At 39.7% G+C, this 72,089-nt stretch overlaps 1 protein-coding gene across 2 annotated transcripts; it reads left to right on the top strand.

Annotated features, from left to right (window-relative positions):
- Positions 1 to 12,330: 12,330 nt before the first annotated feature.
- On the top strand, positions 12,331 to 23,986 carry PPIF (peptidylprolyl isomerase F). 2 transcript variants are annotated; one of them, XR_011850837.1, is made up of 7 exons: positions 12,331 to 12,539; positions 15,537 to 15,567; positions 19,372 to 19,460; positions 19,724 to 19,820; positions 21,561 to 21,636; positions 22,493 to 23,370; positions 23,464 to 23,986. XR_011850837.1 is itself a non-coding variant. In XM_072131250.1 (6 exons), the coding sequence occupies exons 1-6, from the start codon at positions 12,375 to 12,377 to the stop codon at positions 22,626 to 22,628; spliced, it is 594 nt and encodes a 197-aa protein (XP_071987351.1). In that variant the 5' UTR covers positions 12,331 to 12,374; the 3' UTR covers positions 22,629 to 23,986. The 2 variants fall into 2 exon arrangements, 1 of the variants encoding a protein (XP_071987351.1); XM_072131250.1 differs by having other exon boundaries at positions 22,493 to 23,986.
- Positions 23,987 to 72,089: the final 48,103 nt, after the last annotated feature.

Raw genomic sequence — 72,089 nt, 5'->3', positions numbered from 1 at the left:
TTGCTGGGGAGCTGTATGTAGTGATTGCTGGGGGAGCTGTATATAGTGATTACTGGGGGCTGTATACAGTGATTGCTGGGGGAACTGTATATAGTGATTGCTGGGGGAGCTGTATATAGTAATTGCTCGGGGAACTGTATATAGTAATTGCTGGGGGGTGGTGTATATAGTGATTGCTGGGGGAGCTGTATATAGTGATTGCTGGAGGAGCTGTATATAGTGATTGCTGGGGGAGCTGTATATAGTGATTGCTGGGGGAGCTGTATATAGTGATTGCTGGGGGAGCTGTATACAGTAATTGCTGAGGTAGCTGTTTATAGTGATGGCTGGGGAGCTGTATATAGTGATTGCTGGGGGAGCTGTATACAGTGATTGCTGGGGAAATGTATACAGTAATTGCTGAGGGAGCTGTATATAGTGATTGCTGGGGAAGCTGTATACAGTGATTGCTGGGGGAGATGTATATAGTGATTGCTGGGGGAACTGTATACAGTGATTGCTGGGGGAGCTGTATATAGTGATTGCTGGGGGAGCTGTATATAGTGATTGCTGGGGAAGCTGTATACAGTGATTGCTGGGGGAGCTGTATATAGTGATTGCTGGGGGAGCTGTATATAGGGATTGCTGAGGGAGCTGTATACAGTGATTGCTGGGGGAGCTGTATACAGTGATTGCTGGGGGCTGTATATAGTGATTGCTGGGGGAGCTGTATATAGTGATTGCTGGGGGAGCTGTATACAGTGATTGCTGAGGGAGCTGTATATAGTGATTGCTGGGGGAGCTGTATACAGTGATTGCTGGGGGAGATGTATATAGTGATTGCTGGTGGAGCTGTATTTAGTGATTGCTGGGGGAGCTGTATATAGTGATTGCCGGGGGAGCTGTATATTGTGGTTGCTGGGGGAGCTGTATATAGTGATTGCCGGGGGAGCTGTATATAGTGGTTGCTGGGGGAGCTGTATATAGTGATTGCCGGGGGAGCTGTATATAGTGATTGCTGGGGGGCTGTATACAGTTATTGCTGGTGGAGCTGTATATAGTGATTGCTGGGGGAGCTGTATACAGCGATTGCTGGGGGAGCTGTATATAGTGATTGCTGGGGGAGCTGTATATAGTGATTGCTGGGGAGCTGTATATAGTGATTGCTGGGGAGCTGTATGTAGTGATTGCTGGGGGAGCTGTATATAGTGATTACTGGGGGCTGTATACAGTGATTGCTGGGGGAACTGTATATAGTGATTGCTGGGGGAGCTGTATATAGTAATTGCTCGGGGAACTGTATATAGTGATTGCTGGGGAGCTGTATATAGTGATTGCTGGGAGCTGTATATAGTGATTGCTGGGGGCTTTATATAGTGATTGCTGCGGGAGCTGTATACAGTGATTGCTGTGGGAGCTGTATATAGTAATTGCTGGGGGAGCTGTATATAGTGATTGCTGGGGGAGCTGTATATAGTGATTGCTGGGGGAGCTGTATATAGTGATTGCTGGGGGAGCTGTATACAGTGATTTCTGGGGGAACTGTATACAGTGATTGCCGGCGGAGCTGTATATAGTGATTGCCGGCGGAGCTGTATGTAGTGATTGCTGGGGGAGCTGTATACAGTGATTGCTGGGGGAGCTGTATATAGTGATTGCTGGGGAGCTGTATACAGTGATTACTGAGGGAGCTGTATATAGTGATTGTTCGGGAGCTGTATATAGTGATTGCTGGGGGAACTGTATATAGTGATTGCTGGGGGAACTGTATATAGTGATTGCTGGGGGAGCTGTATACAGTGATTGCTGTGGGAGCTGTATACAGTGATTTCTGGGGGAGCTGTATCTAGTGATTGCTGGGGGAACTGTATACAGTAATTGCTGAGGGAGCTGTATATAGTGATTGCTGGGGGAGCTGTATACAGTGATTGCTGGGGGAGATGTATATAGTGATTGCTGGGGGAACTGTATACAGTGATTGCTGGGAGAGCTGTATATAGTGATTGCTGAGGGGGCTGTATACAGTGATTGCTGGGGGAGATGTATATAGTGATTGCCAGGGAGCTGTATATAGTGATTGCTGGGGGAGCTGTATACAGTGATCGCTGGGGGAGCTGTATATAGCGATTGCTGGGGGAGCTGTATACAGCGATTGCTGGGGGAGCTGTATATAGTGATTGCTGGGGGCTGTATACAGTGATTGCTGGGGGAACTGTATATAGTGATTGCTGGGGGAGCTGTATATAGTGATTGCTGGGGGAGCTGTATAAAGTAATTGCTGGGGGAGCTGTATACAGTGATTGCTGGGGGAGCTGTATATAGTTATTGCTGGGGGAGCTGTATACAGTGATTGCTGGGGGAACTGTATACAGTGATTGCCGACGGAGCTGTATATAGTGATTGCCGGGGGAGCTGTATATAGTGGTTGCTGGGGGAGCTGTATATAGTGATTTCTGGGGGCTGTATACAGTGATTACTGAGGAGGCTGTATATAGTTATTGCTGGGCAGGCTGTATATAGTTATTGCTGGGGGAGCTATATGCAGTGATTGTTGGGGGCTGTATATAGTGAAAACTGGGAGCTGTATATAGTGATTACTTGGGGCTGTATATAGTGAAAACTGGGAGCTGTATATAGTGATTACTTGGGGCTGTATATAGTGATTACTTGGAGCTGTATACAGTGATTGCTGGGGGAGCTGTATACAGTGGTTGCTGGGGAGCTGTATATAGTGATTTCTGGGGGGCTGTATATAGTGATTTCTGGGGGCTGTATACAGTGATTACTGGGGAGCTGTATATTGTAATTGCTGGGCGCTGTATATAGTGATTACTGAGGAGGCTGTATATAGTTATTGCTGGGCAGGCTGTATATAGTTATTGCTGGGCAGGCTGTATATAGTTATTGCTGGGGGAGCTATATGCAGTGATTGTTAGGGGCTGTATATAGTGAAAACTGGGAGCTGTATATAGTGATTACTTGGGGCTGTATATAGTGATTGCTGGGGGAGCTGTATATAGTTATTGCTGGGCAGGCTGTATATAGTGATTACTTGGGGCTGTATATAGTTATTTCTGGGACTACATTCAATGGGGGCCCCCAGCAATCTTAATCCGGCCCTGGCACTACCAATGGGGTAGCAATACCTGAGCCTTTCCCATCATCCTGGTTTCATAAATGTGGAGTTTTTGGGAAAGCCCTTTCCTCCCTGCAGTGTGCACAGGGGCCGTATACCATCCACAGCTGTGAGCACTTGTGATGTAAGACGAGAGGTCGGATCTTTACGTCAGGGAATGTGAGGACACATCATACAATAGGAGGGAGGATGCGCTGAAGTTCCCGGTGAGACTGAAAAATGATGAACAAGTTGAGTTTTTCCGGCTCTTCCTGTTTGTGGCGAGTTATTGAGATCATTTAGGCAACACGATGCAGGATTAGAGCATAAGTCATGTCCTAAATATAACGATTCCGCTGCCGGACTAGAGATTCCTGTTCTGCGGGTTCCACTTGTTGTGTTGTCCGCGGCTTCCATGACGCTGCAGTTTACTATGATTTCACTTCTGTTCTTCCACACTCGGTGCTGGTCCTTAGTTCAGTAACACAATGGGGCAGATTTACTTACCCGGTCCAGTCGCGATCCACTGGCGCGTTCTCCAACGCTGATTCGGGTTCTGCTGGGATTCACTAAGGTCGTGCGCCCGATGTCCACCCGGTGTCGCTGCTGCGCTGAAGTCCGCCGGAGCTCACCTTCTCCATCCCGGTGTATGTGAGTGCTATTCCTGCGACACAATTTTTTATAAATTCCACGGTTTTTCCGAATCCGTCGGCCACCCCCCCCCCCATTTCTGTCATGTGAAAGATGGCGCCGATTCACCACAATGTGATCGCGTGCGCCAAAATCCTGGGGCAATTCGGCGCAAATCGTAAAAATTCGAGAAGCCCAACGAAAATGTCCGTTTCTGACCCTTAGTAAATGAGCCCCATAGTAATCTACATCATGTGCATAGTGGGAGGAACACTTCACTCGTACCGTCTGTGTTTATAGTTCCCATTGTGGTGGCGCAAGGTCTAATCCTCGTGTGTGTAAGGCTATATTCACACTGCCATGAGCCCGCCGCACCGTACCACGGCGGGCACACGGCAGCGCGGGGAGAGGAGGAGGAGGTGAGCGCAGCTTAGCCCCGCCCCTCTCCATAGCGATACATGGCTGCGGCGCCGTACTACGGGAAAAGATAGGACATGTCCTATCTTTTCCCGGGCTACGGAGCGGTACGGTGCCACACGTGTGCTGCACCGTACCGCTCCCGTAGGGCGCCGTGAGCCCATAGAAGTGTATGGGGGACGTATATCGGCCGCATATACGTCCCCCATACTGTAGTGTGAATGTAGCCTAAGACCGAGCCACAAACAGTAATGTCCTCTCCGTAGCTTCATATCACTGGCACCGGCCATAATGTATGAGCGCTGCTATGGTAGTGCGGGTTGTCTTAGTAGTGCCTCGTACTTACCTCTATGGGGCAGATTTACTTACCCGGTCCATTTGCGATCCAGCGGCAGGTTCTCCGACGCTGATTCGTGTCTTCCGGCGATTCAGTAGTGCGCCTGATGTCCACCAGGTGTCGCTGCTGCGCTGAATTCCGCCGAAGTTCGCTGGAGTTCACCAAGCTGTCCTGGGTGCAGGTAAGTGCTTGTCAAGCGACACATTTTTTTTTTTTAAATGTGGCGGCTTTTCCGAATCTGCTGGGTTTTCCGATGGCCACGCCCCCGATTTCTGTTGCGTGCATGCCAGCGCCGATGCGCCAGAATCCCAGGCCATTTCAGGGGAAAACAGTAATATTCGGGAAACCAGACAAAAAAACGCAATTCGGGCCCTTAGTAAATGACCCCCAATGTGTGCTCCCTCTGGGGTTTCATTCTAAATTCTATCTGATATATGAAGAAAAAGGGATGTAGTAAATATGTGAGCGCCATCTTCTTCCCTACTCGGAGTAACATTATTTTGGCATAAGATCATAAGATTGACAACTGCTGGCGAGGCGAGATGAACTTTTACACAGCACAGTTCCCAGTGATCGAATGTGGAAAAACAAACTTACCCAGAATTCAGTTCAGTGGCACAAGGGGTGTATTTGTTGACAAAGAGATGACTGGTTCCAGTACAAGTACAGACGGCTGGATTTAGCTCTGGACTATAATACATGATGTAACTCATGAGGCAGCGCTCAGCTCTGTGTCAGCACAAAGCCACATCATACATAGAATGCACAGACACAACAAATCCTCAACTACCAGTGACACCAATAGTCAGCGTCCAGCCTGAAATATCACAATATCCTCACTTAAAGGGGAATTCTTCCCACGAAGACAAGTTTCTTATATGTACTCAGGATAACAAAATATCACATTCTCTAATTCACTGTTATGAACAAAAATACAGCATTTCACAGATATAAGTCCAACCTGTCTCTATCCGTCCTGCTGGGCACAACTTTGGTTGCCCCTAGACACGACCCTATAACTTCTGACTTAGGGTTGGGCCGCCATCTTGCCTGAGGCTTCATGAGCTTCTCTCTCGCTCTGCTCCCTACAGGGGCCCCTTCCCCTTGCAATTCCAGGACGAGCTCACACTGACACAATGGGGGTCATTTACTATGGGCCCAAATCTAGTTTTTCTGGCGGGTTACACAAATTTTTCCATTTTGTGGAGATTTTCTCTGAATTGCCTCTGGATTTTGGCGCACGCGATTGGATTGTGGCGCATCGGCGCCGGCATGCACGCAACGGAAATTGTGGCGTGGCCATACGAAAACCCAACGGATTTGGAAAAACCGCCGCATTTTTTAAAAAAAATGTGTCGCTGGACACGCACTTACCTGCAACCGGCCTGGCTTGGTGAACTTCAGTGCACTCCGACGGAATTCATGCAGCCGCGGCACCTGGTGGACATCGGGCGAACTACCTTAGTGAATCGCCGGAAGACCCAAATCCTCCACACAGAACGCGCCGCGGGATTGCGAATGGACCGGGTAAGTAAATCTGCCCAATTGATGCCCTGGTGGCATGTACACAGCATGAGGTGAGCTTGAGCAGGGGTATCAAGCATAGCAGCTGCTATAGGGACCACAGTGTCAGGGGGCCCCGGCATCTAGTGTATTGGGTGTGAATATGCTATATGTATGTATTTTTGATGTGTATATACTCTATGTCTGTGTATATGATGCATGGGTGTATATGGTAGTGTATGTATATATGTATGTGTGTTTATATGGTGTGTATATCTTTTTAAGTGGTAAGTGGCGCCCCATTCAGTTGTCCGCTATGGGGTCCTGCCTCTCCTAGTTCCACCACAGGGAGGGAGGTACATACTAGTGCTGACAGTGTGTGATAGCAGAGGGGAGAAAATGTGTAATATGCATCTCATGGATCTCATCATCACTTATCCGTCTCCTCTCTCTTTCTATGTGTCACATACTAGTGAATGTTCAGAAGGTAAATGAAAGTGTAGATAAACCTTGTACCCCGATAATCTAAGCACATTTTCAGCACAGGGGATCTCACAGCACTATAGGGATCATAATGGGGCTCATTTACTAAGGGTCTGCACGGCGCATTTTCGTCGGGTTACCGAGGATTTCCGTTTGCGCCACAATAAACGGGATTTTGGCGCACGCGAGCAGATTTTGGCGCATCGCCGCCGGCTTGCACCAGACACAAATCAGGGGGCGGGCCGTCAGACAAGCCGACGAATTCAGACTGAGCAGAGTTTTACCACTATATCGTTGTTTCCAGAAAGTATGGGAATGGGTTAAACAAGCACAAAATTTGCACCATTATGGCGGAACCAGAGGTTAAAAGAATTAGAGCAATTTCATGGTAGATTGTTTTGGGAAAATAAAGGAATACAATTAATCTCACAAATTTTTATAGATGGAAGATTCATTCCTTTCGATACACTGAAGGAATTATAAAGTATTAGTAATACAAATGATTTTCACTACTTCCAGTCAGCTCACAGAATAATAAGCCTAGGGGAGAAGAAGATCTTAAAAGTAAGTAATTACAACATTAAAGAATTTCTTTGGAAAATAATGGGGAAGAATAAATTATTATCCAAAATATATAAATTTATTATTAAGAACATAAAGGACACCTGTCATCAGGTCTGTGCCACTAGTCCTGTCACCTCTTCCTGTTGGAGCAGCTCACAAGGATCCCATCCCAGCCTTTATCTAGTTATTTCATACATTATTCATTGTAAAATCATCTATTCTTTATCATGTAAATGAGGCTGGTCACATGGTCAGAGGCAGTGATGTCACTCCTGTTCCCCCTCCCCTCTCCTCCCCCTGCTCATGTCTGTGTGTAATGTATGGTAAAGCATTGCTAGTGTGTGTGCTGCATCTGCTGACATGCTGCATCCTCCTAATACACAGAGACACAGACATCAGCTACACATGAATCTGACATGTTCTGCTGTAACATGGCTGCCTGGAGCTGCTGTATCTCTCCTATACACACACACACATTCACACACAGGCTGCAGGGGCCACCAGCACCAGAAAGCACATCATTATACAGCCTCACATCATTATACAGCCTCACATCATTATACAGCCTCACATCATTATACAGCCTCACATCATTATACAGCCTCACATCATTATACAGGCTGTCAGTCAAGCACTGGGGGTGTGGCTGTGCCTCCCACTCATGAATAAGATGGACAGCTTGAATATGCTAATGCTTCATTGGACATTTCACAGGTCATTTGCATACAGCTTTAGGACCTCATTGCTTAGGTTTACAGGCATGTAGAGGGACAATGAAGGGATAGAGGCAATGCTCTCTAATGGCAGTTTATGAAAATATATTTAGTTTAGGGGGGTTATTCTGCATGACGGGTTCTCTTTTAGTGATTCAAGGCAGCAAGTCAGTAAAAGAAAATGGGAAAGAGATATTGGGGTACTGTCTAAAAACAATGGATGAGCATTTTATCAAGCATCAACGTGGTGCGCTCAGAAGCTGTTAGACTGATCCAACTTAAAATTGTATATAGAATTTATTATACTCCGAAAATCTTAAATCACAGACAGAAAAATGCCTGAAATGCAAAGAACAAGACGTTGACTTCCTCCGTATGGTGTGGAATTGTAGGTGGGTATTGAAGTTCATACAGAGGTGTTGCCGGGTGTCTTGTCTTTAGGTTCCTAAGACACCAGACGTCTTAGTACTAGGAAATACTTGTGATATCACCGGTCCCCCATATTCGATTAGCTGGATTGGGATAGCTTGTGTGCTTGTGTATGCCTGGAAGGCTCCCAAAAAGCCATCAAGTGAAGAATGGGAAAATAGATTAAATAGAAGATGGTTAAAGCGCATAACTACCAGACTGAAGGAATATTATGCATGAATATCTTGTATTTGATTTCCTTTTTCTCGAAAAAAGATGGGTTTTCTCTTTTTATCTTCTGGGAATGTGTAAATTTTAGGGCTAAATGAACAAATAATTTGACCATTCTAAATCTCACCTCCATTTTGATGTAATTACTATGAAGATCTCAAGGGGTTAACAATCTTCCTAAAAGCTGTTTCTGGTAGTTTGAGGGGGGGGGGGGGGGCAGATTTGTAGTTGAGTTGATATATTGGGGGTTTTGATGTTGAATATGTAAAATTTCATTCAAAACTCTATTTATCCCCAAAATGGTCAATTCTGAAAATACGGAAAAACCATATTCGATTTGTAGCCGCGTGACGTCAAAATAAATTATCCAGACATTTCAAAAATGCTGAAAATGTAAAGTAGCCGATGGGAAATGTTATTCATTAACTTATTTAGGTGATAAATCTATCGGCCTGAAAATGTGAGGATTTCGAATTTCAAAAATAGAAAAATTTTCAGAAAAATTCATAATTTTTTCCCTTTTTTTTTTGTAAATAAACGCAAAACTTATCAGCCAAAACTTACCACTAAAATGAAGAACAACAAATGGGGAAAAACAATCTCAGAATCGCTTTGAAAAGTAACAGAGTTCAAAAGTTCTAACCATATAAAGAGACGCAGGTCAGAATCCAAAAAATGGGGCGGAGCCTTAAGCTGTAAAATGGCTGCGTCCTTAAGGGGTTAAAGATCTCTGAAATCTTTGGCAAAATCCTTCTTCAGATTGAAACCAATGGAAGGCAGCCAGGATGATTTTTCCCGGGGTGTCATTGTCACTCACTGCCATGTGCATGTACACTTACTGTGCGTCGTTCCCTGCTGTACAGGAATATACAGGACGTACCTGGTCTGGTTTATGAGACATGAATACTTTATGACAGGCAGAGGAGACATGTAACACTGTGTCAGGACGCCACGAGGACGTGTCATATGTCTGTTATGTGACTACGTGGGATGACACCGTGTTATGTACATTATGTGCTGTGTATAATGATCCTTATGTATTATTGTACATACAGTACACGCTGCTGCACACTTCCTAAACTGATCCCTATTACCTCTGGATATGTGACAGTGGAGGAAATATATCTGTATCAGCATTCTTGGCCCACACACTGAGAAAGGTGGACAATGAGGGGACTGCAGGCAGTGATGGACTGGCCCACCGGAGGATCAGAGGATCCTCCGGTGGGCCCAGGCACTAACCCAGTACTGGACAAAAGAGATACAGCAGAAGACAACCCAATTTGGAGGAGGATTCTAGAGTGTGTTTTCTAGAAGTCGATGGAGGGTGGAACCCCAAGGAACCCCAGTCCAACACCGCAGGCTGCAGGGTATCTCTGTTTTATTCACAGCTAATGTGATCTATCATTGCGCTTATCTGAGGGTCATAATAAAACTGTGTTCTTTCACAAGTTAAAGACGACTATAAACTGCACTAGCACTACAACAGACGTCGCAGAGTTACACTGAAACCTCTGATAACGCTAACATACACTGCCGCGCTGTACACTAGAAAACGCCGGCATATTCATGAGGGGGCGGGATTAGAGGCGGTGACTGCCAGGTGAAGCTCGGCAGTCACCGCTGGCCTATGGAATAGGAGGGCGGTCCCAGGTCGAAGCAGCGGCAATAAAAATAAATCAGTAAATCAAAAGCTTGTGTTGTCCCTCTTTACATAGGGAATCTGTCACCAGGAATGTCATTATTAGCTGGTGACAGGTTCCAATGCTGATTATAAAACTGCCTTCGTCAGCAATCAGAATTATTTCATTACTTTATAATAATTTATTTCACATTACCTGGCTCCCTGCCAGCAGCATGTGGTGAGTCCCGGGGAGGGGACAGCTGCAGACCGTGTCTCAGTCTCCTCCACAATCATCCAGCTCCCTCCCCACTACCTTTCATGTGCATTGAGCAGGCAGGAGAGGGAGGGGGATGGTGTGGGCAGCTCACTCCTGGGGGGCTGCTGGCGGGGAGCCAGGTAATGTGAAACTTGACTGAAAGAATAAAGGAGATGTGTCACTTGGATGGACAGAGCCTGTAAGAAAATTGTGCAAATGCACTTATAGAATAGACTTAACTACTTCTGGAATTTCTTTCCAGCTCCCCAGCACAGAACATTTAAAGGGGTTGTCCACGTTCAGCAAATAATTGATGTTGTTTGTGTAATTCACTATACTTTCTGTATGAATTCCTCACGGTTTTCTAGATCTCAGCTTCTGTCATTCTATAGAAAGCTTCTATTTTTACTTCCTGCAGATAAACACTGGTCTTCTGATGTCACACAGGAGCTCAACTTGTTATATCCCTGGTCTCTGATGTCACACAGGTGCATGGCCCTTTATATCCCTGGTCATGTGATGTCACACAGGTGCACGACTTCTTAGTATCACAAATAGTAATCAGAGCTGTGCGTTATAATGGCTCTTGCACCTGTGTGACATCCAGAGCCGGATCATCATTGGCGCTCTTGGAGCTCCAGCGCCGGGCCCCCGATCCAGATTTTTTGGTTGGGGGCCCCCAGCCTAGTGCTCTAATAGCGCTGATGATCAGGCTCTTGCTGGGGCCCCCGGCGGGCCCTGACCATTGGCAGTTGGGCAGGAACCTCCGTCCGGACAGGAAGCTCCTGCCCGTCACTGTATAGAAGTGGCCGCACAAGCACTAAAACTGGAGCGATGTGCCCGGAAAAGCACCCGGTGCACATCGCTCTTTGAAATACAATGCACAGCCGTGTGATGACGTCATCAAGCTGCTGCGCACCCCTTCCCCTCCCGGCCACGGAAATAAGATAGAAGACGCGTTGCCGCTGCCAGACAGGAGTGTAGGAGTTTTCTTTTTAAATCAATCAGCAGTAAAAGAGGCTTATTGTGTAAAAATCATTAATTTGGTCAAGTATGAAATAATTCATTGTGGGGGTGCAGAATCTGTAATAATTCATTGTGGGGGTGCAGAATCTGTAATAATTCATTGTAGGGCGGAGCAGAATATGTAATAGATCAGTGTAGGGGGCAGAATATGTAATAATTCATTGTGGGGGTGCAGAATCTGTAATAATTCATTGTAGGGCGGGGCAGAATATGTAATAGATCAGTGTAGGGGGCAGAATATGTAATAATTCATTGTGGGGGTGCAGAATCTGTAATAATTCATTGTAGGGCGGGGCAGAATCTGTAATAATTCATTGTAGGGCGGGGCAGAATATATAACAGATCAGTGTAGGGGGCAGAATATGTAATAATTCATTGTAGGGCGGGGCAGAATATGTAACAGATCAGTGTAGGGGGCAGAATATGTAATAATTCATTGTAGGGCGGGGCAGAATATGTAATAGATCAGTGTAGGGGGCAGAATATGTAATAATTCATTGTGGGGCCATCACATGACCATGGTCAGATTTCTGTCCACTGGAAGTAAACATGGAAGCTTTCAATAGGATGACAGCAAGCAGAGATCTAGAAAACCATGAGGAACAATGCAGGACCCCGGGTGCTGGTGACTATATGTGATAGGGGCGCGGCGCAGGCTTGTGCCATTCATTGCGCTTGTACATACAATGGAGGCGCCGCCCGTCACCGCACACAAAGCTATTGGAAATGTGTAGAAATTTTCATTACACAAGCTCAATTATTTGCTGAAAGTGGACGATCCCTTTAATGATGACACCAGGAAGTAGAAGTGGCCTCGGGCTGCGGTATTCTGAGCGTCTTTGTGGTGCGGTTCTTGATGTGTTTTTCATGCACGTGTCTGAGCCCTGAGGTACAATGTACACGGGGTCTCCGTGTATGACGTCAGAGCGGTGACATCAGAGCCTCCATGTGAGGACACGCAGCGCATGCGGTGACTACACGCGGACGTCGCGCTGACGTGCAGTGCCCCTCCCGGCCGCGGGTGTCGCTGTGTGTACAGTATATATGTCCCGCCGCCGGCCTCGGGCACACATCACACTGGCCGCACCATGCTGCCGGCTTCTGCCAGACTCCTGCTCAGGACCTGCCGCCCCGGGGCCGGCTCCTTCACCGCCTCCTACTGCAGCAGCGCCAAGGGCCGGGGGGACGACAACCCGCTCGTCTACATGGACATAGTGGCGGACAACCAGCCGCTAGGACGCATCGTGCTGGAGGTAAGTGACTGCTCACCTGTGGGAGGTAAGTGACTGCTCACCTGTGGGAGGTAAGTGACTGCTCACCTGTGGGAGGTAAGTGACTGCTCACCTGTGGGAGGTAAGTGACTGCTCACCTGTGGGAGGTAAGTGACTGCTCACCTGTGAGCGCACCAGTCACTGGACCGGGGGTATTACTTATTGCCCCCTCTGTGCAGCGCCATCTAGTGGTATCAGCGGGCAGTGCAGGTCACATGGAGGAGCTTCCCCTGGTGTGACCCCCTGCCCTTCACCTCTCTCCATGGCGGCTGTATGTGTTATCATGTATGTATGTATCTATCTATCTATGTATGTGTATATGGCGGCTGTATGTGTTATCCTGTATATGTGTGTATATATATATATATATATCTCACATACTGCATCTCCCCTTGGCCTTGTATTGTATCAGCCGAATAAACATTACACAGATACAACCAATAGACAGGTGGGGTGCAGTTTTGTAGTATTAGACAAATTATAGGGTATTAATGCCCTTTCTCTGCAGAATGGGGTCCCCTCCCCCTGCCCTATGAATAGTGTCTGTAATGTAACATTCTCTCCAGGTACAGATAGAATCAGATGTCGGCTCTTGGATACATCTATCATCTAGTGTGTGTGTATATATATATATATATATATATTTATTATAGCTGCTGGTGTTATACAGTCTCCGGATCTATAAGGTCGGGTCGTTGGGCTTGTGCTTGGTTGGGATTGATGGATGGAACAGTCTGTAAATTAGGACTATAGTCACATAACTAGCAAGTTATCCCAAATATGTGTATCCCTGTTCTGGGTGTCTCTCCCTGCCCAGACTAATCCTAAAGCCCCCCACCCCTTATACTGGGTGTTACTGGGTGCTTGTTAACAATCGTCTGTGTTTCCCATGGCGTATCCATTGCTTTTCCATGCGAGGGCCTTGTGTGACCGCAGACTTTCATGTCAAGGTCATGGTGTCTGCGGGTGACATGTGTCCTCGGTACTCGCAGGGTGATTGCCACTTGTAACGTGTTGATAATGTTTGCTGATGGAGCGGCGCCAATGCGCCCATTATGTGTTAACCAGTGAGTGACCAGCTCCAATGTGCCCTCTATATTGTGTATGAGCCGCTGGCGGAGCCTGAATGGTTACATAATCTGTAATAATGTATCACTTGTTGCTCCACATGTTTCTATGAAGTTGTCACCTACTTGTTGTCCTGAGATTCTCTTAGCGGTGATGTAATGAGGCCCATAGTTTCATTCATGTGCTACAGTATCATTGGGAAACTATGTGACCCGTCCTGTTACATGAGTGGTGCAGCTAACGTCCAAGATGGCTAAAATCTGCGCAGAACCGCAATGCAGGAAACCGTGTACAACTCGCAGCTGTCCAGCACATGACGGGTATCCATCTTTCTACATCAGGGGTGCACAAGCTTTCTGTCCGAGGGCCACATTGTCCTACTGCTCTACTTCAGGGGCCGCACTAGTGACCAGCACTCGGGCCATGCAGCGCTGGAGCAGCACAGCTGACAGGTCCTCACCACTCAGGTCCTCTCTTGCTCTATGCGCTGGGTCCTTAAGCTGGCGCATACAGCCAGAGCAGAAGAGACCTGGTGCGGTGAGGACTGGTCTTGCATGCCCCGCAGTGCTCCGGACTCCTGCACCAAGTAGGATCACTGCTGGCCGCGCTCCTTGGTCCTTGTTGGATGTCCGCCATCATTTCAGGTGCTCCTTACAGATCAGATCTACCTTCTCCACCATCTTTTATACGTGATTGTCTTCTTTAAGTTTTGGCCTTATAGACTCGGGCGGAAACCCCAGTCGTTTGCAGTCTTGGCCTCCTCTTGGGCCAATTTATGGCGGAGCTCACGGTCTGACCTGTTTAGTTGCTAATTAAGATTCTAGTAGTGTCTAACCTGTTCCCTTCACGTTCTCTAATGATCTTAGTCAGCAATTTCTTTAGGGTGCTGTGCTCCGTGCCGCTTCCATACAGAACCTTGTAACAGTGTAAGGATTGTCCGCTATCGGCCCGCCTGATTGTATAGGGGATTGGGGTAAGATTACTTGGAGCCCCCAGATATTGGAAGACTGGAAGATGACTGGTCATCTGCGAATGAAGTGATAATATAGGCCTCTCGGGATGGTGATCTCTTGGAGGAAGGAAGGATTGGCACCTTCAGCCCTTTAAAGGGAACGCGTCACCACATTTTTCACAAATACTGGTAGTGATAGGTTCCCATAGAGCACTAGTAACCATCTGACACCTTTCTTTTAGCTAAAAATAATTCCCCTGAGTTTCTCATATATTCAACTTTCTAGTTTTACCTTGTATCTAAGAACGGCTACAGTGAGTCGAGGTGGGCGTGGCCTCCTCTGACTGAGTCCAGTAGCTCCTCCCCTTGCTATCTCTGTATGAAGCTGTAATGTCATGTGACCGGGGTGACCTCAGCACAGGTCCTACAGCTTTTATTGCATTAGAAACTGTACACTAAGCATATATCTCATGAAATCACAGCAGCCTGCATGGAGAGGAGTAGGAGTCCATGGAAGTTGCTGTTATTGTTTTGTGGTCAGATAAGTACATGGGGCACAGTTTGCTAATATGAAGTAGCTTAAAGACCTTTGATGTCACCCTGGTCACATGACATTAGGCCACACACCCCTCGACTCTCGCCAAAGATGCCTAGATACCAGGCAAGATTATAACTCTGATTTTATGGGGATATGAGGGAAACCTATGGATTTTTTGCATGGCCTATCCCTTTGGTCTTCGATTAGTTCCCTACCCTGATTGTGTAGCTGGAAATGTCAGCTACTGAGGGCTATTGAGCTACTACTTTAGGCTATAACACAGCAGTATTCTCGCTAAAACTGGAACTGACCATCTCCTGTGGGGGCTGCTGTAGAATGTAGAATAACCAGAACCACAATGTATTTGTATCTGTGATACATGATAATTCTGTCTCACGCTTTATCATTTTTTTTCTTGCAGTTGAAAAAAGATGTGGTGCCAAAAACTGCTGGTAAGTTTGATAAGCCTCTATCACATGCACCGGTCTGAGGCCCGCTACCCTTCACGGGGCTGCACTATTAACCAAAACCCGAGATGCGCCAAAAGTACTGCCCCCTATGTACAAGAATATAACTACTATAATACTGCCCCCTATGTACAAGAATATAACTACTATAATACTGCCCCCTATGTACAGGAATATAACTACTATAATACTGCCCCCTATGTACAGGAATATAACTACTATAATACTGCCCCCTATGTACAGGAATATAACTACTATAATACTGCCCCCTATGTACAGGAATATAACTACTATAATACTGCCCCTATGTACAGGAATATAATTACTATAATACTGCCCCCTATGTACAGGAATATAACTACTATAATACTGCCCCCTATGTACAGGAATAGAACTACTATAATACTGCCCCCTATGTACAGGAATATAACTACTATAATACTGCTCCCTATGTACAGGAATATAACTACTATAATACTGCCTCCTATGTACAAGAATATAACTACTATAATACTGCCTCCTATGTACAGGAATATAACTACTATAATACTGCCCCCTATGTACAGGAATAGAACTACTATAATACTGCCCCCTATGTACAGGAATATAACTACTATAATACTGCTCCCTATGTACAGGAATATAACTACTATAATACTGCCTCCTATGTACAAGAATATAACTACTATAATACTGCCCCCTATGTACAAGAATATAACTACTATAATACTGCCCCCTATGTACAGGAATATAACTACTATAATACTGCCCCCTATGTACAAGGATATAACTACTATAATACTGCCCCCTATGTACAGGAATATAACTACTATAATACTGCCCCCTATGTACAAGAATATAACTACTATAATACTGCCCCCTATGTACAAGAATATAACTACTATAATACTGCCCCCTATGTACAAGAATATAACTACTATAATACTGCCCCCTATGTACAGGAATATAACTACTATAATACTGCCCCCTATGTACAGGAATATAACTACTATAATACTGCCCCCTATGTACAGGAATATAACTACTATAATACTGCCCCCTATGTACAAGAATATAACTACTATAATACTGCCCCCTATGTACAGGAATATAACTACTATAATACTGCCCCCTATGTACAAGGATATAACTACTATAATACTGCCCCCTATGTACAAGGATATAACTACTATAATACTGCCCCCTATGTACAGGAATATAACTACTATAATACTGCCCCCTATGTACAAGAATATAACTACTATAATACTGCCCCCTATGTACAAGAATATAACTACTATAATACTGCCCCCTATGTACAGGAATATAACTACTATAATACTGCCCCCTATGTACAGGAATATAACTACTATAATACTGCCCCCTATGTACAAGAATATAACTACTATAATACTGCCCCCTATGTACAGGAATATAACTACTATAATACTGCCCCCTATGTACAAGGATATAACTACTATAATACTGCCCCCTATGTACAGGAATATAACTACTATAATACTGCCCCCTATGTACAAGAATATAACTACTATAATACTGCCCCCTATGTACAAGAATATAACTACTATAATACTGCCCCCTATGTACAAGAATATAACTACTATAATACTGCCCCCTATGTACAGGAATATAACTACTATAATACTGCCCCCTATGTACAAGAATATAACTACTATAATACTGCCCCCTATGTACAAGAATATAACTACTATAATACTGCCCCCTATGTACAGGAATATAACTACTATAATACTGCCCCCTATGTACAGGAATATAACTACTATAATACTGCCCCCTATGTACAAGAATATAACTACTATAATACTGCCCCCTATGTACAGGAATATAACTACTATAATACTGCCCCCTATGTACAAGAATATAACTACTATAATACTGCCCCCTATGTACAGGAATATAACTACTATAATACTGCCCCCTATGTACAAGAATATAACTACTATAATACTGCCCCCTATGTACAAGAATATAACTACTATAATACTGCCCCCTATGTACAAGAATATAACTACTATAATACTGCCCCCTATGTACAGGAATATAACTACTATAATACTGCCCCCTATGTACAGGAATATAACTACTATAATACTGCCCCCTATGTACAAGAATATAACTACTATAATACTGCCCCCTATGTACAGGAATATAACTACTATAATACTGCCCCCTATGTACAAGAATATAACTACTATAATACTGCCCCCTATGTACAGGAATATAACTACTATAATACTGCCCCCTATGTACAAGAATATAACTACTATAATACTGCCCCCTATGTACAGGAATATAACTACTATAATACAGGCAGTCCCCGGGTTACATATAAGATGGGTTCTGTAGGTTTGTTCTTAAGTTGAATTTGTATGTAAGTCGGAACTGTATATTTTATAATTGTAACCCCAGTCAAAATTTTTTTTGGTCTCTGTGACAATTGGATTTTAAAAATGTTGGGTTGTCATAAGAACCAGGAGTAAAAATAAATCTTCATTACAGACGCCTGTGATAACTGTTACAGCTGATTATTGTAGCCTAAGGGTAAAGTACAGTAAATTACCAAAATCCAGAGGTCCGTTTGTAACTAGGGGTCGTATGTAAGTCAGGTGTTCTTCAGTAGGGGCCGCCTGTACTTGTCTTGTCCCTCTTCTCACACAGTAAGCCCCCCTACCCCCTTCTTGCCCCCAGGTCTAGTTTCCTGTAATGTCAGCAGCTCAGTTCCTTGTCGGCTGCATGGAGGAGATGCCGGAGGGTCATGTGATACAGACATTATCGCAGGTCCTTGAGCCGCCGGCTGCAGCAGATGGTCCTGCAGCACTGATTGCTTTCTGCACACACGATTTATTAAATTTGTGCGTCAATAAAATCGTGGCCTTACTGCTGTACTGGGAGCTGCAGGGTGGGGGCCACATCCTGAGGTTCTGTGGGGCCTTGTGCAGCCCTGATCTAGGGTCATTCATGCATATTAAATAAAGCTTGCCCGTATATGATTCTGCACCGGGGCCTTTTCTTGGGGCCTGGAGGCAGCCGGGGCCTGCAGTACCTGAGTGGCTGGCGGTTGGGGCCTAGGGCGCGCTGATGTCACGGTGCTTGGTATGGGGAGCGGAGGACTGTCCTACAGACTGGCAGCTCTCCAGCAGGTGATGTGTGCAAGAAATATGTATGGAGGGAGAGGCTGATGTACTGCTTCTCCCTGGGGCAACCCCTGTGTGTCCGTAATATGTCCCTGGGTGATTGGTGGGGAGCCCTTGGTGGTAAAGCCTTATCCAGGGATCAGACAAAATAATTCAGTTTTTTTATTAGATCAGCTGCAGGCAAATGGCCAAAACTATCTTGGAACAGATTCCAGATTACTGGAGTGGTCATGGAGAGGGTCCTCAGGAATGGTTCACCAGCCTGGGAGTAGATGTAGGCTGTGATGGAGCTGTGTCCATTTGTAAAAGCTCCAGTTCTGGTCCTGGGTTTAGCTGAGTCTCGGTGCTGATGGTGCACAGACACTGTCTCTCTTCACTCTGTGACCGAATGTGAGAGCTGAGGCCTGTGGTAAGAGCATGTGCTCCCAGATCTGATGTTTACAATTACTCCTCTGTCTTTGTATTGGCCGGGGTGTTGCAGTTCCTTAAAGCAGTGGTCTGTAATGAGAATGATGTAGGGCTGGAAATGTTTACCTTGTGTTTACGACACTCTCCTCTATAAATGGCGATCGCTCTTCATATAAAATGATGAAACTTCTCTCTTGTTTCCTAGAAAACTTCCGCTCCCTGTGCACCGGTGAGAAGGGCTTTGGTTACAAGGGATCCACCTTTCACAGAGTGATTCCCGACTTTATGTGCCAGGTATGTGATCCATCCTCTCCGGTGCCTCAGATTTGTCAGGGTGCGCTCACTTGTTTCTGCATCGTGAAAGAAGTGCGCTCAGTCTTAATGCTGCTTTTGGTTCATTTTATTTATTTATTTATTTTTCTTGGTCTTTTTATTGCTTTGTTAGATAATAACATGTAACAAATAAACAGGTGTCGTATTATACAGGAGACTCCCCCTTTTTAATGTAATGTAGGAGTTGTGTGATGGTTCACAGATATTTTTATTTGATACTGCAGGGCGGAGATTTCACAAATCATAACGGAACTGGAGGCAAATCGATTTATGGCAGTCGCTTCCCTGATGAGAACTTTACTCTGAAGCACACTGGGCCAGGTGAGTAGATTGCTAGCTCTGCCGGCTAGAGATGCGCTGTGTTACCCATGGCGCTATATGTTTCCATGTCCGCATATGAGCCAGCCGTGTAAATGGCAGCTAACAGTCGGCATAGAGGTGCATTGTGCACAGTTACAGTGCGGTGTCCATGTGTCACCGCTCTGTGTCTGTGCCGCCGTGCTACAAAAGATGGGGCAGGTCCTTTACCTGCGTGGATTTTGTGTTGTGGATACGAAGACTCCCCTCTTCTCCACCGGACGGAAAACGGGAGAGAATGGCCATCCCTCTGGTAAATGAATACATGCCGCACACTGTTTGTTATGGTTTGAGTCACAATTCCCCCAGTAAGAGGTGCATCTGGCCATGGACCGGTGAGCAGGTCCTTTCTCGTGTATTCAGGGGGGGTAGTGAAGCCGCAGCATCTCCTGGTGCATTCCCCTCATCAGGTCCCCTAGATGGCACAGAAACGCCGGAACAGCAGGAAACATCGGAGATTTCCGCTATGCTCGAGAGCCGGGTAACAGACTTGAGTATACAGCCAAGACATTGAGTGAAGCCGATGTTCTCAAAGCCCAATGGGTGACTGATGTAACTATTGCAGTGGCGAGCGTGTGGCAGCACTATTATATTATAGCACGGCCACCAGACGCTCGCCACTCCACCGGTTACATCGTCAGTCACCCATTTGCCCAGTGAGTGAAGCCGAAATTCTCGTTCTCTTGGCTACATACACGTCATGCACACGGAGTTATGAAAACGGCAGCATTGCCGTGTAGCCTGCAGCTCCATGCATTACAATGGGCAATACGGGCGTATTATGTAATGTACCGTGAGTGGGACGTAAAAAAATATAGAGCGTGTCCTATTTTCTTCAGTATTTCCATTCTGTACGGAAGTCTACAGGAACTTATAAAATACTTGGGCTGCATTCACACACATGTATGGGGGACGTATATACGCTGCGCTCACCTCCTCCTCCTCTCCCCATGCGTTGCTGTGTGCCTGCCGTGCTACGGTACGGCAGTGTGCATGTAGCCTTACTTACAGTTGCATCGTATGCTGCCACATATATACGTGCAGTATCCAGGGAGACGAGAACCATCACCTGCCAGCCCACCGTATTTTATACAGAGACCTATATATATTTTTTACAGGTGATATCCTTTCTTATACAGTCGTGTGCATCGGGCCTTACATTGGGCTACACTCACACGAACGTATATGCGGCGTATATATGTCCTCCATACACTTCTATTGCCGTGCGGTAACGTTCTGTGGTACGTCGAAAGATGGGATATGTCCTATCTTTCTACGGAATACGGAGCCGTGTGTTCCTAAGGAGAGGGGCGGGGTGAGCAGCGCATGTCGCAGCTTCCGCTAGTGTTGCGTTCATAATGCGCCGCTATCGCACAGGGGGCGGGCCTCGGCCTGAACGCATATACCTCAGTGTTTCTCCAGGCTGAACAGAGAAGATTGACAATCCCTACCCTTCTGTTCGTGTTATTGTGAGGTCTTGTGCTAGATTGGATTCACTTCCAATGTGATCCTTTCTTATTTTGACTTTTTATGTGACTGACACACTTTCCCCATTTAGCTCCGTTCTTTCGAATTGTGGGGGGACTATTTCTTATTCGTGTGTGAGATCTCTGTGCGCTATCTGTGTAAAAAGAAATTAAATTCGCAGAGACCCCTCTAACTATTTTGTTTTTGTCACCCTGTTCCCCTCTCCCCCTTGTACAGGTATCCTCTCCATGGCCAATGCAGGGCCAAACACCAATGGTTCCCAGTTCTTTATCTGCACTACAAAAACTGAATGGTGAGTGTTGGAAATCCGAAGTGCGCCTTATAGTCCGGTGCGCCCTATATGAGGCAGCGGACCCTACTTGCATAGGTCCCCGCTACCAGAGACAGCAGATCTCCAGCGGGAACTGCAGACCACGCGGCACGAACAACTTCTGCCGCGTGGTCTGCAGTTCCCGCTGGAGATCTGCTGTCTCTGGTAGCGGGGACCTATGTAAGTATTCTATTCTTTACCTCCCCCCTCACCTTCCCCGCGTTCCACGTCTCTTCTCGGCGTCGGGTCTCCGCTCCGCCCCCGGACCTCCGCCACGCCCCCGACCCTGCGACTTATAGTCCGATGCGCCTTATATATGGAATTATTACATATATAAGGCACATCGGACTAATGCGCCTTATATTCCGGTGCGCCTAATGGCCCGGAAAATACGGTAATCTTGTAAGAGGATATTTCCTGCAGTGTGTACTTACCTGACTTGCCACATGCGTTGTGTCCTGTGGCCAAGTTCTTCCATAAATTGTGTGCCCAAAAAATGTTCACGGCACCAGTTTTGGTAAGGGGGGCGGAGTGTTGAGGAAAAAATAGTGGGAGACAATGTGACGTCCTCTGAACCTGTAGCATGGAGGGGCTCTGGTAACACCCCCAGAATCGACTCCAGCTCATTAGCATAATTTGTAAGGTTGATATTTTTTGGATGGAAGCAGACCATGGATAACAAATGAAGCTTGTCCCAGGATTGCTGAGTAATTGTCCCCTGGTTTATCATGCTTGATTTTTGATGGTAGATTCCTTAGCAGACCGCATCCAATAACCGTTCTCTGCTCTATAACTGTTCTGTAATACTTTGCTGTATCCACTGTCTGTGTCCTTCCAGGTTGGATGGCAAACATGTCGTTTTTGGACACGTGAAAGATGGTTACGATGTTGTAAAGAAAATTGAAGCTCTCGGTAACCGGAACGGACGTCCCAGCAAAAAAATAGTGGTATCCGACTGCGGAGAACTGGATTAGGGAGACTTTCTCCTCGCTGTATGTGGGTCACTTGGTAGCTGTGAATTTCTGGACACTTCATAAACTCACAATGTGAAATGTATTCCTAACCATGAATGGGGCGGAAAAAAGCTTCCCCTGAGATTGTAATGTTAGATTAGGGGTAAGGGGCTGGTAATATTAGGAATGTGAGGTTTACAATATGCAAAGAGCGGGGAAATATAGTAAAGTGACCGGATGGGTCTGGAATCGGTCAGTGAGTATGCGCTGACGCCACTGATTATCTGTGAATTGTATAAAGTATATAATGCACCTGGACTATTATAATATTGCGGTACACTCACTATAGAGCAGGTGGTGTCACTAGATATTTTCACTCTAACATTTCTTTTATATTAGATTTCTCTCCTCCTCCTCCTCCTCCACGCACTTGTATCTATTCCTATGATATAGACTCAGCCCACGGGTACCATAAAATCCTGTTAATGACCTTCTCTAATACCGTATTTTTCGGACTATAAGGCGCACAAAAAATCCTTTGATTTTCTCAGAAATCTAAGGTGTGCCTTATATATGAACCGCACTTACAGACAACAGCTGCCTTGTACTGTGCTCAGGTCTGCCACCTGCTGGTCATTCATCCTTATAATCCAGTGCGCCTTATATATGAACCGCACTTACAGACAACAGCTGCCTTGTACTGTGCTCAGGTCTGCCACCTGCTGGTCATTCATCCTTATAATCAGGTGCGCCTTATAGTCCAGTGCACCTTATATATGAACCGTACTTACAGACAACAGCTGCCTTGTACTGTGCTCAGGTCTGCCACCTGCTGGTCATTCATCCTTATAATCAGGTGCGCCTTATAGTCCAGTGCACCTTATATATGAACCGTACTTACAGACAACAGCTGCCTTGTACTGTGCACAGGTCTGCCACCTGCTGGTCATTCATCCTTATAATCAGGTGCGCCTTATATATGAACCTAGACGTTCTAGCAGGCATTTATTGATGGTGCGCCTAAATAAAGTCCGATAAATACTAAATATTTCACATATTGTAGAGGATTTTATGGAACCCACTTTAAAATTAGGGCTGCCGGATCCTTCATGTGATGACTGTCTGATACTGCTGTATTATCTGTCGCTCTCCTGACTTGTCTGTTCTGGATAATATTTCTATATCCAAATGTTTTTCTTCTTATTCCTCCTGAAAATGTTGGAATAATTGATGATTGGGTTTTGGCACCTTCCTAATCCTAGTATTTTCATGAGATTGGGCCCAGTAATAGAAAGGTCTCATTAGCAACATCTAAGTATCAAAGCGAATAGCATTTTGGTTGGAATAAAAAAGGCATCGGGTACAGGTATAAAAAGAAATCCCGGAACGTGTATTTTATGGGGTAACAGATGAACTGATGAAGGGGAACATTTCGAGCTCCTCACTGCTGTATAACGAATACGTCCTAAATGGGCTTTGTACTAGTTGCCAACTAGTGACGTGGGTGATCTCACTTAAGGTCCTATTACATTTGCCACGCCTACCCCATGTATTTATCTGATCACATGAAATCCCAGCAGCCTCCATAAGGGGCTCTGAGAATCACTAGCTGTATTTTTGAAAATCTGGTGACTGGTTCCCATTTTAAAGCAAAAACCATGCTAATTTGATGCACCTTTTCACATGCCCATAGACTGCAAAGAGAAATGAGCACGAAACAAATCTGCACGGACGCACGAAAAAAGTGACCTGATCGTTATTTTGTGTTCTGCATTGAGCCACAATTTCCATGTGCAAAGGAAAATCACGGAGGGTCTACGTTACTCTTTACAAATGGCATTGACTTTATAAGGCGATTGTATTACATTGTGTGGATTTTGTGCAACCTGTGCAGACGGGGCCCCATCTCTCCGCTGCAGGTAACCGGTGGAGGCTTCAGCTCTCTGGTATTATCTCTGACTGGATGACTAATCTCTAGGGTGGTTCATACACTGACTCTCCCCCAAAAATGTGTATTTATTGTTTGTAAACCTTTACTTATGAACAAAACATTTTTTTTTTTTTTTTTTTTCTGAAATTCACGATTTTTAAAGAAAATATTTGTATTTTGGATAAAAACCATTTTGCCTGTTTACCAGATTGACACATTATTAAATTTTATTTTGATAAAACAACAACGACTTGTGGTTTCATTGGCCGAACATCTGACGGCATAAATCATCTACAATAACACCAGTGACATGGAGGGTTACAAGGATGTTAGAGTAGTTGATATTTTGTTCAACAATAAATGTGAGTTATTTTTAATGGAAATATAAGACATCCCCTGAAAATAAGACCTAGTGCCTCTTTAGAAGCAAAAATTAATCTAAGACCCTGTCTTATTTTCGGGGAAACAGGGTATTAGCCTTTACATACAGGTGGTCCCCTACTTAAGGACACCTGACCCCTAGTTACAGACTGACCTCTGGTGAAGCTCTCTGGATGCTATAACTTTAGTCCCAAGCTGCAATGTTCAGCTGTCTAATGTTTTTATTGATAATCCTTGGATTCAATCGCAGCAAAATAATTTTATTTTGCCCCAGTGACAATTTTTTTTTTTGTCTGGATCTACAGTTAATAAAATATACAGTTTCGACTTACATCCAAATATTCAACTTAAGAATAAACCTACAGAACACGAGGACTGCCTGTAGTGTGTGGTGTTTGTGGGTTTTTTTGTAACTACATGACTTTGTCCACTAGAGGCCGCTCTATTGCAGTTCTTTCAAATAAGCAACTGCAAATCTACAGAATTTGGGACTAACATGTACATTGTAGACTGTAACTCTAAAGTCTCTTTATTAACCCAAACTATGTTTAGTTCCAGGCTTCTCTGCAGTAACTTTCACCTTTTAGACCTTGTAAATAAGATGTGGCTGATGACTGGTTCAAGCAGCAGAATTTTTATTTATTCTCTATATGGCTGGACCATTCTACAAGCCCCCTCATCCTCATAGACTGTAAGCTCTTGTGTCACCTCCTCATCCTCATAGACTGTAAGCTCTTGTGTAACCTCATAGACTGTAAGCTCTTGTGTCACCCCCACATCCTCATAGACTGTAAGCTCTTGTGTCACCCCCACATCCTCATAGACTGTAAGCTCTTGTGTCACCCCCACATCCTCATAGACTGTAAGCTCTTGTGTCACCCCCTCATCCTCATAGACTGTAAGCTCTTGTGTCACCCCCTCATCCTCATAGACTGTAAGCTCTTGTGTCACCCCCTCATCCTCATAGACTGTAAGCTCTTGTGTCACCCCCTCATCCTCATAGACTGTAAGCTCTTGTGTCACCCCCTCATCCTCCTCATAGACTGTAAGCTCTTGTGTCACCCCCTCATCATCCTCATAGACTGTAAGCTCTTGTGTCACCCCCTCATCATCCTCATAGACTGTAAGCTCTTGTGTCACCCCCTCATCATCCTCATAGACTGTAAGCTCTTGTGTCACCCCCTCATCATCCTCATAGACTGTAAGCTCTTGTGTCACCCCCTCATCATCCTCATAGACTGTAAGCTCTTGTGTCACCCCCTCATCATCCTCATAGACTGTAAGCTCTTGTGTCACCCCCTCATCATCCTCATAGACTGTAAGCTCTTGTGTCACCCCCTCATCATCCTCATAGACTGTAAGCTCTTGTGTCACCCCCTCATCATCCTCATAGACTGTAAGCTCTTGTGTCACCCCCTCATCATCCTCATAGACTGTAAGCTCTTGTGTCACCCCCTCATCATCCTCATAGACTGTAAGCTCTTGTGTCACCCCCTCATCATCCTCATAGACTGTAAGCTCTTGTGTCACCCCCTCATCATCCTCATAGACTGTAAGCTCTTGTGTCACCCCCTCATCATCCTCATAGACTGTAAGCTCTTGTGTCACCCCCTCATCATCCTCATAGACTGTAAGCTCTTGTGTCACCCCCTCATCATCCTCATAGACTGTAAGCTCTTGTGTCACCCCCTCATCATCCTCATAGACTGTAAGCTCTTGTGTCCCCCCCCCCTCATCATCCTCATAGACTGTAAGCTCTTGTGTCCCCCCCCCCCCCCTCATCCTCATAGACTGTAAGCTCTTGTGTCCCCCCCCCCCCCCTCATCCTCATAGACTGTAAGCTCTTGTGTCCCCCCCCCCCCCTCATCCTCATAGACTGTAAGCTCTTGTGTCCCCCCCCCCCCTCATCCTCATAGACTGTAAGCTCTTGTGTCCCCCCCCCCCCCCCTCATCCTCATAGACTGTAAGCTCTTGTGTCCCCCCCCCCCTCATCCTCATAGACTGTAAGCTCTTGTGTCCCCCCCCCCCCTCATCCTCATAGACTGTAAGCTCTTGTGTCTCCCCTCATCCTCATAGACTGTAAGCTCTTGTGTCACCCCCTCATCCTCATAGACTGTAAGCTCTTGTGTCTCCCCCTCATCCTGTACTCAGTAATATTATATTCTTATGTCCCCTATGATTTGCAAAGCGCTATGGAGTATGATGGTGCCATATAAATAGAGATTATTATATTTTGTTATAAAATTGACATAAGAGGAAAAATAGCAGCAACTCGCCATTAACATTTTTTTACTTTTTTAATTAATCTCTTCTTAAATGTGCATCCACAGTCCAGGACCGGTTACACGATGTGGGGCACCAGCAGAAAACTATTCCATAATCCGTCAGATCAAAGAGGACCTTTTTCATTACCGCACACATGTGGAGATTAGGGGCCGTTCCAGGAACACTAAAGCCCCTGCGGTTGTGGCGATATCAGTTCCATCATCTGACCATTGTAATCTGTGTTTGAAAGGAGGAGCTGAGGGTGGAGATGGAGGCGTGTGTTATGCTAATATTCTCTCCCACTGTCCTCATCTATGCTTTATACAGGCCGGAGGGTAGAGATCGTGGCGGGAGCACAGTGCCGCCCCCCTCTTATAGCAGGAGGCCCGCCGCCTGAGGCGAGTTTCTCAACTCTCCTAATGGCAACTGCTACCCTGATTACAATGGTCAGTGTGAGGGATAGGATTCAAAGAGCCCCTGAATCTGTGTAGCCACTCGTACAGAATGTTATGTATATAACCACATGTGTGATGGCTCCCTTAGGAAACGACCTAAAATGGCCTTCAGGACCCAGACCTTTATATGTTGTTTTTTTCCTGCTCAAATTCCTAAAGGAATAACTTTTTATCTGACATGTATAAGGGCTTGTTGAGGGAAGATTTGTATTTTCCAATGGGTTTATTTTTACACTAATAATTGCACGATGATTCAAACTTATTAACTCTTTCCTACAAGCCGCCAATGTAATTTGTTTTCCGGTAGTATGGACTGGCCAGCCATTGCCAAGTCTGTGCTACCGGTGGCGAAATGCTGCTCCTAAAAAGGGTCCGCACTCTGACGTCTGACTTCACACCCCCCCCCCCCCCCTCTCATGGAAGAAGCCGCCCTGCAGGAAACTGTCCTCCAAATAGATGAAAATTTCCTAAGAACATGAACCAATGTCCAGATGTTCAGCGGGAGCTCAGGAGCAGAGATTTCCGCAGCGTATCTATAGCATCAGGCATCTAAACAACATGAGCTCAGCGCGTGATGTGACACATGTCGTATGATTGTGACTCTTCTGATCCAGTGTCCTCGATGGTCGATAGAAGGATCCATTACCCCGGCTGTGTGTAAGGGATGGAGATGATTGAGCTCCTCGTTCTGCGCCCATCTGAGAAGAATTACTGAGTGACAGATTGAAATCTTGGATAACCCTGGTCTTCGAGTCCCTGGTGGAGGCTTCCAAGATCTTTAGAAATCTTATCCCTCTTATGTCATGCACTGATTTCCCAGGGGTCGTTACATGTGCTCCTAAGCCCGGGGTCTTATAGAGAGCAGGAACATCTAACAGTCCGGACTCCCCGTGCGCTGCTTATAACCTTGTTACATGGACATGGCAACGCCCTGGGTGAGTCACAAGATTAAGGAGAAATAGTTTTGTGTAGATGAAATAGGATAAAATAGTTTCTATAGGGGAAATCTCTAACCTGAGAAAAGATGAACAAAAACATCCACTGACTGTTTCAGTACAAACAAGGGCATAACTACAGGGGTAAAGGGGTATTCTCCTCTCGTCTGGGCAGTCACATTCAGTGTCATTAATCTGCCGTATAGAAACATTTCTTCAATTAGATGTTATTTTAAAAATTTACCTGCGTGAAGATAATTTCTCATAAATGTAGTCATATGGTCCCTTAGAAACAAGACTGTGTCCTTGGATACGACCACCTCTGCTGGAGGGATTGCACAAAGACACAAATGATTTTTGTATATGAAATATCCGGGAGTTACTGCAGGTCCCGCAGCCGTCCTGTGGTAATGATCGCTGAATCCAGGAGGTCAGGCAGGACTCAATAGCGCATGTCTGGCCATTGCTGCCAAAATGTGAGGTGGTCGTCCCCCAATGCTCGGCGCGGGCCCTCTTCTGCCATCTCTCTCTGCCGTTGTAACAGCCTGCAGTGCCGCATCATTGCGCTCTGCCGGCCGGTGCACCCTATGATGCGACAGTGTCGCCGCTGATGACATTAAAGTATGCACCAGCAGGCAGGGGGCTGGCTGTATACTTAAGGGAGCTGGCTGGCTATATACTACAGGGGGCTGGCTGGCTATATACTACAGGGGGCAGGCTGGCTATATACTAAAGGGGGCAGGCTGGCTATATGCTATATGGGGGTTGGCTGACTATATACCACAGAGGGCTGGTTGGCTATATACTACAGAAGGCAGGCTGGCTATATACTACAGGGGGCTGGCTGGCTATATACTACAGGAGGTGGGCTGGCTATATACTACAGGGGGCTGGCAGGCTATATACTACAGAAGGCAGGCTGGCTATATACTACAGGGGGCTGGCTGGCTATATACTACAGGGGGCTGGCTGGCTATAAACTACAGGAGGTGGGCTGGCTATATACTACAGGGGGCTGGCTGGCTATATACTACAGGGGGCGAGCTGGCTATATACTACAGGGGGTGGGCTGGCTATATACTACAGGGGGCGGGCTGGCTATATATTGGGAGGCTGTGGCCGATACATTTCCCACCCTTGGCTTATACTCGAGTCAATAGGTTTTCCCAGTTTTTGGTGGTAAAATAAGGGGTCTCGGCTTATACTTGGGTCGGCTTATACTCGAGTATATATGGTAGTTTCTAAGGGACCATATGACTACATTTATGGGAAATTATTATTTTTTTAATAACAGCCAATTAAAGAAATATATGTATTTGGCAGATTACTTTAATTAAATGAGAAGACCCCATTAATCCTCCTGGCACTGCCATCTCGCCAAGGTTTATTAGTCCCTCCTCTGTGTTCCTGATGTCACCTCCAGCTGTCACTCCAGCAGCAGGGAGGGGGTTGGGGAGCACTTTCTATCCTCCGCCTTTAGCATGGCCAATCAGCAATTCAGAAGAGCCACGATGACTGACAGGCTCCTCCTAACAATCGAATCTAAATAACCTATAAGTATATAAGAATATATTATACATGGTCAGTACAGCCAGCAGAACTCATTGACCCCTCTAGCACACCGATGGAAAGCAAAGGTCACATGGGCCGTTATCAGCTGACCCCCAGCTGATAATTTGCAACTTCTTACGGTGATTACTAGAATCCAGATGTGGCGTCTGAATAAATTGCAGAGAAAAGTCAAATTCTTTTTGCTCAAATAGATTCCAATTGATGCATAGGCAATAGTTCTGAAGGGGTTAATGAACATTAATGAAGATAAATCCCCCCTAAGTATCTATGTCTGTTGTATCTATGTATGATGCAAGGAGTCTTCACATAATCTCAGGACTCCTTGCATCATTTATAACTATGTGGATCTGAGATTTATGCACCAAGGATTTTCCTGTGTTCTTAGTCTGAACTTTTACATTTCAATGAGGAGCCACCAGGCGGCACACAGAACATTCTAGTAAAAGTCACCAAAACATGTATAAGTACAGGGGCGGAACTGCAGACGTAGCAGTTGCTACGGGGCCCGGCAGGGTCATGGGCCCGTACTCGGCCGTGTCCGGGCTCCTCTTTCCCCCTGGCTGTAATTATGCCCCTGTAATGGGCAGCGCAGCGGTACTGAGATGCAGGGCTCCATTCTTCTACTCCGTACAGGGAGGATCCTGCTATCTGGAGGGATCGAGGAGGGGAGGAGCCTGTCTGCAGCCAATCCCTGCTCTACATGTCAGCAGCGCGGGAGACTTGAGGGAGAAGTCGTCACCTGAAGAAGAAGCCGCAGCCTCCTCCATAGCAGCCGGAAATAATCCAGAGCCAAGTCCTCCGTCCCCCCAGTGTCTCCTCACACTCTGCCGCAACCCCTTAGTGTCCTGTGTGCAGGAGCATCTATGAAGCTCCTATGTGTCCCTTACAGACCCCTCTGCATCATCCCCTCATATCTTCCCCCACCACTGCATTTCTACATTAATATGAGGTTCTGCAGCAGCTGTTGTGGAGCAGTCAGTAATAAATGTAATGCAGTCAGTAATAAATGTGGTGTAGTCAGTAATAAATGTGGAGCAGTCAGTAATAAATGTGATGCAGTCAGTAATAAATGTGGAGCAGTCAGTAATAAATGTGGTGTAGTCAGTAATAAATGTGGAGCAGTCAGTAATAAATGTGATGCAGTCAGTAATAAATGTGATACAGTCAGTAATAAATGTGATGTAGTCAGTAATAAATGTGGTGCAGTCAGTAATAAATGTGATGCAGTCAGTAATAAATGTGATGTAGTCAGTAATAAATGAGATGCAGTCAGTAATAAATGTGATGTAGTCAGTAATAAATGAGATGCAGTCAGTAATAAATGTGATGCAGTCAGTAATAAATGTGGAGCAGTCAGTAATAAATGTGGTGTAGTCAGTAATAAATGTGGAGCAGTCAGTAATAAATGTGATGCAGTCAGTAATAAATGTGATGTAGTCAGTAATAAATGTGGTGCAGTCAGTAATAAATGTGGAGCAGTCAGTAATAAATGTGATACAGTCAGTAATAAATGTGATGTAGTCAGTAATAAATGTGATACAGTCAGTAATAAATGTGATACAGTCAGTAATAAATGTGGTGCAGTCAGTAATAAATGTGATGCAGTCAGTAATAAATGTGATGCAGTCAGTAATAAATGTGGTGCAGTCAGTAATAAATGTGGAGCAGTCAGTAATAAATGTGATACAGTCAGTAATAAATGTGATGTAGTCAGTAATAAATGTGGTGCAGTCAGTAATAAATGTGATGCAGTCAGTAATAAATGTGATGTAGTCAGTAATAAATGTGATGCAGTCAGTAATAAATGTGGTGCAGTCAGTAATAAATGTGATGCAGTCAGTAATAAATGTGATGCAGTCAGTAATAAATGTGGAGCAGTCAGTAATAAATGTGATACAGTCAGTAATAAATGTGATGCAGTCAGTAATAAATGTGGAGCAGTCAGTAATAAATGTGGAGCAGTCAGTAATAAATGTGATACAGTCAGTAATAAATGTGATGCAGTCAGTAATAAATGTGATGCAGTCAGTAATAAATGTGGTGCAGTCAGTAATAAATGTGATGCAGTCAGTAATAAATGTGATGCAGTCAGTAATAAATGTGATGTAGTCAGTAATAAATGTGATGCAGTCAGTAATAAATGTGATGCAGTCAGTAATAAATGTGGTGCAGTCAGTAATAAATGTGGTGCAGTCAGTAATAAATGTGATGCAGTCAGTAATAAATGTGATGCAGTCAGTAATAAATGTGGTGCAGTCAGTAATAAATGTGATGCAGTCAGTAATAAATGTGATGTAGTCAGTAATAAATGTGATGCAGTCAGTAATAAATGTGATGCAGTCAGTAATAAATGTGGTGCAGTCAGTAATAAATGTGGAGCAGTCAGTGATAAATGTGGAGCAGTCAGTGATAAATGTGGAGCAGTCAGTGATAAATGTGGAGCAGTCAGTAATAAATGTGATGCAGTCAGTAATAAATGTGATGTAGTCAGTAATAAATGAGATGCAGTCAGTAATAAATGTGATGTAGTCAGTAATAAATGAGATGCAGTCAGTAATAAATGTGATGCAGTCAGTAATAAATGTGGAGCAGTCAGTAATAAATGTGGTGTAGTCAGTAATAAATGTGGAGCAGTCAGTAATAAATGTGATGCAGTCAGTAATAAATGTGATGTAGTCAGTAATAAATGTGGTGCAGTCAGTAATAAATGTGGAGCAGTCAGTAATAAATGTGATACAGTCAGTAATAAATGTGATGTAGTCAGTAATAAATGTGATACAGTCAGTAATAAATGTGATACAGTCAGTAATAAATGTGGTGCAGTCAGTAATAAATGTGATGCAGTCAGTAATAAATGTGATGCAGTCAGTAATAAATGTGGTGCAGTCAGTAATAAATGTGGAGCAGTCAGTAATAAATGTGATACAGTCAGTAATAAATGTGATGTAGTCAGTAATAAATGTGGTGCAGTCAGTAATAAATGTGATGCAGTCAGTAATAAATGTGATGTAGTCAGTAATAAATGTGATGCAGTCAGTAATAAATGTGATGCAGTCAGTAATAAATGTGGTGCAGTCAGTAATAAATGTGATGCAGTCAGTAATAAATGTGATACAGTCAGTAATAAATGTGGAGCAGTCAGTAATAAATGTGATACAGTCAGTAATAAATGTGATGCAGTCAGTAATAAATGTGGAGCAGTCAGTAATAAATGTGGAGCAGTCAGTAATAAATGTGATACAGTCAGTAATAAATGTGATGCAGTCAGTAATAAATGTGATGCAGTCAGTAATAAATGTGGTGCAGTCAGTAATAAATGTGATGCAGTCAGTAATAAATGTGATGCAGTCAGTAATAAATGTGATGTAGTCAGTAATAAATGTGATGCAGTCAGTAATAAATGTGGTGCAGTCAGTAATAAATGTGGTGCAGTCAGTAATAAATGTGATGCAGTCAGTAATAAATGTGATGCAGTCAGTAATAAATGTGGTGCAGTCAGTAATAAATGTGATGCAGTCAGTAATAAATGTGATGTAGTCAGTAATAAATGTGATGCAGTCAGTAATAAATGTGATGCAGTCAGTAATAAATGTGATGCAGTCAGTAATAAATGTGATGTAGTCAGTAATAAATGTGATGCAGTCAGTAATAAATGTGATGTAGTCAGTAATAAATGTGATGCAGTCAGTAATAAATGTGATGCAGTCAGTAATAAATGTGGTGCAGTCAGTAATAAATGTGGTGCAGTCAGTAATAAATGTGATGCAGTCAGTAATAAATGTGATGCAGTCAGTAATAAATGTGGTGCAGTCAGTAATAAATGTGATGCAGTCAGTAATAAATGTGATGCAGTCAGTAATAAATGTGATGTAGTCAGTAATAAATGTGGTGCAGTCAGTAATAAATATGGTGCAGTCAGTAATAAATGTGATGCAGTCAGTAATAAATGTGATGCAGTCAGTAATAAATGTGATGCAGTCAGTAATAAATGTGAAACAGTCAGAAATAAATGTGGAGCAGTCAGTAATAAATGTGATGCAGTCAGTAATAAATGTGGAGCAATCAGTAATAAATGTGGAGCAGTCAGTAATAAATGTGATACAGTCAGTAATAAATGTGATACAGTCAGTAATAAATGTGATGCAGTCAGTAATAAATGTGATGCAGTCAGTAATAAATGTGGAGCAGTCAGTAATAAATGTGGAGCAGTCAGTAATAAATGTGGAGCAGTCAGTAATAAATGTGGTGCAGTCAGTAATAAATGTGATGTAGTCAGTAATAAATGTGGAGCAGTCAGTAATAAATGTGGAGCAGTCAGTAATAAATGTGATGCAGTCAGTAATAAATGTGGAGCAGTCAGTGATAAATGTGATACAGTCAGTAATAAATGTGATGCAGTCAGTAATAAATGTGGAGTAGTCAGTAATAAATGTGATGCAGTCAGTAATAAATGTGGAGCAGTCAGTAATAAATGTGGAGCAGTCAGTAATAAATGAGGTGCAGTCAGTAATAAATGTGATGTAGTCAGTAATAAATGTGATACAGTCAGTAATAAATGTGATGCAGTCAGTAATAAATGTGATGTAGTCAGTAATAAATGTGGAGCAGTCAGTAATAAATGTGAAGCAGTCAGTAATAAATGTGGAGCAGTCAGTAATAAATGTGGAGTAGTCAGTAATAAATGTGATGCAGTCAGTAATAAATGTGGAGCAGTCAGTAATAAATGTGGAGCAGTCAGTAATAAATGTGGTGCAGTAAGTAATAAATGTGATGTAGTCAGTAATAAATGTGATACAGTCAGTAATAAATGTGATGCAGTCAGTAATAAATGTGATACAGTCAGTAATAAATGTGGAGCAGTCAGTGATAAATGTGGAGCAGTCAGTAATAAATGTGGAGCAGTCAGTGATAAATGTGGTGCAGTCAGTAATAAATGTGGAGCAGTCAGTAATAAATGTGGTGCAGTCAGTAATAAATGTGATGTAGTCAGTAATAAATGTGGAGCAGTCAGTAATAAATGTGATGCAGTCAGTAATAAATGTGGAGCAGTCAGTAATAAATGTGATGCAGTCAGTAATAAATGTGGTGCAGTCAGTAATAAATGTGGAGCAGTCAGTAATAAATGTGGAGTAGTCAGTAATAAATGTGATGCAGTCAGTAATAAATGTGGAGCAGTCAGTAATAAATGTGGAGTAGTCAGTAATAAATGTGATGCAGTCAGTAATAAATGTGGAGCAGTCAGTAATAAATGTGGAGCAGTCAGTAATAAATGTGGTGCAGTCAGTAATAAATGTGATGTAGTCAGTAATAAATGTGGAGCAGTCAGTAATAAATGTGATGCAGTCAGTAATAAATGTGATGTAGTCAGTAATAAATGTGATGCAGTCAGTAATAAATGTGGAGCAGTCAGTAATAAATGTGATGCAGTCAGTAATAAATGTGGAGCAGTCAGTGATAAATGTGATACAGTCAGTAATAAATGTGATGCAGTCAGTAATAAATGTGGAGTAGTCAGTAATAAATGTGATGCAGTCAGTAATAAATGTGATGTAGTCAGTAATAAATGTGGAGCAGTCAGTAATAAATGTGAAGCAGTCAGTAATAAATGTGGAGCAGTCAGTAATAAATGTGGAGTAGTCAGTAATAAATGTGATGCAGTCAGTAATAAATGTGGAGCAGTCAGTAATAAATGTGGAGCAGTCAGTAATAAATGTGGTGCAGTCAGTAATAAATGTGATGTAGTCAGTAATAAATGTGATACAGTCAGTAATAAATGTGATACAGTCAGTAATAAATGTGATGCAGTCAGTAATAAATGTGATGTAGTCAGTAATAAATGTGGAGCAGTCAGTAATAAATGTGAAGCAGTCAGTAATAAATGTGGAGCAGTCAGTTATAAATGTGGAGTAGTCAGTAATAAATGTGATGCAGTCAGTAATAAATGTGGAGCAGTCAGTAATAAATGTGGAGCAGTCAGTAATAAATGTGGTGCAGTCAGTAATAAATGTGATGTAGTCAGTAATAAATGTGATAAAGTCAGTAATAAATGTGATGCAGTCAGTAATAAATGTGATACAGTCAGTAATAAATGTGGAGCAGTCAGTGATAAATGTGGAGCAGTCAGTAATAAATGTGGAGCAGTCAGTGATAAATGTGGTGCAGTCAGTAATAAATGTGGAGCAGTCAGTAATAAATGTGGTGCAGTCAGTAATAAATGTGATGTAGTCAGTAATAAATGTGGAGCAGTCAGTAATAAATGTGATGCAGTCAGTAATAAATGTGATACAGTCAGTAATAAATATGGTGCAGTCAGTAATAAATGTGATGCAGTCAGTAATAAATGTGATACAGTCAGTAATAAATGTGATACAGTCAGTAATAAATGTGGAGCAGTCAGTAATAAATGTGATGCAGTCAGTAATAAATGTGGTGCAGTCAGTAATAAATGTGGTGCAGTCAGTAATAAATGTGATGCAGTCAGTAATAAATGTGATACAGTCAGTGATAAATGTGGAGCAGTCAGTAATAAATGTAATGCAGTCAGTAATAAATGTGTTGTAGTCAGTAATAAATGTGGAGCAGTCAGTAATAAATGTGATGCAGTCAGTAATAAATGTGGTGCAGTCAGTAATAAATGTGGAGCAGTCAGTAATAAATGTGATGTAGTCAGTAATAAATGTGATGTAGTCAGTAATAAATGTGGAGCAGTCAGTAATAAATGTGATACAGTCAGTAATAAATGTGATGCAGTCAGTAATAAATGTGATGCAGTCAGTAATAAATGTGATACAGTCAGTAATAAATGTGATGCAGTCAGTGATAAATGTGATACAGTCAGTAATAAATGTGATGCAGTCAGTAATAAATGTGATGCAGTCAGTAATAAATGTGATGCAGTCAGTAATAAATGTGGTGCAGTCAGTAATAAATGTGATGCAGTCAGTAATAAATGTGATGTAGTCAGTAATAAATGTGGTGCAGTCAGTAATAAATGTGGAGCAGTCAGTGATAAATGTGATACAGTCAGTAATAAATGTGATGCAGTCAGTAATAAATGTGATACAGTCAGTAATAAATGTGGTGCTGTCAGTAATAAATGTGATGCAGTCAGTAATAAATGTGGAGCAGTCAGTAATAAATGTGGTGTAGTCAGTAATAAATGTGGTGTAGTCAGTAATAAATGTGGAGCAGTCAGTAATAAATGTGGTGTAGTCAGTAATAAATGTGATACAGTCAGTAATAAATGTGGTGCTGTCAGTAATAAATGTGATGCAGTCAGTAATAAATGTGGAGCAGTCAGTAATAAATGTGGAGCAGTCAGTAATAAATGTGGTGCTGTCAGTAATAAATGTGGAGCAGTCAGTAATAAATGTGGAGCAGTCAGTAATAAATGTGGTGTAGTCAGTAATAAATGTGGTGCAGTCAGTAATAAATGTGATGCAGTCAGTAATAAATGTGATGCAGTCAGTAATAAATGTGGAGCAGTCAGTAATAAATGTGGTGCAGTCAGTAATAAATGTGGAGCAGTCAGTAATAAATGTGATGTAGTCAGTAATAAATGTGATGTAGTCAGTAATAAATGTGATGTAGTCAGTAATAAATGTGGAGCAGTCAGTAATAAATGTGGAGCAGTCAATAATAAATGTGATGCAGTCAGTAATAAATGTGGAGCTTTCAGTGATAAATGTGATGTAGTCAGTAATAAATGTGGAGCAGTCAGTAATAAATGTGGAGCAGTCAATAATAAATGTGGTGCAGTCAGTAATAAATGTGATGTAGTCAGTAATAAATATGATGCAGTCAGTAATAAATGTGATGCAGTCAGTAATAAATGTGATGCAGTCAGTAATAAATGTGATGCAGTCAGTAATAAATGTGATGCAGTCAGTAATAAATGTGATGCAGTCAGTAATAAATGTGGAGCAGTCAGTAATAAATGTGGAGTAGTCAGTAATAAATGTGATGCAGTCAGTAATAAATGTGATGTAGTCAGTAATAAATGTGGTGCAATCAGTAATAAATGTGATGTAGTCAGTAATAAATGTGGAGCAGTCAGTAATAAATGTGGAGCAGTCAGTAATAAATGTGATGCAGTCAGTAATAAATGGGGAGCAGTCAGTAATAAATGTGGAGCAGTCAGTAATAAATGTGGTGCAGTCAATGATAAATGTGGAGCAGTCAGTAATAAATGTGGAGCAGTCAGTAATAAATGTGATGCAGTCAGTAATAAATGTGGTGCAGTCAGTAATAAATGTGATGCAGTCAGTAATAAATGTGGAGCAGTCAGTAATAAATGTGGAGCAGTCAGTAATAAATGTGATGTTGTCAGTAATAAATGTAATGCAGTCAGTAATAAATGTGGAGCAGTCAGTAATAAATATGGAGCAGTCGGTAATAAATGTGGAGCAGTCAGTAAGAAATGTGATGCAGTCATAAATAAATGTGGAGCAGTCGGTGATAAATGATAAATGTCAATGATAAATGTGGAGCAGTCAGTAATAAATGTGATGCCGTCAGTAATAAATGTGGAGCAGTCAGTAATAAATGTGGAGCAGTCAGTAATAAATGTGATGCAGTCAGTAATAAATGTGGAGCAGTCAGTAATAAATGTGATGCAGTCAGTAATAAATGTGGAGCAGTCAGTAATAAATGTGGAGCAGTCAGTAATAAATGTGGAGCAGTCAGTAATAAATGTGGAGCAGTCAGTGATAAATGTGGTGCAGTCAGTAATAAATGTGGAGCAGTCAGTAATAAATGTGGTGCAGTCAGTAATAAATGTGATGTAGTCAGTAATAAATGTGGAGCAGTCAGTAATAAATGTGATGCAGTCAGTAATAAATGTGATACAGTCAGTAATAAATATGGTGCAGTCAGTAATAAATGTGGAGCAGTCAGTAATAAATGTGGAGTAGTCAGTAATAAATGTGATGCAGTCAGTAATAAATGTGGAGCAGTCAGTAATAAATGTGGAGTAGTCAGTAATAAATGTGATGCAGTCAGTAATAAATGTGGAGCAGTCAGTAATAAATGTGGAGCAGTCAGTAATAAATGTGGTGCAGTCAGTAATAAATGTGATGTAGTCAGTAATAAATGTGGAGCAGTCAGTAATAAATGTGATGCAGTCAGTAATAAATGTGATGTAGTCAGTAATAAATGTGATGCAGTCAGTAATAAATGTGGAGCAGTCAGTAATAAATGTGATGCAGTCAGTAATAAATGTGGAGCAGTCAGTGATAAATGTGATACAGTCAGTAATAAATGTGATGCAGTCAGTAATAAATGTGGAGTAGTCAGTAATAAATGTGATGCAGTCAGTAATAAATGTGATGTAGTCAGTAATAAATGTGGAGCAGTCAGTAATAAATGTGAAGCAGTCAGTAATAAATGTGGAGCAGTCAGTAATAAATGTGGAGTAGTGAGTAATAAATGTGATGCAGTCAGTAATAAATGTGGAGCAGTCAGTAATAAATGTGGAGCAGTCAGTAATAAATGTGGTGCAGTCAGTAATAAATGTGATGTAGTCAGTAATAAATGTGATACAGTCAGTAATAAATGTGATACAGTCAGTAATAAATGTGATGCAGTCAGTAATAAATGTGATGTAGTCAGTAATAAATGTGGAGCAGTCAGTAATAAATGTGAAGCAGTCAGTAATAAATGTGGAGCAGTCAGTTATAAATGTGGAGTAGTCAGTAATAAATGTGATGCAGTCAGTAATAAATGTGGAGCAGTCAGTAATAAATGTGGAGCAGTCAGTAATAAATGTGATGTAGTCAGTAATAAATGTGATAAAGTCAGTAATAAATGTGATGCAGTCAGTAATAAATGTGATACAGTCAGTAATAAATGTGGAGCAGTCAGTGATAAATGTGGAGCAGTCAGTAATAAATGTGGAGCAGTCAGTAATAAATGTGATGCAGTCAGTAATAAATGTGATGTAGTCAGTAATAAATGTGATAAAGTCAGTAATAAATGTGATGCAGTCAGTAATAAATGTGATACAGTCAGTAATAAATGTGGAGCAGTCAGTGATAAATGTGGAGCAGTCAGTAATAAATGTGGAGCAGTCAGTGATAAATGTGGTGCAGTCAGTAATAAATGTGGAGCAGTCAGTAATAAATGTGGTGCAGTCAGTAATAAATGTGATGTAGTCAGTAATAAATGTGGAGCAGTCAGTAATAAATGTGATGCAGTCAGTAATAAATGTGATACAGTCAGTAATAAATATGGTGCAGTCAGTAATAAATGTGATGCAGTCAGTAATAAATGTGATACAGTCAGTGATAAATGTGGAGCAGTCAGTAATAAATGTAATGCAGTCAGTAATAAATGTGGTGTAGTCAGTAATAAATGTGGAGCAGTCAGTAATAAATGTGATGCAGTCAGTAATAAATGTGGTGCAGTCAGTAATAAATGTGGAGCAGTCAGTAATAAATGTGATGTAGTCAGTAATAAATGTGATGTAGTCAGTAATAAATGTGGAGCAGTCAGTAATAAATGTGGAGCAGTCAGTAATAAATGTGATACAGTCAGTAATAAATGTGATGCAGTCAGTAATAAATGTGATGCAGTCAGTAATAAATGTGATACAGTCAGTAATAAATGTGATGCAGTCAGTGATAAATGTGATACAGTCAGTAATAAATGTGATGCAGTCAGTAATAAATGTGATGCAGTCAGTAATAAATGTGATGCAGTCAGTAATAAATGTGGTGCAGTCAGTAATAAATGTGATGCAGTCAGTAATAAATGTGATGTAGTCAGTAATAAATGTGGTGCAGTCAGTAATAAATGTGGAGCAGTCAGTGATAAATGTGATACAGTCAGTAATAAATGTGATGCAGTCAGTAATAAATGTGATACAGTCAGTAATAAATGTGATGCAGTCAGTAATAAATGTGGAGCAGTCAGTAATAAATGTGGAGCAGTCAGTAATAAATGTGGTGCAGTCAGTAATAAATGTGGAGCAGTCAGTAATAAATGTGATGTAGTCAGTAATAAATGTGATGTAGTCAGTAATAAATGTGATGTAGTCAGTAATAAATGTGGAGCAGTCAGTAATAAATGTGGAGCAGTCAATAATAAATGTGATGCAGTCAGTAATAAATGTGGAGCTTTCAGTGATAAATGTGATACAGTCAGTAATAAATGTGATGCAGTCAGTAATAAATGTGATGCAGTCAGTAATAAATGTGATGCAGTCAGTAATAAATGTGGAGCAGTCAGTAATAAATGTGGAGTAGTCAGTAATAAATGTGATGCAGTCAGTAATAAATGTGATGTAGTCAGTAATAAATGTGGTGCAATCAGTAATAAATGTGATGTAGTCAGTAATAAATGTGGAGCAGTCAGTAATAAATGTGGAGCAGTCAGTAATAAATGTGATGCAGTCAGTAATAAATGGGGAGCAGTCAGTAATAAATGTGGAGCAGTCAGTAATAAATGTGGTGCAGTCAATGATAAATGTGGAGCAGTCAGTAATAAATGTGGAGCAGTCAGTAATAAATGTGATGCAGTCAGTAATAAATGTGGTGCAGTCAGTAATAAATGTGATGCAGTCAGTAATAAATGTGATGCAGTCAGTAATAAATGTGGAGCAGTCAGTAATAAATGTGGAGCAGTCAGTAATAAATGTGATGTTGTCAGTAATAAATGTAATGCAGTCAGTAATAAATGTGGAGCAGTCAGTAATAAATATGGAGCAGTCGGTAATAAATGTGGAGCAGTCAGTAAGAAATGTGATGCAGTCATAAATAAATGTGGAGCAGTCGGTGATAAATGATAAATGTCAATGATAAATGTGGAGCAGTCAGTAATAAATGTGATGCCGTCAGTAATAAATGTGGAGCAGTCAGTAATAAATGTGGAGCAGTCAGTAATAAATGTGATGCAGTCAGTAATAAATGTGGAGCAGTCAGTAATAAATGTGATGCAGTCAGTAATAAATGTGGAGCAGTCAGTAATAAATGTGGAGCAGTCAGTAATAAATGTGGAGCAGTCAGTAATAAATGTGGTGCAGTCAGTTATAAATATGGAGCAGTCAGTAATAAATGTGGAGCAGTCAGTAATAAATGTGATGCAGTCAGTAATAAATGTGGAGCAGTCAGTGATAAATGTGATGCAGTCAGTAATAAATGTGGAGCAGTCAGTAATAAATGTGGAGCAGTCAATGATAAATGTGGAGCAGTCAGTAATAAATGTGGTGCAGTCAGTAATAAATGTGGAGCAGTCAGTAATAAATGTGGAGCAGTCAGTGATAAATGTGGAGCAGTCAGTAATAAATGTAATGCTGTCAGTAATAAATGTGGAGCAGTCAGTAATAAATATGGAGCGGTCAGTAATAAATGTGGAGCAGTCAATGATAAATGTGGAGCAGTCGGTAATAAATGTGGAGCAGTCAGTAATAAATGTGGAGCAGTCAGTAATAAATGTGATGTAGTCAGTAATAAATGTGATGCAGTCAGTAATAAATGTGGAGCAGTCAGTAATAAATGTGATGCAGTCAGTAATAAATGTGATGCAGTCAGTAATAAATGTGGAGCAGTCAGTAATAAATGTGATGCAGTCAGTAATAAATGTGATGCAGTCAGTAATAAATGTGGAGCAGTCAATGATAAATGTGATGCAGTCAGTAATAAATGTGGAGCAGTCAGTGATAAATGTGGAGCAGTCAGTAATAAATGTGATGTAGTCAGTAATAAATGTGGAGCAGTCAGTAGTAAATGTGATGCAGTCAGTAATAAATGTGGAGCAGTCAATGATAAATGTGGAGCAGTCAGTAATAAATGTGGAGCAGTCGGTAATAAATATGATGCAGTCAGTAATAAATGTGGAGCAGTCAGTAATAAATGTGGAGCAGTCAGTAATAAATGTGGTGCAGTCAGTGATAAATGTGGAGCAGTCAGTAATAAATGTAATGCAGTCAGTAATAAATGTGGAGCAGTCAGTAATAAATGTGGAGCAGTCAGTAATAAATGTGGAGCAGTCAGTAATAAATGTGAAGCAGTCAGTAATAAATGTGATACAGTCAGTAATAAATGTGGTGCAGTCAGTAATAAATGTGATACAGTCAGTAATAAATGTGATGCAGTCAGTAATAAATGTGATGCAGTCACTAATAAATGTGATGCAGTCAGTAATAAATGTGGAGGAGTCAGTAATAAATGTAATGCAGTCAGTAATAAATGTGATACAGTCAGTAATAAATGCGGAGCAGTCAGTAATAAATGTGATGCAGTCAGTAATAAATGTGGAGCAGTCAGTAATAAATGTGGTGCAGTCAGTAATAAATGTGGAGCAGTCAATGATAAATGTGGAGCAGTCAGTAATAAATGTGGAGCAGTCGGTAATAAATGTGGTACAGTCAGTAATAAATGCGGAGCAGTCAGTAATAAATGTGGAGCAATCAGTAATAAATGTGGAGGAGTCAGTAATAAATGTAATGCAGTCAGTAATAAATGTGATACAGTCAGTAATAAATGCGGAGCAGTCAGTAATAAATGTGATGCAGTCAGTAATAAATGTGGAGCAGTCAGTAATAAATGTGGTGCAGTCAGTAATAAATGTGGAGCAGTCAATAATAAATGTGGAGCAGTCAGTAATAAATGTGGAGCAGTCGGTAATAAATGTGGTACAGTCAGTAATAAATGCGGAGCAGTCAGTAATAAATGTGGAGCAGTCAGTAATAAATGTGGTGCAGTCAGTAATAAATGTGGAGCAGTCAGTAATAAATGTGATGCAGTCAGTAATAAATGTGATGCAGTCAGTAATAAATGTGGAGCAGTCAGTAATAAATGTGATGCAGTCAGTAATAAATGTGATGCAGTCAGTAATAAATGTGGAGCAGTCAGTGATAAATGTGATCCAGTCAGTAATAAATGTGGAGCAGTCAGTGATAAATGTGGAGCAGTCAGTAATAAATGTGGTGCAGTCAGTAATAAATGTGGGGCAGTCAGTAATAAATGTGATGCAGTCAGTAATAAATGTGATGCAGTCAGTAATAGATGTGGAGCAGTCAGTAATAAATGTGATACAGTCAGTAATAAATGTGATGCAGTCAGTAATAAATGTGATGCAGTCAGAAATAAATAAGATGCAGTCAGTAATAAATGTGGAGCAGTCAGTAATAAATGTGGAGCATTCAGTAATAAATGTGGAGCAGTCAATGATAAATGTGATGCAGTCAGTAATAAATGTGGAGCAGTCAGTAAAAAATGTGGAGTAGTCAGTAATAAATGTGGTGCATGGTCAGTAATAAATGTGGTGCATGGTCAGTAGTAAATGTGGAGCAGTCAGTAATAAATGTGATGCAGTCAGTAATAAATGTGGAGCAGTCAGTAATAAATGTGGTGCAGTCAGTAATAAATGTGGAGCAGTCAGTAATAAATGTGATGTAGTCAGTAATAAATGTGATGCAGTCAGTAATAAATGTGGAGCAGTCAGTAATAAATGTGATGCAGTCAGTAATAAATGTGATACAGTCAGTGATAAATGTGGAGCAGTCAGTAATAAATGTGGAGCAGTCAGTAAGAAATGTGATGCAGTCAGTAATAAATGTAATGCAGTCAGTAATAAATGTGGAGCAGTCAGTAATAAATGTGATGCAGTCAGTAATAAATGTGATGTAGTCAGTAATAAATGTGGAGCAGTCAGTAATAAATGTGATGCAGTCAGTAATAAATGTGGAGCAGTCAGTAATAAATGTGATGCAGTCAGTAATAAATGTGATACAGTCAGTGATAAATGTGGAGCAGTCAGTAATAAATGTAATGCAGTCAGTAATAAATGTGGAGCAGTCAGTAATAAATGTGATGCAGTCAGTAATAAATGTGATGTAGTCAGTAATAAATGTGGAGCAGTCAGTAATAAATGTGATGCAGTCAGTAATAAATGTGATGCAGTCAGAAATAAATAAGATGCAGTCAGTAATAAATGTGGAGCAGTCAGTAATAAATGTGGAGCATTCAGTAATAAATGTGATACAGTCAGTAATAAATGTGGTGCAGTCAGTAATAAATGTGGAGCAGTCAGTAATAAATGTGGAGCAGTCAGTAACAAATGTGGTGCAGTCAATGATAAATGTGGAGCAGTCAGTAACAAATGTGGTGCAGTCAATGATAAATGTGGTGCAGTCAGTAATAAATGTGGAGCAGTCAGTAATAAATGTGGAGCAGTCAGTAATAAATGTGGTGCAGTCAGTAATAAATGTGATGCAGTCAATGATAAATGTGGAGCAGTCAGTAATAAATGTGGTGCAGTCAGTAATAAATGTGGAGCAGTCAGTAATAAATGTGATCCAGTCAGTAATAAATGTGGAGCAGTCAGTGATAAATGTGTTGCAGTCAATGATAAATGTGATGTAGTCAGTAATAAATGTGGAGCAGTCAGTAATAAATGTGATGCAGTCAGTAATAAATGTGGTGCAGTCAGTAATAAATGTGATGCAGTCAGTAATAAATGTGGTGCAGTCAGTAATAAATGTGGTGCAGTCAGTAATAAATGTGATGCAGTCAGTAATAAATGTGGAGCAGTCAGTAATAAATGTGGAGCAGTCAGTAATAAATGAGATACAGTCAGTGATAAATGTGGAGCAGTCAGTAATAAATGTGGAGCAGTCAGTAATAAATAAGATGCAGTCAGTAATAAATGTGTCGCAGTCAGTGATAAATGTGGTGCAGTCAGTAATAAATGTGGAGCAGTCAGTAATAAATGTGGTGCAGTCAATGATAAATGTGGAGCAGTCAGTAATAAATGTGATACAGTCAGTAATAATTGTGGAGCAGTCAGTAATAAATGTGGTGCAGTCAGTAATAAATGTGGAGCAGTCAGTAATAAATGTGGAGCAGTCAATGATAAATGTGGAGCAGTCAGTAATAAATGTGGAGCAGTCAGTAATAAATGTGGAGCAGTCAATGATAAATGTGGAGCAGTCAGTAATAAATGTGGAGCAGTCAGTAATAAATGTGGAGCAGTCAGTAATAAATGTGATACAGTCAGTAATAATTGTGGAGCAGTCAGTAATAAATGTGGTGCAGTCAGTAATAAATGTGGAGCAGTCAGTAATAAATGTGGAGCAGTCAATGATACATGTGGAGCAGTCAATGATAAATGTGGAGCAGTCAGTAATAAATGTGGAGCAGTCAGTAATAAATGTGGAGCAGTCAATGATAAATGTGGAGCAGTCAGTAATAAATGTGGAGCAGTCAGTAATAAATGTGGTGCAGTCAGTAATAAATGTGGAGCAGTCAGTAATAAATGTGGCGCAGTCAGTAATAAATGTGGAGCAGTCAGAAATAAATGTGATGCAGTCAGTAATAAATGTGGAGCAGTTAATGATAAATGTGGAGCAGTCATTAATAAATGTGGAGCAGTCAGTAATAAATGTGGAACAGTCGGTAATAAATGTGGAGCAGTTAATGATAAATGTGGAGCAGTCATTAATAAATGTGGAGCAGTCAGTAATAAATGTGGAGCAGTCAGTAATAAATGTGGTACAGTCAGTAATAAATATGGAGCAGTCAGTAATAAATGTGGAGCAGTCAGTAATAAATGTGGAGCAGTCAGTAATAAATGTGGAGCAGTCAGTAATAAATGTGATGCAGTCAGTAATAAATGTGATGTAGTCAGAAATAAATGTGATGCAGTCAGTAATAAATGTGGAGCAGTCAGTGATAAATGTGATGCAGTCAGTAATAAATGTGGAGCAGTCAGAAATAAATGTGGTGCAGTCAGTAATAAATGTGATGTAGTCAGTAATAAATGTGGAGCAGTCAGTAATAAATGTGGTGCAGTCAGTAATAAATGTGGAGCAGTCAATGATAAATGTGGAGCAGTCAGTAATAAATGTGACGCAGTCAGTAATAAATGTGGAGCAGTCAGTAATAAATGTGGTGCAGTCAGTGATAAATGTGGAGCAGTCAGTGATAAATGTGGAGCAGTCAGTAATAAATGTGGAGGAGTCAGTGATAAATGTGGTGCAGTCAGTAATAAATGTGGAGCAGTCAGTAATAAATGTGGTGCAGTCAGTAATAAATGTGGAGCAGTCAATGATAAATGTGGAGCAGTCAGTAATAAATGTGACGCAGTCAGTAATAAATGTGGAGCAGTCAGTAATAAATGTGGTGCAGTCAGTGATAAATGTGGAGCAGTCAGTGATAAATGTGGAGCAGTCAGTAATAAATGTGGAGGAGTCAGTGATAAATGTGGAGCAGTCAGTGATAAATGTGGAGCAGTCAGTAATAAATGTGATGCAGTCAGTAATAAATGAGGAGCAGTCAGTAATAAATGTGATGCAGTCAGTAATAAATGTGGAGCAGTCAGTAATAAATTTGACGCAGTCAGTAATAAATGTGGAGCAGTCAGTAATAAATGTGGTGCAGTCAGTGATAAATGTGGAGCAGTCAGTGATAAATGTGGAGCAGTCAGTAATAAATGTGGAGGAGTCAGTGATAAATGTGGAGCAGTCAGTAATAAATGTGGAGCAGTCAGTAATAAATGTGGAGCAGTCAGTAATAAATGTGATGCAGTCAGTGATAAATGTGGTGCAGTCAGTAATAAATGTGGAGCAGTCAGTAATAAATGTGATGCAGTCAGTAATAAATGTGGTGCAGTCAGTAATAAATGTGGAGCAGTCAGTAATAAATGTGGTGCAGTCAGTAATAAATGTGGAGCAGTCAATGATAAATGTGTAGCAGTCAGTAATAAATGTGATGCAGTCAGTAATAAATGTGATGTAGTCAGTAATAAATGCGATGCAGTCAGTAATAAATGTGATGCAGTCAGTAATAAATGTGGAGCAGTCAGTAATAAATGTGATGTAGTCAATGATAAATGTGGTGCAGTCAGTAATAAATGTGATGTAGTCAGTAATAAATGTGGAGCAGTCAGTAATAAATGTGGTGCAGTCAGTAATAAATGTGGAGCAGTCAATGATAAATGTGGAGCAGTCAGTAATAAATGTGACGCAGTCAGTAATAAATGTGGAGCAGTCAGTAATAAATGTGGTGCAGTCAGTGATAAATGTGGAGCAGTCAGTGATAAATGTGGAGCAGTCAGTAATAAATGTGGAGGAGTCAGTGATAAATGTGGTGCAGTCAGTAATAAATGTGGAGCAGTCAGTAATAAATGTGGTGCAGTCAGTAATAAATGTGGAGCAGTCAATGATAAATGTGGAGCAGTCAGTAATAAATGTGACGCAGTCAGTAATAAATGTGGAGCAGTCAGTAATAAATGTGGTGCAGTCAGTGATAAATGTGGAGCAGTCAGTGATAAATGTGGAGCAGTCAGTAATAAATGTGGAGGAGTCAGTGATAAATGTGGAGCAGTCAGTGATAAATGTGGAGCAGTCAGTAATAAATGTGATGCAGTCAGTAATAAATGAGGAGCAGTCAGTAATAAATGTGATGCAGTCAGTAATAAATGTGGAGCAGTCAGTAATAAATGTGACGCAGTCAGTAATAAATGTGGAGCAGTCAGTAATAAATGTGGTGCAGTCAGTGATAAATGTGGAGCAGTCAGTGATAAATGTGGAGCAGTCAGTAATAAATGTGGAGGAGTCAGTGATAAATGTGGAGCAGTCAGTAATAAATGTGGAGCAGTCAGTAATAAATGTGGAGCAGTCAGTAATAAATGTGATGCAGTCAGTGATAAATGTGGTGCAGTCAGTAATAAATGTGGAGCAGTCAGTAATAAATGTGATGCAGTCAGTAATAAATGTGGTGCAGTCAGTAATAAATGTGGAGCAGTCAGTAATAAATGTGGTGCAGTCAGTAATAAATGTGGAGCAGTCAATGATAAATGTGGAGCAGTCAGTAATAAATGTGATGCAGTCAGTAATAAATGTGATGTAGTCAGTAATAAATGCGATGCAGTCAGTAATAAATGTGATGCAGTCAGTAATAAATGTGGAGCAGTCAGTAATAAATGTGACGCAGTCAGTAATAAATGTGATGCAGTCAGTAATAGATGTGGTGCAGTCAGTAATAAATGTGGAGCAGTCAGTAATAAATGTGATGTAGTCAATGATAAATGTGGTGCAGTCAGTAATAAATGTGGTGCAGTCAATGATAAATGTGGAGCAGTCAGTAATAAATGTGACGCAGTCAGTAATAAATGTGGAGCAGTCAGTAATAAATGTGATGTAGTCAGTAATAAATGTGTTGCAGTCAGTAATAAATGTGATGTAGTCAGTAATAAATGTGATGCAGTCAGTAATAAATGTGGTGCAGTCAGTAATAAATGTGATGCAGTCAGTAATAAATGTGGAGCAGTCAGTAATAAATGTGATGCAGTCAGTAATAAATGTGATGCAGTCAGTAATAAATGTGGTGCAGTCAGTAATAAATGTGATGCAGTCAGTAATAAATGTGATGTAGTCAGTAATAAATGTGATGCAGTCAGTAATAAATGTGGTGCAGTCAGTAATAAATGTGATGCAGTCAGTAATAAATGTGGAGCAGTCAGTAATAAATGTGATGCAGTCAGTAATAAATGTGGTGCAGTCAGTAATAAATGTGATGCAGTCAGTAATAAATGTGGAGCAGTCAGTAATAAATGTGGTGCAGTCAATGATAAATGTGATGCAGTCAGTAATAAATGTGATGTAGTCAGTAATAAATGCGATGCAGTCAGTAATAAATGTGATGCAGTCAATGATAAATGTGATGCAGTCAGTAATAAATGTGATGCAGTCAATGATAAATGTGATGCAGTCAGTAATAAATGTGATGTAGTCAGTAATAAATGCGATGCAGTCAGTAATAAATGTGATGCAGTCAGTAATAAATGTGATGCAGTCAGTAATAAATGTGATGTAGTCAGTAATAAATGTGGAGCAGTCAGTAATAAATGTGATGCAGTCAGTAATAAATGTGGAGCAGTCAGTAATAAATGTGATGCAGTCAGTAATAAATGTGATACAGTCAGTAATAAATGTGATGTAGTCAGTAATAAATGCGATGCAGTCAGTAATAAATGTGATGCAGTCAGTAATAAATGTGGAGCAGTCAGTAATAAATGTGGAGCAGTCAGTAATAAATGTGATGCAGTCAGTAATAAATGTGATGTAGTCAGTAATAAATGCGATGCAGTCAGTAATAAATGTGATACAGTCAGTAATAAATGTGGTGCAGTCAATGATAAATGTGGAGCAGTCGGTAATAAATGTAATGCAGTCAGTAATAAATGTGATACAGTCAGTAATAAATGTGGTGCAGTCAATGATAAATGTGGAGCAGTCGGTAATAAATGTAATGCAGTCAGTAAAAAATGTGGAGCAGTCAGTAATAAATGTGGAGCAGTCAGTGATAAATGTGATGCAGTCAGTAATAAATGTGGAGCAGTCAATGATAAATGTGGAGCAGTCGGTAATAAATGTGGAGCAGTCAGTAATAAATGTGATGCAGTCAGTAATAAATGTGGAGCAGTCAGTAATAAATGTGGAGCGGTCAGTAATAAATGTGGAGCAGTCAGTAATAAATGTGGAGCAGTCAGTAATAAATGTGATGTAGTCAGTAATAAATGTAGAGCAGTCAGTAATAAATGTGATGCAGTCAGTAATAAATGTGGAGCAGTCAGTAATAAATGTGATGCAGTCAGTAATAAATGTGGAGCGGTCAGTAATAAATGTGGAGCAGTCAGTAATAAATGTGATGTAGTCAGTTATAAATGTGATGCAGTCAGTAATAAATGTGGAGCAGTCAGTAATAAATGTGGAGCAGTCAGTAATAAATGTGATGCAGTCAGTAATAAATGTGGAGCAGTCAGTAATAAATGTGATGCAGTCAGTAATAAATGTGGTGCAGACAGTAATAAATGTGGAGCAGTCAGTAATAAATGTGATGTAGTCAGTAATAAATGTGGAGCAGTCAGTAATAAATGTGGAGCAGTCAGTAATAAATGTGGAGCAGTCAGTAATAAATGTGATGTAGTCAGTAATAAATGTGGAGCAGTCAGTAATAAATGTGGAGCAGTCAGTAATAAATGTGATGCAGTCAGTAATAAATGTGGAGCGGTCAGTAATAAATGTGGAGCAGTCAGTAATAAATGTGATGTAGTCAGTAATAAATGTGATGTAGTCAGTAATAAATGTGATGCAGTCAGTAATAAATGTGGAGCAGTCAGTAATAAATGTGATGTAGTCAGTAATAAATGTGATGCAGTCAGTAATAAATGTGGAGCAGTCAGTAATAAATGTGGAGCAGTCAGTAATAAATGTGATGCAGTCAGTGATAAATGTGGTGCAGTCAGTAATAAATGTGGAGCAGTCAGTAATAAATGTGATGCAGTCAGTAATAAATGTGGTGCAGTCAGTAATAAATGTGGAGCAGTCAGTAATAAATGTGGTGCAGTCAGTAATAAATGTGGAGCAGTCAATGATAAATGTGGAGCAGTCAGTAATAAATGTGATGCAGTCAGTAATAAATGTGATGTAGTCAGTAATAAATGCGATGCAGTCAGTAATAAATGTGATGCAGTCAGTAATAAATGTGGAGCAGTCAGTAATAAATGTGACGCAGTCAGTAATAAATGTGATGCAGTCAGTAATAGATGTGGTGCAGTCAGTAATAAATGTGGAGCAGTCAGTAATAAATGTGATGTAGTCAATGATAAATGTGGTGCAGTCAGTAATAAATGTGGTGCAGTCAATGATAAATGTGGAGCAGTCAGTAATAAATGTGACGCAGTCAGTAATAAATGTGGAGCAGTCAGTAATAAATGTGATGTAGTCAGTAATAAATGTGTTGCAGTCAGTAATAAATGTGATGTAGTCAGTAATAAATGTGATGCAGTCAGTAATAAATGTGGTGCAGTCAGTAATAAATGTGATGCAGTCAGTAATAAATGTGGAGCAGTCAGTAATAAATGTGATGCAGTCAGTAATAAATGTGATGCAGTCAGTAATAAATGTGGTGCAGTCAGTAATAAATGTGATGCAGTCAGTAATAAATGTGATGTAGTCAGTAATAAATGTGATGCAGTCAGTAATAAATGTGGTGCAGTCAGTAATAAATGTGATGCAGTCAGTAATAAATGTGGAGCAGTCAGTAATAAATGTGATGCAGTCAGTAATAAATGTGGTGCAGTCAGTAATAAATGTGATGCAGTCAGTAATAAATGTGGAGCAGTCAGTAATAAATGTGGTGCAGTCAATGATAAATGTGATGCAGTCAGTAATAAATGTGATGTAGTCAGTAATAAATGCGATGCAGTCAGTAATAAATGTGATGCAGTCAATGATAAATGTGATGCAGTCAGTAATAAATGTGATGCAGTCAATGATAAATGTGATGCAGTCAGTAATAAATGTGATGTAGTCAGTAATAAATGCGATGCAGTCAGTAATAAATGTGATGCAGTCAGTAATAAATGTGATGCAGTCAGTAATAAATGTGATGTAGTCAGTAATAAATGTGGAGCAGTCAGTAATAAATGTGATGCAGTCAGTAATAAATGTGGAGCAGTCAGTAATAAATGTGATGCAGTCAGTAATAAATGTGATACAGTCAGTAATAAATGTGATGTAGTCAGTAATAAATGCGATGCAGTCAGTAATAAATGTGATGCAGTCAGTAATAAATGTGGAGCAGTCAGTAATAAATGTGGAGCAGTCAGTAATAAATGTGATGCAGTCAGTAATAAATGTGATGTAGTCAGTAATAAATGCGATGCAGTCAGTAATAAATGTGATACAGTCAGTAATAAATGTGGTGCAGTCAATGATAAATGTGGAGCAGTCGGTAATAAATGTAATGCAGTCAGTAATAAATGTGATACAGTCAGTAATAAATGTGGTGCAGTCAATGATAAATGTGGAGCAGTCGGTAATAAATGTAATGCAGTCAGTAAAAAATGTGGAGCAGTCAGTAATAAATGTGGAGCAGTCAGTGATAAATGTGATGCAGTCAGTAATAAATGTGGAGCAGTCAATGATAAATGTGGAGCAGTCGGTAATAAATGTGGAGCAGTCAGTAATAAATGTGATGCAGTCAGTAATAAATGTGGAGCAGTCAGTAATAAATGTGGAGCGGTCAGTAATAAATGTGGAGCAGTCAGTAATAAATGTGGAGCAGTCAGTAATAAATGTGATGTAGTCAGTAATAAATGTAGAGCAGTCAGTAATAAATGTGATGCAGTCAGTAATAAATGTGGAGCAGTCAGTAATAAATGTGATGCAGTCAGTAATAAATGTGGAGCGGTCAGTAATAAATGTGGAGCAGTCAGTAATAAATGTGATGTAGTCAGTTATAAATGTGATGCAGTCAGTAATAAATGTGGAGCAGTCAGTAATAAATGTGGAGCAGTCAGTAATAAATGTGATGCAGTCAGTAATAAATGTGGAGCAGTCAGTAATAAATGTGATGCAGTCAGTAATAAATGTGGTGCAGACAGTAATAAATGTGGAGCAGTCAGTAATAAATGTGATGTAGTCAGTAATAAATGTGGAGCAGTCAGTAATAAATGTGGAGCAGTCAGTAATAAATGTGGAGCAGTCAGTAATAAATGTGATGTAGTCAGTAATAAATGTGGAGCAGTCAGTAATAAATGTGGAGCAGTCAGTAATAAATGTGATGCAGTCAGTAATAAATGTGGAGCGGTCAGTAATAAATGTGGAGCAGTCAGTAATAAATGTGATGTAGTCAGTAATAAATGTGATGTAGTCAGTAATAAATGTGATGCAGTCAGTAATAAATGTGGAGCAGTCAGTAATAAATGTGATGTAGTCAGTAATAAATGTGATGCAGTCAGTAATAAATGTGGAGCAGTCAGTAATAAATGTGGAGCAGTCAGTAATAAATGTGGAACAGTCAGTAATAAATGTGATGTAGTCAGTAATAAATGTGATGCAGTCAGTAATAAATGTGGAGCAGTCAGTGATAAATGTGATGTAGTCAGTAATAAATGTGATGCAGTCAGTAATAAATGTGGAGCAGTCAGTAATAAATGTGGAGCAGTCAGTAATAAATGTGATGCAGTCAGTAATAAATGTGGAACAGTCAGTAATAAATGTGATACAGTCAGTAATAAATGTGATACAGTCAGTAATAAATGTGATGCAGTCAGTAATAAATGTGGAACAGTCAGTAATAAATGTGGAGCAGTCAGTAATAAATGTGATGTAGTCAGTAATAAATGTGGAGCAGTCAGTAATAAATGTGATGTAGTCAGTAATAAATGTGGAGCAGTCAGTAATAAATGTGGAGCAGTCAGTAATAAATGTGGTGCAGTCAGTAATAAATGTGATGTAGTCAGTAATAAATGTGATGTAGTCAGTAATAAATGTGATGCAGTCAGTAATAAATGTGGAGCAGTCAGTAATAAATGTGATGTAGTCAGTAATAAATGTGGAGCAGTCAGTAATAAATGTGGAGCAGTCAGTAATAAATGTGGTGCAGTCAGTAATAAATGTGATGTAGTCAGTAATAAATGTGATGCAGTCAGTAATAAATGTGATGCAGTCAGTAATAAATGTAATGCAGTCAGTTATAAATGTGGAGCAGTCAATGATAAATGTGGAGCAGTCAATGATAAATGTGGAGCAGTCAGTAATAAATGTGGAGCAGTCAGTAATAAATGTGGAGCAGTCAGTGATAAATGTGATGCAGTCAGTAATAAATGTGGAGCAGTCAGTAATAAATGTGGAGCAGTCAATGATAAATGTGGAGCAGTCAGTAATAAATGTGGTGCAGTCAGTAATAAATGTGGAGCAGTCAGTAATAAATGTGATGTAGTCAGTAATAAATGTGATGCAGTCAGTAATAAATGTGGTGTAGTCAGTAATAAATGTGGAGCAGTCAGTAATAAATGTGGTACAGTCAGTAATAAATGTGGAGCAGTCAGTAATAAATGTGGAGCAGTCGGTAATAAATGTGATGCAGTCAGTAATAAATGTGATGCAGTCAGTAATAAATGTGATACAGTCAGTAATAAATGTGATGCAGTCAGTAATAAATGTGGAGCAGTCAGTAATAAATGTGATGTAGTCAGTAATAAATGTGATGCAGTCAGTAATAAATGTGATGTAGTCAGTGATAAATGTGATGTAGTCAGTAATAAATGTGATGTAGTCAGTAATAAATGTGGAGCAGTCAGTAATAAATGTGATACAATCAGTAATAAATGTGGAGCAGTCAGTAATAAATGTGATGTAGTCAATAATAAATGTGGTGCAGTCAGTAATAAATGTGGAGCAGTCAGTAATAAATGTGATATAGTCAGTAATAAATGTGGTGCAATCAATGATAAATGTGGAGCAGTCGGTAATAAATGTGATGTAGTCAGTAATAAATGTGGAGCAGTCGGTAATAAATGTGGAGCAGTCAGTTATAAATGTGGAGCAGTCAGTAATAAATGTGATGCAGTCAGTAATAAATGTGATACAGTCAGTAATAGATGTGGTGCAGTCAATGATAAATGTGATACAGTCAGTAATAAATGTGGTGCAGTCAATGATAAATGTGGAGCAGTCAGTAATAAATGTGGAGCAGTCGGTAATAAATGTAATGCAGTCAGTTATAAATGTGGAGCAGTCAGTAATAAATGTGGAGCGGTCAGTAATAACTGTGGAGCAGTCAATGATAAATGTGGAGCAGTCGGTAATAAATGTGGAGCAGTCAGTAATAAATGTGATGCAGTCAGTAATAAATGTGGAGCAGTCAGTAATAAATGTGATGCAGTCAGTAATAAATGTGGAGCAGTCAGTAATAAATGTGATACAGTCAGTAATAAATGTGATGCAGTCAGTAATAAATGTGGAGCGGTCAGTAATAAATGTGGAGCAGTCAATGATAAATGTGCAGCAGTCGGTAATAAATGTGGAGCAGTCAGTAATAAATGTGGAGCAGTCAGTAATAAATGTGATGTAGTCAGTAATAAATGTAGAGCAGTCAGTAATAAATGTGATGCAGTCAGTAATAAATGTGGAGCAGTCAGTAATAAATGTGATGCAGTCAGTAATAAATGTGGAGCGGTCAGTAATAAATGTGGAGCAGTCAGTAATAAATGTGATGTAGTCAGTTATAAATGTGATGCAGTCAGTAATAAATGTGGAGCAGTCAGTAATAAATGTGGAGCAGTCAGTAATAAATGTGATGCAGTCAGTAATAAATGTGGAGCAGTCAGTAATAAATGTGATGCAGTCAGTAATAAATGTGGTGCAGTCAGTAATAAATGTGGAGCAGTCAGTAATAAATGTGATGTAGTCAGTAATAAATGTGGAGCAGTCAGTAATAAATGTGGAGCAGTCAGTAATAAATGTGATGTAGTCAGTAATAAATGTGGAGCAGTCAGTAATAAATGTGGAGCAGTCAGTAATAAATGTGATGTAGTCAGTAATAAATGTGGAGCAGTCAGTAATAAATGTGGAGCAGTCAGTAATAAATGTGGAGCAGTCAGTAATAAATGTGATGTAGTCAGTAATAAATGTGATGCAGTCAGTAATAAATGTGGAGCAGTCAGTAATAAATGTGATGTAGTCAGTAATAAATGTGGAGCAGTCAGTAATAAATGTGGAGCAGTCAGTAATAAATGTGATGCAGTCAGTAATAAATGTGGAGCAGTCAGTAATAAATGTGATACAGTCAGTAATAAATGTGGTGCAGTCAGTAATAAATGTGATGCAGTCAGTAATAAATGTGGAGCAGTCAGTAATAAATGTGGTGCAGTCAGTAATAAATGTGATGCAGTCAGTAATAAATGTGGAGCAGTCAGTAATAAATGTGATGCAGTCAGTAATAAATGTGATGCAGTCAGTAATAAATGTGATGCAGTCAGTAATAAATGTGGAACAGTCAGTAATAAATGTGATACAGTCAGTAATAAATGTGATACAGTCAGTAATAAATGTGATGCAGTCAGTAATAAATGTGGAACAGTCAGTAATAAATGTGGAGCAGTCAGTAATAAATGTGATGTAGTCAGTAATAAATGTGGAGCAGTCAGTAATAAATGTGGAGCAGTCAGTAATAAATGTGGTGCAGTCAGTTATAAATGTGGAGCAGTCAATGATAAATGTGGAGCAGTCAATGATAAATGTGGAGCAGTCAGTAATAAATGTGGAGCAGTCAGTAATAAATGTGGAGCAGTCAGTGATAAATGTGATGCAGTCAGTAATAAATGTGGAGCAGTCAGTAATAAATGTGGAGCAGTCAATGATAAATGTGGAGCAGTCAGTAATAAATGTGGTGCAGTCAGTAATAAATGTTGAGCAGTCAGTAATAAATGTGATGTAGTCAGTGATAAATGTGATGTAGTCAGTAATAAATGTGATGTAGTCAGTAATAAATGGGATGTAGTCAGTAATAAATGTGATGTAGTCAGTGATAAATGTGATGTAGTCAGTAATAAATGTGATGTAGTCAGTAATAAATGTGATGTAGTCAGTGATAAATGTGATGCAGTCAGTAATAAATGTGGAGCAGTCAGTAATAAATGGGATGTAGTCAGTGATAAATGTGATGTAGTCAGTAATAAATGGGATGTAGTCAGTAATAAATGTGATGTAGTCAGTGATAAATGTGATGTAGTCAGTAATAAATGTGATGTAGTCAGTAATAAATGTGATGTAGTCAGTGATAAATGTGATGCAGTCAGTAATAAATGTGGAGCAGTCAGTAATAAATGGGATGTAGTCAGTGATAAATGTGATGTAGTCAGTAATAAATGGGATGTAGTCAGTAATAAATGTGATGTAGTCAGTGATAAATGTGATGCAGTCAGTAATAAATGTGATGTAGTCAGTGATAAATGTGATGTAGTCAGTAATAAATGTGATGTAGTCAGTGATAAATGTGATGTAGTCAGTAATAAATGGGATGTAGTCAGTAATAAATGTGATGTAGTCAGTGATAAATGTGATGCAGTCAGTAATAAATGTGATGTAGTCAGTAATAAATGTGATGTAGTCAGTAATAAATGTGATGTAGTCAGTGATAAATGTGATGTAGTCAGTAATAAATGGGATGTAGTCAGTAATAAATGTGATGTAGTCAGTGATAAATGTGATGCAGTCAGTAATAAATGTGATGCAGTCAGTAATAAATGTGATGTAGTCAGTAATAAATGTGATGTAGTCAGTAATAAATGGGATGTAGTCAGTAATAAATGTGGAGCAGTCAGTAATAAATGTGATGTAGTCAGTAATAAATATGATGCAGTCAGTAATAAATGTGGAGCAGTCAGTAATAAATGTGATGTAGTCAGTAATAAATGTGATGCAGTCAGTAATAAATGTGATGTAGTCAGTGATAAATGTGATGTAGTCAGTAATAAATGTGATGTAGTCAGTAATAAATGTGGAGCAGTCAGTAATAAATGTGATGTAGTCAATAATAAATGTGGTGCAGTCAGTAATAAATGTGATGTAGTCAATAATAAATGTGGTGCAGTCAGTAATAAATGTGGTGCAGTCAGTAATGAATGTGATGCAGTCAGTAATAAATGTGGTGCAGTCAGTAATAAATGTGGTGCAGTCAGTAATAAATGTGATGCAGTCAGTAATAAATGTGATGTAGTCAGTAATAAATGTGATGCAGTCAGTAATAAATGTGGAGCAGTCAGTAATAAATGTGATGTAGTCAGTAATAAATGTGGAGCAGTCAGTAATAAATGTGATACAGTCAGTAATAAATGTGATACAGTCAGTAATAAATGTGGAGCAGTCAGTAATAAATGTGATGCAGTCAGTAATAAATGTGATGCAGTCAGTAATAAATGTGATGTAGTCAGTAATAAATCTGATGCAGTCAGTAATAAATGTGATGCAGTCAGTAATAAATGTGATGCAGTCAGTAATAAATGTGGTGCAGTCAGTAATAAATGTGATACAGTCAGTAATAAATGTGGTACAGTCAGTAATAAATGTGATGCAGTCAGTAATAAATGTGATGCAGTCAGTAATAAATGTGGAGCAGTCAGTAATAAATGTGATGTAGTCAGTAATAAATATGATGCAGTCAGTAATAAAGGTGGAGCAGTCAGTAATAAATGTGATGTAGTCAGTAATAAATGTGATGCAGTCAGTAATAAATGTGGAGCAGTCAGTAATAAATGTGATGTAGTCAGTAATAAATGTGATGCAGTCAGTAATAAATGTGGAGCAGTCAGTAATAAATGTGATGCAGTCAGTAATAAATGTGGTGTAGTCAGTAATAAATGTGATGTAGTCAGTAATAAATGTGATGCAGTCAGTATTAAATGTGGAGCAGTCAGTAATAAATGTGATGCAGTCAGTAATAAATGTGATACAGTCAGTAATAAATGTGATGTAGTCAGTAATAAATGTGGAGCAGTCAGTAATAAATGTGATGCAGTCAGTATTAAATGTGGAGCAGTCAGTAATAAATGTGATGCAGTCAGTAATAAATGTGATACAGTCAGTAATAAATGTGATGCCGTCAGTAATAAATGTGGAGCAGTCAGTAATAAATGTGATGCAGTCAGTAATAAATGTGGAGCAGTCAGTAATAAATGTGATGTAGTCAGTAATAAATGTGGAGCAGTCAGTAATAAATATGGAGCAGTCAGTAATAAATGTGATGTAGTCAGTAATAAATGTGATGCAGTCAGTAATAAATGTGATACAGTCAGTAATAAATGTGGAGCAGTAAGTAATAAATGTGGAGCAGTCATTGATAAATGTGGAGCAGTCAGTAATAAATGTGGTGCAGTCATTGATAGATGTGGTGCAGTCAGTAATAAATGTGGAGCAGTCAGTAATAAATGTGGTGCAGTCAGTAATAAATGTGGTGCAGTCAGTAATAAATGTGGAGCAGTCAGTAATAAATGTGATGCAGTCAGTAATAAATGTGGAGCAGTCAGTAATAAATGTGATACAGTCAGTAATAAATGTAGAGCAGTAAGTAATAAATGTGGAGCAGTCATTGATAAATGTGGAGCAGTCAGTAATAAATGTGGTGCAGTCATTGATAGATGTGGTGCAGTCAGTAATAAATGTGGAGCAGTCAGTAATAAATGTGGAGCAGTCAGTAATAAATGTGGTGCAGTCAGTAATAAATGTGATGCAGTCAGTAATAAATGTGGAACAGTCAGTAATAAATGTGATGCAGTCAGTAATAAATGTGGAGCAGTCAGTAATAAATGTGATGCAGTCAGTAATAAATGTGGTGTAGTCAGTAATAAATGTGATGCAGTCAGTAATAAATGTGGAGCAGTCAGTAATAAATGTGGTGCAGTCAGTAATAAATGTGGTGCAGTCAGTAATAAATGTGGTGCAGTCATTGATAAATGTGGAGCAGTCAGTAATAAATGTGATGCAGTCAGTAATAAATGTGATGCAGTCAGTAATAAATGTGATGTAGTCAGTAATAAATGTGATACAGTCAGTAATAAATGTGGAGCAGTCAGTAATAAATGTGATGCAGTCAGTAATAAATGTGGAGCAGTCAGTAATAAATGTGATGCAGTCAGTAATAAATGTGGTGCAGTCAGTAATAAATGTGGTGCAGTCAGTAATAAATGTGATGCAGTCAGTAATAAATGTGGTGCAGTCAGTAATAAATGTGGTGCAGTCATTGATAAATGTGGAGCAGTCAGTAATAAATATGGTGCAGTCAGTAATAAATGTGATGCAGTCAGTAATAAATGTGGTGCAGTCATTGATAAATGTGGAGCAATCAGTAATAAATGTGGAGCAGTCAGTAATAAATGTGATGCAGTCAGTAATAAATGTGGTGCAGTCAGTAATAAATGTGATGCAGTCAGTAATAAATGTGATGCAGTCAGTAATAAATGTGGTGCAGTCAGTAATAAATGTGATGCAGTCAGTAATAAATGTGATGCAGTCAGTAATAAATGTGATACAATCAGTAATAAATGTGGAGCAGTCAGTAATAAATGTGATGCAGTCAGTAATAAATGTGGTGCAGTCAGTAATAAATGTGGTGCAGTCAGTAATAAATGTGATGCAGTCAGTAATAAATGTGGTGCAGTCAGTAATAAATGTCATGCAGTCAGTAATAAATGTGATGCAGTCAGTAATAAATGTGATGCAGTCAGTAATAAATGTGGTGCAGTCAGTAATAAATGTCATGCAGTCAGTAATAAATGTGATGTAGTCAGTAATAAATATGGTGCAGTCAGTAATAAATGTCATGCAGTCAGTAATAAATGTGATGTAGTCAGTAATAAATGTGGAGCAGTCAGTAATAAATGTGGTGCAGTCAGTAATAAATGTGGAGCAGTCAGTAATAAATGTGATGCAGTCAGTAATAAATGTGATGCATTCAGTAATAAATGTGATACAATCAGTAATAAATGTGGAGCAGTCAGTAATAAATGTGATGCAGTCAGTAATAAATGTGATGCAGTCAGTAATAAATGTGATACTGTCAGTAATAAATGTGGTGCAGTCAGTAATAAATGTGGTGCAGTCAGTAATAAATGTGGTGCAGTCAGTAATAAATGTGATGCAGTCAGTAATAAATGTGGTGCAGTCAGTAATAAATGTGATGCAGTCAGTAATAAATGTGGTGCAGTCAGTAATAAATGTGGAGCAGTCAGTAATAAATGTGATGTAGTCAGTAATAAATGTGGAGCAGTCAGTAATAAATGTGGAGCAGTCAGTAATAAATGTGGAGCAGTCAGTAATAAATGTGATGTAGTCAGTAATAAATGTGGAGCAGTCAGTAATAAATGTGGAGCAGTCAGTAATAAATGTGATGTAGTCAGTAATAAATGTGGAGCAGTCAGTAATAAATGTGGAGCAGTCAGTAATAAATGTGATGTAGTCAGTAATAAATGTGGAGCAGTCAGTAATAAATGTGATGCAGTCAGTAATAAATGTGGAGCAGTCAGTAATAAATGTGATGCAGTCAGTAATAAATGTGGAGCAGTCAGTAATAAATGTGGTGCAGTCAGTAATAAATGTGATGCAGTCAGTAATAAATGTGGAGCAGTCAGTAATAAATGTGGAGCAGTCAGTAATAAATGTGATGCAGTCAGTAATAAATGTGATGCAGTCAGTAATAAATGTGATGCAGTCAGTAATAAATGTGGAACAGTCAGTAATAAATGTGATACAGTCAGTAATAAATGTGATACAGTCAGTAATAAATGTGATGCAGTCAGTAATAAATGTGGAACAGTCAGTAATAAATGTGGAGCAGTCAGTAATAAATGTGATGTAGTCAGTAATAAATGTGGAGCAGTCAGTAATAAATGTGGAGCAGTCAGTAATAAATGTGGTGCAGTCAGTTATAAATGTGAAGCAGTCAATGATAAATGTGGAGCAGTCAGTAATAAATGTGGAGCAGTCAGTAATAAATGTGGAGCAGTCAGTAATAAATGTGATGTAGTCAGTAATAAATGTGATGCAGTCAGTAATAAATGTGGAGCAGTCAGTAATAAATGTGATGTAGTCAGTAATAAATGTGGAGCAGTCAGTAATAAATGTGGAGCAGTCAGTAATAAATGTGATGCAGTCAGTAATAAATGTGGAGCAGTCAGTAATAAATGTGATGCAGTCAGTAATAAATGTGGAGCAGTCAGTAATAAATGTGGTGCAGTCAGTAATAAATGTGATGCAGTCAGTAATAAATGTGATGCAGTCAGTAATAAATGTGGAACAGTCAGTAATAAATGTGATACAGTCAGTAATAAATGTGATACAGTCAGTAATAAATGTGATGCAGTCAGTAATAAATGTGGAACAGTCAGTAATAAATGTGGAGCAGTCAGTAATAAATGTGATGTAGTCAGTAATAAATGTGGAGCAGTCAGTAATAAATGTGGAGCAGTCAGTAATAAATGTGGTGCAGTCAGTTATAAATGTGGAGCAGTCAATGATAAATGTGGAGCAGTCAGTAATAAATGTGGAGCAGTCAGTAATAAATGTGGAGCAGTCAGTAATAAATGTGGAGCAGTCAGTAATAAATGTGATGCAGTCAGTAATAAATGTGGAGCAGTCAGTAATAAATGTGATACAGTCAGTAATAAATGTGATGCAGTCAGTAATAAATGTGATGCAGTCAGTGATAAATGTGATGCAGTCAGTAATAAATGTGGAGCAGTCAGTAATAAATGTGGAGCAGTCAATGATAAATGTGGAGCAGTCAGTAATAAATGTGGTGCAGTCAGTAATAAATGTGGAGCAGTCAGTAATAAATGTGATGTAGTCAGTGATAAATGTGATGTAGTCAGTAATAAATGTGATGTAGTCAGTAATAAATGTGGAGCAGTCAGTAATAAATGTGATGTAGTCAATAATAAATGTGGTGCAGTCAGTAATAAATGTGGACCAGTCAGTAATAAATATGATGCAGTCAGTAATAAATGTGATGTAGTCAGTAATAAATGTGATGTAGTCAGTAATAAATGTGATGTAGTCAGTAATAAATCTGATGCAGTCAGTAATAAATATGATGCAGTCAGTAATAAATGTGATGTAGTCAGTAATAAATGTGATGTAGTCAGTAATAAATGTGATGTAGTCAGTAATAAATCTGATGTAGTCAGTAATAAATGTGATGCAGTCAGTAATAAATGTGATGCAGTCAGTAATAAATGTGGTGTAGTCAGTAATAAATGTGATACAGTCAGTAATAAATGTGGAGCAGTCAGTAATAAATGTGATGCAGTCAGTAATAAATATGATGCAGTCAGTAATAAAGGTGGAGCAGTCAGTAATAAATGAGATGCAGTCAGTAATAAATGTGATGTAGTCAGTAATAAATGTGATGCAGTCAGTAATAAATATGATGCAGTCAGTAATAAATGTGGAGCAGTCAGTAATAAATGTGATGTAGTCAGTAATAAATGTGGAGCAGTCAGTAATAAATGTGATGCAGTCAGTAATAAATGTGGAGCAGTCAGTAATAAATGTGATGTAGTCAGTAATAAATGTGGAGCAGTCAGTAATAAATGTGATGCAGTCAGTAATAAATGTGATGTAGTCAGTAATAAATGTGATGTAGTCAGTAATAAATCTGATGCAGTCGGTAATAAATGTGGAGCAGTCAGTAATAAATGTGATGTAGTCAGTAATAAATATGATGCAGTCAGTAATAAAGGTGGAGCAGTCAGTAATAAATGTGATGTAGTCAGTAATAAATGTGATGCAGTCAGTAATAAATGTGGAGCAGTCAGTAATAAATGTGATGTAGTCAGTAATAAATGTGATGCAGTCAGTAATAAATGTGGAGCAGTCAGTAATAAATGTGATGCAGTCAGTAATAAATGTGGTGTAGTCAGTAATAAATGTGATGTAGTCAGTAATAAATGTGATGCAGTCAGTATTAAATGTGGAGCAGTCAGTAATAAATGTGATACAGTCAGTAATAAATGTGGTGCAGTCAGTAATAAATGTGATGTAGTCAGTAATAAATGTGATGCAGTCAGTATTAAATGTGATGCAGTCAGTAATAAATGTGATACAGTCAGTAATAAATGTGGTGCAGTCAGTAATAAATGTGATGTAGTCAGTAATAAATGTGATGTAGTCAGTAATAAATGTGGAGCAGTCAGTAATAAATGTGATGCAGTCAGTAATAAATGTGGAGCAGTCAGGAATAAATGTAATGTAGTCAGTAATAAATGTGGAGCAGTCAGGAATAAATGTGGAGCAGTCAGTAATAAATGTGATGCAGTCAGTAATAAATGTGGTGCAGTCAGTAATAAATGTGGAGCAGTCAGTAATAAATGTGATGTAGTCAGTAATAAATGTGATGCAGTCAGTAATAAATGTGATACAGTCAGTAATAAATGTGGAGCAGTAAGTAATAAATGTGGAGCAGTCATTGATAAATGTGGAGCAGTCAGTAATAACTGTGGTGCAGTCATTGATAGATGTGGTGCAGTCAGTAATAAATGTGGAGCAGTCAGTAATAAATGTGGTGCAGTCAGTAATAAATGTGGTGCAGTCAGTAATAAATGTGGAGCAGTCAGTAATAAATGTGGTGCAGTCAGTAATAAATGTGGTGCAGTCAGTAATAAATGTGGTGCAGTCAGTAATAAATGTGGAGCAGTCAGTAATAAATGTGATGCAGTTAGTAATAAATGTGATGCAGTCAGTAATAAATGTGGAGCAGTAAGTAATAAATGTGGAGCAGTCATTGATAAATGTGGAGCAGTCAGTAATAAATGTGGTGCAGTCATTGATAGATGTGGTGCAGTCAGTAATAAATGTGGAGCAGTCAGTAATAAATGTGGAGCAGTCAGTAATAAATGTGGTGCAGTCAGTAATAAATGTGGTGCAGTCAGCAATAAATGTGGTGCAGTCAGTAATAAATGTGATGCAGTCAGTAATAAATGTGATACAGTGAGTAATAAATGTGGAGCAGTCAGTAATAAATGTGATGCAGTCAGTAATAAATGTGGAGCAGTAAGTAATAAATGTGATACAGTCAGTAATAAATGTGGAGCAGTCAGTGATAAATGTGGAGCAGTCAGTAATAAATGTGGAGCAGTCAGTAATAAATGTGGTGCAGTCAGTAATAAATGTGGTGCAGTCAGTAATAAATGTGATGCAGTCAGTAATAAATGTGGTGCAGTCAGTAATAAATGTGATGCAGTCAGTAATAAATGTGGTGCAGTCAGTAATAAATGTGGTGCAGTCATTGATAAATGTGGAGCAGTCAGTAATAAATATGGTGCAGTCAGTAATAAATGTGATGCAGTCAGTAATAAATGTGGTGCAGTCATTGATAAATGTGGAGCAATCAGTAATAAATGTGATGCAGTCAGTAATAAATGTGGTGTAGTCAGTAATAAATGTGATGCAGTCAGTAATAAATGTGGAGCAGTCAGTAATAAATGTGGAGCAGTCAGTAATAAATGTGATGCAGTCAGTAATAAATGTGGAGCAGTCAGTAATAAATGTGATGCAGTCAGTAATAAATGTGGTGTAGTCAGTAATAAATGTGATGCAGTCAGTAATAAATGTGATGCAGTCAGTAATAAATGTGATGCAGTCAGTAATAAATGTGGAGCAGTCAGTAATAAATGTGGTGCAGTCAGTAATAAATGTGGTGCAGTCAGTAATAAATGTGGTGCAGTCAGTAATAAATGTGATGCAGTCAGTAATAAATGTGGTGCAGTCAGTAATAAATGTGGTGCAGTCATTGATAAATGTGGAGCAGTCAGTAATAAATATGGTGCAGTCAGTAATAAATGTGATGCAGTCAGTAATAAATGTGGTGCAGTCATTGATAAATGTGGAGCAATCAGTAATAAATGTGGAGCAGTCAGTAATAAATGTGATGCAGTCAGTAATAAATGTGGTGCAGTCAGTAATAAATGTGATGCAGTCAGTAAAAAATGTGATGCAGTCAGTAATAAATGTGGTGCAGTCAGTAATAAATGTGATGCAGTCAGTAATAAATGTGATGCAGTCAGTAATAAATGTGATACAATCAGTAATAAATGTGGAGCAGTCAGTAATAAATGTGATGCAGTCAGTAATAAATGTGGTGCAGTCAGTAATAAATGTGGTGCAGTCAGTAATTAATGTGGAGCAGTCAGTAATAAATGTGGTGCAGTCAGTAATAAATGTGATGCAGTCAGTAATAAATGTGGTGCAGTCAGTAATAAATGTGATGCAGTCAGTAATAAATGTGGTGCAGTCAGTAATAAATGTGATGCAGTCAGTAATAAATGTGATGCAGTCAGTAATAAATGTGATGCAGTCAGTAATAAATGTGGAGCAGTCAGTAATAAATGTGATGCAGTCAGTAATAAATGTGATGCAGTCAGTAATAAATGTGATGCAGTCAGTAATAAATGTGGTGCAGTCATTGATAAATGTGGTGCACTCAGTAATAAATGTGATACAGTCAGTAATAAATGTGGAGCAGTCAGTAATAAATGTGATGCAGTCAGTAATAAATGTGATGCAGTCAGTAATAAATGTGATGCAGTCAGTAATAAATGTGGTGCAGTCAGTAATAAATGTGATGCAGTCAGTAATAAATGTGGAGCAGTCAGTAATAAATGTGATGCAGTCAGTAATAAATGTGATGCAGTCAGTAATAAGTATGGTGCAGTCAGTAATAAATGTGGTGCAGTCAGTAATAAATGTGATGCAGTCAGTAATAAATGTGATGCAGTCAGTAATAAATGTGGTGCAGTCAGTAATAAATGTGATGCAGTCAGTAATAAATGTGATGCAGTCAGTAATAAATGTGATGCAGTCAGTAATAAATATGGTGCAGTCAGTAATAAATGTGGTGCAGTCAGTAATAAATGTGATGCAGTCAGTAATAAATGTGATACAGTCAGTAATAAATGTGATGCAGTCAGTAATAAATGTGATGCAGTCAGTAATAAATGTGATGCAGTCAGTAATAAATATGGTGCAGTCAGTAATAAATGTGGTGCAGTCAGTAATAAATATGGTGCAGTCAGTAATAAATGTGGAGCAGTCAGTAATAAATGTGGAGCAGTCAGTAATAAATGTGGAGCAGTCAGTAATAAATGTGATGCAGTCAGTAATAAATGTGGTGCAGTCAGTAATAAATGTGGTGCAGTCAGTAATAAATGTGATGCAGTCAGTAATAAAGGTGGTGCAGTCAGTAATAAATGTGATACAGTCAGTAATAAATGTGGAGCAGTCAGTAATAAATGTGATGCAGTCAGTAATAAATGTGATGCAGTCAGTAATAAATGTGATACAGTCAGTAATAAATGTGATGCAGTCAGTAATAAATGTGGTGCAGTCAGTAATAAATGTGATGCAGTCAGTAATAAATGTGATGCAGTCAGTAATAAATGTGATGCAGTCAGTAATAAATATGGTGCAGTCAGTAATAAATGTGGTGCAGTCAGTAATAAATGTGATGCAGTCAGTAATAAATGTGATACAGTCAGTAATAAATGTGATGCAGTCAGTAATAAATGTGATGCAGTCAGTAATAAATGTGATGCAGTCAGTAATAAATATGGTGCAGTCAGTAATAAATGTGGTACAGTCAGTAATAAATGTGATGCAGTCAGTAATAAATGTGATACAGTCAGTAATAAATGTGATGCAGTCAGTAATAAATGTGATACAGTCAGTAATAAATGTGATGCAGTCAGAAATAAATGTGGTGCAGTCAGTAATAAATGTGATGCAGTCAGTAATAAATGTGATGCAGTCAGTAATAAATGTGGTGCAGTCAGTAATAAATGTGATGCAGTCAGTAATAAATGTGGTGCAGTCAGTAATAAATGTGATGCAGTCAGTAATAAATGTGGTGCAGTCAGTAATAAATGTGGTGCAGTCAGTAATAAATGTGATGCAGTCAGTAATAAATGTGGAGCAGTCAGAAATAAATGTGGTGCAGTCAGTAATAAATGTGATGTAGTCAGTAATAAATGTGGAGCAGTCAGTAATAAATGTGGTGCAGTCAGTAATAAATGTGGAGCAGTCAATGATAAATGTGGAGCAGTCAGTAATAAATGTGACGCAGTCAGTAATAAATGTGGAGCAGTCAGTAATAAATGTGGTGCAGTCAGTGATAAATGTGGAGCAGTCAGTGATAAATGTGGAGCAGTCAGTAATAAATGTGGAGGAGTCAGTGATAAATGTGGTGCAGTCAGTAATAAATGTGGAGCAGTCAGTAATAAATGTGGTGCAGTCAGTAATAAATGTGGAGCAGTCAATGATAAATGTGGAGCAGTCAGTAATAAATGTGACGCAGTCAGTAATAAATGTGGAGCAGTCAGTAATAAATGTGGTGCAGTCAGTGATAAATGTGGAGCAGTCAGTGATAAATGTGGAGCAGTCAGTAATAAATGTGGAGGAGTCAGTGATAAATGTGGAGCAGTCAGTGATAAATGTGGAGCAGTCAGTAATAAATGTGATGCAGTCAGTAATAAATGAGGAGCAGTCAGTAATAAATGTGATGCAGTCAGTAATAAATGTGGAGCAGTCAGTAATAAATGTGACGCAGTCAGTAATAAATGTGGAGCAGTCAGTAATAAATGTGGTGCAGTCAGTGATAAATGTGGAGCAGTCAGTGATAAATGTGGAGCAGTCAGTAATAAATGTGGAGGAGTCAGTGATAAATGTGGAGCAGTCAGTAATAAATGTGGAGCAGTCAGTAATAAATGTGGAGCAGTCAGTAATAAATGTGATGCAGTCAGTGATAAATGTGGTGCAGTCAGTAATAAATGTGGAGCAGTCAGTAATAAATGTGATGCAGTCAGTAATAAATGTGGTGCAGTCAGTAATAAATGTGGAGCAGTCAGTAATAAATGTGGTGCAGTCAGTAATAAATGTGGAGCAGTCAATGATAAATGTGGAGCAGTCAGTAATAAATGTGATGCAGTCAGTAATAAATGTGATGTAGTCAGTAATAAATGCGATGCAGTCAGTAATAAATGTGATGCAGTCAGTAATAAATGTGGAGCAGTCAGTAATAAATGTGATGTAGTCAATGATAAATGTGGTGCAGTCAGTAATAAATGTGATGTAGTCAGTAATAAATGTGGAGCAGTCAGTAATAAATGTGGTGCAGTCAGTAATAAATGTGGAGCAGTCAATGATAAATGTGGAGCAGTCAGTAATAAATGTGACGCAGTCAGTAATAAATGTGGAGCAGTCAGTAATAAATGTGGTGCAGTCAGTGATAAATGTGGAGCAGTCAGTGATAAATGTGGAGCAGTCAGTAATAAATGTGGAGGAGTCAGTGATAAATGTGGTGCAGTCAGTAATAAATGTGGAGCAGTCAGTAATAAATGTGGTGCAGTCAGTAATAAATGTGGAGCAGTCAATGATAAATGTGGAGCAGTCAGTAATAAATGTGACGCAGTCAGTAATAAATGTGGAGCAGTCAGTAATAAATGTGGTGCAGTCAGTGATAAATGTGGAGCAGTCAGTGATAAATGTGGAGCAGTCAGTAATAAATGTGGAGGAGTCAGTGATAAATGTGGAGCAGTCAGTGATAAATGTGGAGCAGTCAGTAATAAATGTGATGCAGTCAGTAATAAATGAGGAGCAGTCAGTAATAAATGTGATGCAGTCAGTAATAAATGTGGAGCAGTCAGTAATAAATGTGACGCAGTCAGTAATAAATGTGGAGCAGTCAGTAATAAATGTGGTGCAGTCAGTGATAAATGTGGAGCAGTCAGTGATAAATGTGGAGCAGTCAGTAATAAATGTGGAGGAGTCAGTGATAAATGTGGAGCAGTCAGTAATAAATGTGGAGCAGTCAGTAATAAATGTGGAGCAGTCAGTAATAAATGTGATGCAGTCAGTGATAAATGTGGTGCAGTCAGTAATAAATGTGGAGCAGTCAGTAATAAATGTGATGCAGTCAGTAATAAATGTGGTGCAGTCAGTAATAAATGTGGAGCAGTCAGTAATAAATGTGGTGCAGTCAGTAATAAATGTGGAGCAGTCAATGATAAATGTGGAGCAGTCAGTAATAAATGTGATGCAGTCAGTAATAAATGTGATGCAGTCAGTAATAAATGTGGAGCAGTCAGTAATAAATGTGATGTAGTCAGTAATAAATGTGGAGCAGTCAGTAATAAATGTGATGCAGTCAGTAATAAATGTGATGCAGTCAGTAATAAATGTGATGTAGTCAGTAATAAATGTGATACAGTCAGTAATAAATGTGGTGCAGTCAGTAATAAATGTGATGCAGTCAGTAATAAATGTGATGCAGTCAGTAATAAATGCGATGCAGTCAGTAATAAATGTGATGCAGTCAGTAATAAATGTGGAGCAGTCAGTAATAAATGTGACGCAGTCAGTAATAAATGTGATGCAGTCAGTAATAGATGTGGTGCAGTCAGTAATAAATGTGGAGCAGTCAGTAATAAATGTGATGTAGTCAATGATAAATGTGGTGCAGTCAGTAATAAATGTGGTGCAGTCAATGATAAATGTGGAGCAGTCAGTAATAAATGTGACGCAGTCAGTAATAAATGTGGAGCAGTCAGTAATAAATGTGATGTAGTCAGTAATAAATGTGGTGCAGTCAGTAATAAATGTGATGTAGTCAGTAATAAATGTGATGCAGTCAGTAATAAATGTGGTGCAGTCAGTAATAAATGTGGTGCAGTCAGTAATAAATGTGGTGTAGTCAGTAATAAATGCGATGCAGTCAGTAATAAATGTGATGCAGTCAATGATAAATGTGATGCAGTCAGTAATAAATGTGATGCAGTCAATGATAAATGTGATGCAGTCAGTAATAAATGTGATGTAGTCAGTAATAAATGCGATGCAGTCAGTAATAAATGTGATGCAGTCAATGATAAATGTGATGCAGTCAGTAATAAATGTGATGCAGTCAATGATAAATGTGATGCAGTCAGTAATAAATGTGATGTAGTCAGTAATAAATGCGATGCAGTCAGTAATAAATGTGATGCAGTCAGTAATAAATGTGATGCAGTCAGTAATAAATGTGATGTAGTCAGTAATAAATGTGGAGCAGTCAGTAATAAATGTGATGCAGTCAGTAATAAATGTGGAGCAGTCAGTAATAAATGTGATGCAGTCAGTAATAAATGTGATACAGTCAGTAATAAATGTGATGTAGTCAGTAATAAATGCGATGCAGTCAGTAATAAATGTGATGCAGTCAGTAATAAATGTGGAGCAGTCAGTAATAAATGTGGAGCAGTCAGTAATAAATGTGATGCAGTCAGTAATAAATGTGATGTAGTCAGTAATAAATGCGATGCAGTCAGTAATAAATGTGATACAGTCAGTAATAAATGTGGTGCAGTCAATGATAAATGTGGAGCAGTCGGTAATAAATGTAATGCAGTCAGTAATAAATGTGATACAGTCAGTAATAAATGTGGTGCAGTCAATGATAAATGTGGAGCAGTCGGTAATAAATGTAATGCAGTCAGTTATAAATGTGGAGCAGTCAGTAATAAATGTGATGCAGTCAGTAATAAATGTGATACAGTCAGTAATAAATGTGGTGCAGTCAATGATAAATGTGGAGCAGTCGGTAATAAATGTAATGCAGTCAGTAAAAAATGTGGA

This window comes from Engystomops pustulosus, chromosome 11 (assembly GCF_040894005.1).
Source record: "Engystomops pustulosus chromosome 11, aEngPut4.maternal, whole genome shotgun sequence".
NCBI classification, from domain to species: domain Eukaryota; kingdom Metazoa; phylum Chordata; class Amphibia; order Anura; family Leptodactylidae; genus Engystomops; species Engystomops pustulosus.
The sequence above is the reverse complement of the archived record's forward strand: the minus strand, read 5'-3'. Positions and strand labels throughout refer to the sequence as shown.

What these genes read in the sequence shown, in the direction of transcription:
- PPIF (XM_072131250.1), top strand. Translation starts at nt 12,375, where the DNA reads ATGCTGCCGGCTTCTGCCAGACTCCTGCTCAGGACCTGCCGCCCCGGG. An exon ending in TTCCCGACTTTATGTGCCAG is followed by an intron (nt 19,461 to 19,723) that starts GTATGTGATCCA and finishes TTGATACTGCAG; the next exon opens with GGCGGAGATTTCACAAATCA. An exon ending in TCTGAAGCACACTGGGCCAG is followed by an intron (nt 19,821 to 21,560) that starts GTGAGTAGATTG and finishes CCCCTTGTACAG; the next exon opens with GTATCCTCTCCATGGCCAAT.